Source organism: Palaemon carinicauda, chromosome 16, assembly GCF_036898095.1.
Source record: "Palaemon carinicauda isolate YSFRI2023 chromosome 16, ASM3689809v2, whole genome shotgun sequence".
NCBI lineage: Eukaryota > Metazoa > Arthropoda > Malacostraca > Decapoda > Palaemonidae > Palaemon > Palaemon carinicauda.
This window is the reverse complement of record NC_090740.1, coordinates 130,104,671-130,176,759: the sequence shown is the minus strand read 5'-3', so window position 1 is coordinate 130,176,759 and position 72,089 is coordinate 130,104,671. Positions and strand designations below refer to the sequence as shown.

Sequence of the window (72,089 nt, the reverse complement as noted above, 5' to 3'; positions counted from 1 at the left end):
ATGTCCCGAAAGACAGCCAACGAGAGAAAGGCACCACATGGATGGAAACTAGGTAGTGTTCCTCCAATCTACAAGGGACCAAAAGAAGAACCTGGCAACTACAGACCTGTGAGTCTTCAGTACCTTGCAAAATTTTTTAATCGATTATAGTAGATTCAATAGTAGAACATATAGAGAAAAACAGTCTTCTGATAGACAGCCAACACGGTTTTAGACAAGAGATCATGTGTGACAAATCTTTCGGAATTTTTCCACGTGTAGCATTTATGACAAAAGCTGGGCAATAGACATCATATACCTAGATTTTCAAAAGGCTTTTGACAAAGATCCTCATAAGAAATTAATGGTCAATATTAGAGCACTAGGCATCATTGACGAGCCAGCTAAATGGAGCGAAGATTGGCTAACAAGCAGAAAACAGAGTTATAAGTAATGAAGAAGCTTCAGTGTGGGCAGCTGTTACAAGCGGAGTACCTCAAGGATCCGTCCTTGGCCTATTGCTAGTTCTGATCTACATTAACAACAGATTTAGTTTTAAGTAGTAGAATAGCCAATTTTGCCAATGACACTAAACTAGGCATAAATGCTGTTAACTCAGGAGATGTAGAAACCTTTAGAGAGGATCTAATGAAGGTAGATTAATGGTCAAGAAAATGGCAAATGCCTTCCAACTGTGGGAAATGTGAAGTCATGCACATAGGTTATAGTAACCCACAATCAGAGACTCACTGCTGGGTAATGAAATAGAAAGTGTGGACCAGGTGGAAGATCTTGGTATTATTTTTAGCAAGGATTTGAAGTTCACCAAACAGCATAATAGCTGAAATAAAAGCACAAAAACTAAAAGGTTACATAAAGAGACAATTCAAATACAGAAACAAAGACGCTGTACTACAGTTGTACACATCATTAGTAAGACCCCATCTAGAATAAGGAGTCCAATTCTGGGTTCCACGTATTCAGAAAGATATAGTTAGACTGGAAGCAGTACTGTACAAGCTAGGGCTACCAAACTAGTTCCAACACTAAGACAATTTGGATATAGACGGAGGATGGAACGTTTGAACTTATTTGATCTACAAACTCTACAACTAAAAGGACAATTAATAGAGGCATTCAAAATCCTTAAAGGAATAACAAATGTAGATTACAACAATCTTTTCACACTTAGCACAAATCAGTCCAGTGGTACGGACACAAACGAATTGAAAAGATACAACGCCACTTAATGTGGCAGTTTCTTTACATACAAAATAGCAAATACTTAAGAATAGACTTCTAGTGGATGTAGTAAACAGTAACGCGCTAAAATTGGGATCACACTTAGGTGATACACCTTGGCAATCAGAGATATGGAAAAATCCAGAAAATTTTAACATTGCAGGCGATATTTCAGCACATATTTTTCGAAACGCAGGACACCGCAGCATATATCGCAGTGGGTAAGTTGTAAAATCTCAATTGGTCGGGTACTTTGTGGTAGTGATCTTTGTGTATGCGATATACATGCGATATGGCGTGTGTGATCCACGGGACTCCCATGTTTAAAAAGTTTTCCACTACTTCACTAAAGCATTTTATATTGTAAAAACAAAAGTGTGTTTCCGCCCAAATATATTTAATTCGTTACGATGTTCAGACTTTGTATTTTATTTCAAGTATGACAAAGTATTCTCGCTCTCTCACTCACTACATACCAGTGCTGAACGCATGCGCAGTGATGCTGGTTGCCACATCTCCCATAGGGAGATATCGCATTTATAGTTTTGAGGGGCGATTAGGTAGCAATAACAGCAAAACAGAACATGGATAATGCGATGTGTTATGTCCTTGCACGTGTTGTAACGCACGTGCCCGACCATCATCGAAAACTAGACGAAAAAATGGAGCAGGTTTCATTCTCTCCGCCACTGTTGCGACGGCGTATGGCAACCCGAGATGTACCGTACACGTGACGATGCTTATCTTGGTTTGTGGAATTTGGTGCGAAACACACCCGGGATGAATGGGGATGTGTGGCGATATGCTTGCATCTCCTTCTTCTTGGCTCAGAGCAATATCATTTGACAACTCGATCCCCTCAACCAAAAACAGAATGCTTCATCCAGGGATCTACCCCTACCAGGTTGTTATAATGAGAAACTCATGAAAAAACACAACAGTAGGTCCTTAGATTATGACAATCTTGTCTTTAATAAAGTTTTTTGGATTTAACATCTCCCGTAAGGTAAAGAGCCGTACAGTATTGCTTCTTTTTTTCACTATCATATTAATATACGTACTGTACATTTATGTCCTCCATTTTTTTAGTCCTAGTTATGTTTACATGTCATAGAGTATATTTTATGCCCTAGGTTATGACTTTTACTGGTTGACTGCATTAGCATAGGAGAGAGACTTCAGTACTGTATTTAGTTATGCTCCAAATCACGTCAAAATTAGACTAAAACCATGCTATAGGAATATATCTTTGTTATACTCCAGGGACCATTTATACATGGTTACTACCTCTAAATCTGTAAAGATAAAAGAAGTAGTAAGGAAAATTGTTTGCCTACATTGCAGTTCCTTCAATGCTTGAGGATGGATATTGTGCATGTCTCCGATCCTGGAGAACTAACAAGCATCCAGAATGAGTACATAGCAGCTACTTTCTTTCAGTTCATGTCTGTGGTAATGTGGGAATTGATACTAACCATATCTGGAAGTAATGAAGATCACTTTGTAAAAATTTACCTAAGTAAAAAGTCAAAAGGTTAAAATAAAAAAACCATGATTTAGCACTGTAAAAAAAAATTAATTATTAGTGAATATTATAACTGGATAGTTCTTGAGATTGGCAAGCAAAATAGATGTGGAAATTTTGTCGGTTGTTACTAGAGCTACATACTCACGAATGGTGTATTTGTGTCTTCAAATTTTCTTTGGTGGGTGTTTAAAATGCGCCTTGAAATCTGACGTGATAAGCAGTGGACTGTGTCATGGGCTTAAGCTATTCAGACTTAACAATAATAATAATATTATTATTATTATTAATTGCTAAGCTACAACCCCAGTTGGAAAAGCAGGATGCTATAAGCCCAGAGGCTCCAACAGGGAAAATGGCCCAGTGAGGAAAGGAAACATGAAAAAATAAAATATTTAAAGAACAGTAACATTAATATAAATATCTCTTATTTAAACTATAAAAACTTTAACAAAACAAGATGAATAGAAATAAGATAGAATAGTGTGTCCAAGTGTACCCTTAAGCCTGAGAACTCTAACCCAAGACAGTGGAAGACCATGGTACAGAGGCTATGGCACTACTCAAGACTAGAGAACAATAGTTGCCTACCATAGCTAGTCTCTCTTCTACCCTTACCAAGAGGAAAGTGGTCACTAAACAATTACAGTGCAGTAACTCCTTGGGTGAAGAAGAATTGTTTGGTAATTTCAGTGTTGTCAGGTGTATGAGGACAGAGGAAAATATTTAAAGAATAGGCCAGACTATTCAGTGTGTGTGGGCAAAGGGGAAAATGAACCGTAACCAGAGAGAAGGATCCAATGTATAAACAAATATTTTTTCTCCAGCGCGAAGGGTAAGCTAATCATAGTAGCTAAAGCTAGGAGAAATTATTCTTTTAAAGATAACAGCTGATATTTACTATAATTTGGATGATCTATTAGTACTGTAAGAATTGGAAATGTTTAAATGGTTTGAGATTGATAGATATTTTGATATCTCAAGTCTAATTATGTGATTTAGATTGTAGTTTTGCTTAATAAAATCATTCTGGAACATGATAGAATAAAATGGACCTTATTGGTACTATAGTGAATTCTTGTAGATCATGAGTGAATATTTATTTTAAGGTAGAATCACTATTCAATATTCAATACCCCTTAGTTTCAGGTTCCGAGTTGGTAGGTAGGCTAACAATTACCCAGATATTTTGATTATGGATATAGTGTTAAAGCACTTACCCATGCTATTCCATTTTAGATTTCAACGGAGACACAAAGATGTTGAACTCAAGAAGATTACAGCACAGGAAAATATACAATAGCTAGTTAGGGCAGTTGACGACTGGAAAATTCACAATAGCTTGTTAGGACAGTTGACGACTACAAATAAGAGTATTGTAATCAATTTACAAGAGTAACACTCTTGGAGTTGCTTCCATGAGTTCATGACTCCAACTGACTTCCTAACGTTTGGCTCGAACTTCTGACATGGTTTTCTATTTACATTTTACATCTGGTAAGATTAGAAAAATTATTTATTCAGAATCAATTTCGTGAAATTAAATAAAAAAAAAAGTAGCAAATACAATCAAAACAAAAAGATTATCTTTTCCTTTTTAACATTTTAATAATTTTATTTGTAATATTTATTAAAACAATGAAATCTCTACAGGTATGGTAAGTCTACTAGTTGGATTTCTTTTGTTTAACTGGTATATTTCTTTTGTCAGATTAAGCAAAATAAGAAATACTAATGAAGACGACTGTATTTTTGTCTATTGCAGTGTAGCCAATACAACTAAGAGAGCTTTCTTAATATGGCTATCTGTACTGATGTTTGGAAACCCAGTAACACTCTGGAGTGGTATTGGAACTGGCATTGTCATTGCAGGAGTTCTTTTATATAGCAAAGCACGAGAAGTGGATGCAAGACGGCGAGAGCAATTCTCCATTACTCAAGATAAACTCTCTGTGATTAGATAAAACTTGAAGATTTAAATATACTAATACATATTTATTTTTTTAGATTATGGTAATTCAAAAGATTCACTGTATTATATTTGTACTTAAAAACCACGAGAGGCCACATAGGTTTTTAATGATTTTTTTTTGTGATTACCCATGATGTGTCGTAGTTTATATACTGCTGTATAGACAGAAACTTCCAGTCAACTCTTTACCAATAGGTGCTGTTTCTTTATAGTGTTCAAGCAGTTTACAGTCACAGCTGAAATAAATACTGGTTTAGAAGTAGGAACTAGGCAGGTTCCTAGTACTTCTCATATAAAAATTCAACATATTTGTTGGATATATACATATATAAACCTGTTTTTATAAAACAATTAATGAATTATTTTATGGTGAAATAGTGACAAAGTGAAGCTCTCAAATATTTTGCTTAAATATTTTGTAAATTCTAAGATTTCTGTATTGAAGTAACTTTATTACAGTACAGTATTTAGAATAATTATGCAAATGAACATTAATCTTCATTTTTATATGATTATGGATTTGGGGTTATTTCAGTGTAGTCCGAACTTTGATTGATGTATTTTAATTTTTGGGTTTTATTTGTTTTGTTTGAAAGTTTTAATTCATTGGAAAGGTTTCTCATAACACTTGTTGAACAGTTTGAGTACCGATTGTGAAAAAAAGTGTTTTTGAAATTGAAATGATATTGCTTCATTATTTAAGAAATGTAGTCGTTAACATTTTAAAAGGTAATGCCCTAATGTACCTCGTTAGGCAATGTATTTCAGAGGTGAATGGCCTTGGAAGTCTCAGCACAGGGCTATATACACTATCCTGAACTCAAATCCAATCCTAGCTTATGAGTAACAGTAAGGCTGCCTCTGAAATACCTTATCATGATTTCATAGATTGTCCTCTAACATGCCATATAAAGTTATTTTATTTTTTAAGAGATTTACATTATTTGGTTATTTTCATTTTGTTGAATAATTTCCTGGAATATGTAATTGTGACATAAAATTTTAGGCAAATGTCTCCTTCATAGCTAGTGTGTAATAATGATCTTTTCCATTGGTAAAAGTAGCGTATGGTTTCATGTTTTAAACAGTGTGCGCGAGTGATTTCATTTCTGCTGGTGGTTGGTGGGATTGGTAACTCTTAATTCTGTTTGCGTGATCTTTCAAACTTTATTTTTTTATTCCTTTTGAGCATTCCATAACTGATTTATATACCATCTTATCCTTTTTACCTATTATATAATTGAAAAATTAATATTAAAATATTTTATACAAAATATTTGTGTTATATATATTTGACTTTTTTAAAGATTAAACAATTCTTATAGTTGTAGATTTACAAATTTTTAGTAAATTATAATTTTTAGAGTATGATTAAAAACCAAATTCATGAGCAATATATTTATAAATGTAGCCTTTGAAGCACAAGATTTTTTTATTTTACTGGGAAAGGTTTTTATGAAAGCTATTTGTACAGTTTACATAAAAGGCCAGTCTCCGATTTATACAGTATCTAGTAAGGTTTACATGGACTATGTCTTTCCAGATTCCTTACCATACTTTACTTCCTTAAAGCTTTTGTAATTCAATCATTTTGTAATTTTTTTAGGGTTGAAATGCTTTGTGGTCTTCAAGGACTCTCATGTGAAAGGCTAGAACAGGGAATCTAATGCAACATGATTACCAAAGAACTATCATCTCCCCTGCTCTAGGGCCAATGTATCAACATGCAAAGCATGTACTCAATGTGTATAGAATTTACCCTACAAGTTTAGGCTCATTTAAACTTGCCTTAGCACCTCACTTGCTGAAAGTCATCGGCTATGAGTGTCGTTAATGGCATCCTACTAAGGAACCATCCTCCCATTCATTTTGTTACTTTCATTTCATAATTAATGAATTCAAATTATTACATTGTTATGAAATACAAAGGAAAGTTAACTTCAGGCCTTTACACCATAACCTCATTAAAGGATGTCTAGCTGGGTTAAGGGTGAATATTACAGTAGTACTATTAATTGTACTGCAGTCAGTTTCTGGCTTAAAAGTAGGTGAATCCCAACAGAGTATTCATTAGCCTAACAGTTACAACCTTGACAAGGTTAATATTGAGGCAGGATTAGTCTTTATTCAGTTGTATCACAGTATTTCTTAAAACCTATCTTGTAGACTGTTCTTATATAATGTATATGGTTGTATTGGAATACGTGATACTTTAGGGGAGAGACGTTTCCGTCCTCCTATAGTTGGACATATGACTATGAGAAGAGGGCTGACCAGTCAGTCACCTGTTCTTACAGGAAGTTATACTTCCATATTCATCTGATATGAGTATTGGAGGGAAAGAAAGGTATGATAGAATCATATGCAGTACAGGTAAACCTCACCTACATTGGTAGTTAGTTCCAGGAGAGGCAACAAGTCGAAAAACAACGTCAGTTGCATTTACTCGTTTCTGAATTTACCTGTCACTAGGCTAAACCACTAATAACTATTCCCAGTTGTGTATTTAATTTATAAATGCAATTTAAATATGTGGTTAATAAGAATCTATTTTAAGCTTACAAAACAAATAAAATTTTGGTTTTTAATGAAGTACTGTATGGAAAAAAGTAATCTAAATTTATGAATAAATGTATAGACATACCGGTACTTGTAAATGTAAATGTTTACAATTTGGCATCGCAGGCTCTTTATTTTAAATGTAGTTTGCTCGGAGTCACTATAAAAATAATTATTTTGTAAGTTTATAAAAAATGGAGTTATTGAAATTATCTTGTGATAGTACAAAGTAAACTTATTGTTAAAATTATCAATATTTACAATTAATTTGTTTACATCATGTAAGTAGATGGCTGTGGATCATCAGTGTCAACAGCTGATTCTGGCTGTTGTTGTTCGATAAACTTTTTAATAAGAAACTGGTCGAGAGTTCGTTGAACTGTGCTCTTCTTTTCTTCAAAGATTATATGATAGGGAGCAAAATTATATCAATACTATGTTAATTATATGTGAGCATAATCGTGATACTGTAGTGATCTTGAAAACAGCTCCCAACAAAACCAAAATAAAAAAAAAAATCAGTAATTGCTGTTGTTAAAATACACCTTAAACTGATAATATAAAATTAAAAAAATTATTAAACAAAGTTGAAAAACATCAAAATCCAGAATTATTTTGGGCTTTTTTAAGTACATATACGTTATGTTATGTCAGCCAAAGCTACAGAGCAGCTGGCGAAATCCAATGATAAGTTTATTTTGTGTGTAGTATTTAACTGACACTTTTAAGGAACAAATATAAAATATTTTTGTTAAATCTGTTTTATATGAGTATGATAACCAATAGTAATAGCTATAAATTAAATGTAATGGTATGTAAACAATAATATTCTATAATAAATTGGTGCTGATGTAATTTCCATTAAGAATTAGTTTTTAGTGAATTAAGAAATTATACAGACAATATTTTTGTTATTCGTATGTAAGCATATTCTCGATAAAGTCTTGAGATCAGCTGATCACAACCAAAATTAATGATAAGTAAATAGTTGTTGTTTATTAAAATGCACTTTAAATTGGAAAATGCCTTAAGCTATTAAAGATTGCTAAATAAGATGGCAACAACAACACGCAGTCAAAAGATGTTTTCATACTGTATTTTGGTCTCTAAGATTTATGATGATTATGTTAACATATGTAATTAACATGATTTTATAATCTTTTATTCTTGGTTATTGTACAATAATATGATTTATGTACTTTAAATGCTTTTCTAGTGATATTACGACTTCACTATCTTGTGGTGACTGACGTAAAGTCAAATAAAATGGCTTAGATATTTTTGGCAACTGGCGAATGATAGAAACCGACTTGAGACGAAACGATGTAACCCGAGGTTTACCTGTATTATGTGAATCTACTCCTGTTTTAAGACTGGTAGGCTTACATTAGTACAGTAGTTGTTTCCAGAACCTTTGGCTTGGTAAACCATGATGGTTATCTAATATTGGGTCTTGGATGGACTATTGCCTGTCTTGCTGAAGTTAATTTCTAGATACGTGGATAATTGATTTATGAGCCTACCTTTCTTAGGTGGTCATTATAGGAAAGGGCTTAGAGACATTTCCTAACCCTTTACGAGAATGTTTATAATATTTCATTTAAGATATTTCTATTACAGACTAATGCCTTTAAACCTAGATACATCTGTGTTGGATGTAATATGTCAACTAACCTGAAATGGGATCAAAAGTATTGAGATTGTTCTACTGATTGAGGCAGGCCTTGGGACCCTGAAAAATTTTCCATTTGTTTGTAATGGATCAATTCTGCTTGGAATTTGAAGTCTGGAGCAAGATACCATAGAGCCAAGACCTTTTTCTTCCTTTCTGTGGTGGAAAGGGGATATCATAAAACCACAGGGCCTGCCAAGTATTTACCCAGCAAGATTTTTGGAGATCTCATTAGTCTTATCTTATTTCAGCAGTTAGCTGGTTTGGAAATGGAGCCCCTAGTAGACCATTTCCCTATCCATGTTGTTTACTTTAGATCTGAGAATGATAGGCTCCACAGAGAAGACCTTTACTACTGAGATCCTTCGACTGCTTGAGGACGTATCTTCATTTCGGTGACCACTTCACTGCCTAGGTTGGATCATCCTGCTCAGGGTTCGACTAACCAAGTTACTGGTCCGCTGGATTTGGTACGCTTGCATCTCCATCCCCCCTTGTTGATGCCTCATTGATAGCTAGAATAGTAGAATCGATCTGCCCCCTCTAGATGGGACCCGTTCAGGTACAGTTGACCTGGTTCCTGCCACTTTCCAGCTCCAGCCTGGGGATTTGGCCGAAGGTGGGTCCTCAGGGTATCCAGGTTACTGGTCCACCTGGATTTGGTATGCTTGCAACCCCCCTGTGGATGCTTTGTTGATAGTTAGAATAGTAAAGGTATCAATCCGCTCCCTCTATGGCCAACCTACTTGAGATGGGGCCCGTTCAGGTACTGCTAACCTGGTTTCTGCCTCTTTTTCACTCCAGCCTGGGAATGTGGCTGAGGCTGGGACCTCTGGGTATCAGCTTCCATGGGTGACTGTAGGATCTCCTTTCCATTCAAGGGCATGGCTGTGGTTGGGGCTTTGGGATCCCAGCTTCAAAGGAAGGGTCCAAGGGGAGTCTTTTCTTGTTTAAAGTCATGAAGGCTCAGTAGCGAGGAGGGATGTGGCAGAGGGCCCTCTGCTGTAGATGTCAAGGGGGAAGATTTAGTAATTAATTATTATTATAATTATTATTATTACTAGCTAAGCTACAACCCTAGTTGGAAAAGCAGGATGCAATAAGCCTGGAAATCCTATGATGGATGCACATTCTGACCCGAGTTATGTTTTTTAGCATAATTATAAGAACTTGCTACTCGAAGATATTGAAAACCTGGCGGCGGTTCTAGACTCAAGGTGAAGATTCAACGATACATCTCATAGGACATGTCCCTAGCGAACCCTGGCGGTTGTTCTGATGCCATACAAGATTGCTCTCACTACCATAGTAGAAGCAATATCAGATGCTGGAGGTTTTCTTCTTAACCACAGTTTGTTTGATACTTCAGTGGTCCAAGTGGTAGTGCCTGGCCAGATAATTCCCTTTCTAGGTGAAATTAGCAGCAGAGTCAATGGGGAGGTGCTCCTGAACAGTGATTTTACCTTGCCCAAAGAGTGTACAGTGAGCCCTCCATATTCGCAGGGGATAGGTTACAGAGACAGGCACGAAGAAAGTATTGCGATTGTTCTGGGACCCAGAAAAATGTTCCATTTGTTTGTAGTAGATCAATTCTTCTTGGAATTCGAAGTCTGGGGCAGATCACCTAAGAGCTGAGACCATTTTCCTCCTTTCTGTGGTGGAAAGGGGATATCCTAAAACCACAGGGCCTACCAAGTGTTTACCTAGAAAGGTTTTAGGAGATCTTATTAGTCTTGGTATCGTAATTTCAGCATTTAGCTGATTTGGAAATGGAGACCCTAGTAGACCATTTCCCTATCCATGTTGTTTACTTTGGATCTGACAATGATAGGCTCCAAAGAGGAGACCTTTACTACTGGGATTCTTCGACTGCTTGAGGACGTATCTTCTTGGTGACCACTTCACTACCTAGGTGGGATCCTGGTCAGGGTTCGACTAACCTAGTTACTGGTCTGCTGGCTTTGGTATGCTTACATCTCCATCTTTATTGATGCCTCACTGATAGCTAGAATAATAGAATCAGCCCCCTCAAGATCTGACTGACCCGTTCAGGTATGGTTGACCTGCCTTCTGCCGCTTTCCAGCTCCAACCGGGGGATTGGGCTGAGGTTGGGTCCTCAGGGTATCCAGGTTACTGGTCCACCTGGATTTGGTATGCTTGCAACCCCCCTGTGGATGCTTTGTTGATGGAATAGTAGAGGCATTGATACGCTCCCTCTATGGTCAGCCTACTTGAGATGGGGCCGGTTCAGGTACTGTTAACTTGGTTTCTGCCTCTTTCCCACTCCAGCCTGGGAATGTGGCCGAGGTTGGACCCTCAGGGTATGAGGTGACTCCAGGGTCTCCTTTCCATTCAAGGGCATAGCTGTGGTTGGGTTTTGGGTTCCCAGCTTCCAAGGAAGGGTCCAAGGGGAGCCTTTTCTTGTTTCAAGTCATAAATGCTCAGTAAAGTAGTGGGGAGAATGCGGCAGAGGGGCTTCTGCTATAGATGTCAAGGGGGGAGATTTAGTAAGTAATTCCTGGCGATCCTGTGATGGATGCACATTCTGATCCGAATCACATTTTTCAACTTAAATATAAGAACTTGCTACTCGACGACATTGAAAACCTAGCGCCGTTTCCAGACTCAAGGTGAAGATTTAACGATCTATCTCATAGGCCTAGCTAACCCTGGTGGTGGTTCTGATGCCATACAAGACTGCTCTCACTACCATAGCAGAAGCAATATCAGATGCTGGAGGTTTTCTTCTTAACCACAGTTTCTTTGATACTTCAGTGGTCGAAATGGTAGTGCCTGTCCAGATAATTCCCTTTCTAGGTGAAATTAGCAGCAGAGTCAATGGGGAGGTGCTCCTGAATGGTGATTTTACCTTGCCCTAAAAGTGTAGTGAGCCCTCCGTATTTGCAGGGGATAGGTTACAGAGACAGGCATGAAGATATAGAATTCGTGAATGCTTGCTGCCCTAGGTTGGATCAACTCATAAGATACTAACTCATTATTGCTTACCTGCGGTTGACTAACACACTAGGTAAGCCACTGTACAGCACTACATTTTTTCACATGGTTTCTATCATTTTATTTTAGTTCATACTACTTTTCAGAGGTAATTGTACACAGCTTCAGTACAAAGTAAGATGGCTCATAACACAAAATTACTTTGTACCTAACAACACTTGCTGATACTGTAGAATAAAAAAAATCACTAATAGCCGATCGTTGGAATTCTCCCAAAATTGAAAACATCATTACAAAAATGCAATATTGAAGCACAATTATCTTTAAAAAAGGCACTTCCCCAAATTTTGAGGGGGTAGCCGACATCAAACTAATGAAACAGAAAAGGGGATAAAGTAATTAAATCAACATTAATATCATTATTACATAACCAATACTTGGTAAGATAGCTGTTGCTGCAAAAGCTAACCTATACACATGTAAATGCATTAGTTTGCTCATTATGATCGGTGATGAAACGTAAACAAATAAAGTTTCGGCTTTAGTTTGGCGTGTTTAGTAAAAGCATGAAATAAAATTGTCTTTATTTTGGATTTCTAAGTATACAGCAAAAGCATTTCAACCAATATAGATGCAACGGAGGACGATGACAGTGCAAGTAGTGAAAACGAAAGCAACGAAGATGATCCCCATAATGATGCTACTCTGATGAATTTTTTAAAACACTTTTTAATAGTTTGAATGGCTGTGTTGATTGTGATAAACTAATTTCAAGTTTAGTACAATTTTTTTTTAATTTTTTTAACATTGGAGGAATGTAGAGAGTAGAGGTCCCCTTTTTGTTTTGTTTCATTATTGATGTCGGCTACCCCCCAAAATTGGGGGAAGTGCCTTTGGTATATGTATGTATCATTGTTTCCCTTTATACCAGTGTAGGTACCGATAACCTGCAAATTTTGAGGTTTCGGACAACCACCACTGCCGCCATCTCTTGGCAAATAATATAAACTTTCCTAAGTTGTCTGAAACCAGTTTTTGGTCATGGAAGTATCGTAATAAAGAAAGAAAAAATTTATTTTTATTTCACATAAACACACAACTAGTGTATGATTATAATATGCATATTATACGCTGTTGTCAATCCTTCCTAACTACTATGCAAGTAGAAAAATCAATCACCGGTACAAACAGGCAAATCTAGATTTCAGACAACTAGGCTAGTCTACCAGCAGGTTCACACAACATAGCACGAATAGAGTACTATAAATAAATAAAGATAAAATTACCGCTAAATGTTCCTATTTTACTTGAACATAAAACTATATACTGTAATTAAAATTAGTATATTATATGATTTAAAGTCAATCCTTCTGAAATACTAACATATTAATGAACCATATGCAATTAGAATAACCTAACAACAATACAGTACAGCATAGGGCGAGAAAATTAACATTTTCATAATTCCAAAAGTATCTCTCATGTAATGGGCGAACCCTGACTTTTTTCATCCAAATCTGGTCTTAAAAATTTCACCCTTTACACGGTAATATATGGTACTAATATTGGGGCAGGTGCTGTATGGTCTTCAAAACCTTCCCTCCTCCCTAACCTTGTACAGGGGAGTGGAGCATTATTGTACACCTTTAATCACTAATGGTGGTCAAGGGTTTGTTGTGTCCGTATGCTGGCAGTTAACAGAGAGGATCATCACCATATCTTATCGCACCACTCGTGTACCCAATGGATGGCTCTGTCATTTGCTAATTGTAGATCTACATCAGAACATGCAGGTACCAGTGGGCAGCAGCTTTAGATGTGGTCCATGGTCTGGGGTGATTCACCAGAGGGGCAATCAGCATTGGTGACATATCCCCACTTCTGAAGTCTATCCTGTTTTCCTGACCTTTTCCTTTTTATGACGCTGTGCAAAACGTCACTCTTTCCAAACGCATTTCAGCTACTGAAGTGCTGTGGCGAATTCAAATGAGCCTGAATTCGTGGGTCTCCCTTATACACACCGAGTCTGTGTTTTGAACGTTGATACATAGCCCCCTAGAAAAGGGAAGAAAATAATTCTTGTTATTTATGTTTTACAGTATTGGAGTTCCCGTTTTAGCCTTAACAAAATTCAGTTAAATGTTGTGGAAAAGTTAATTTTTTTTATGAACTTACATTCCAAGTTTAAATATTTACATTTCGGTGAGAAAAGAATGTCATTATTTATTGTAATGCCCTTTGTTTCTTATATAAAATAATTAAATATTTTATAGAATATTAAATTGAATTGTTTATTTACCCTATATTAAAAATGGAATTGAATTAATTTTAAAAAACTAGAACATTAAATGGTAAAATCTTATTAATCTATGTGGTTACTGTATACTTTAGTGAAATTTAGTTTTAAGTAAAGAGAATTTATTTTCATGTAAAGAAAATGCTTTGATGACAGGCCCTTGTAATAAAGTAATATGACAAATTTGGAAGCAAGTTGTATTTTTTCTAACTTTACAAACCCAAGCTCTTTACTATGGATCTACTGTTCTGGCATAGCTAGAAAACTAGCAATAAACTTTTTACACAAGGTAAACAACCCACCTCAACGCTACTTAGCTGGCAGGGTAGACCCACCACCCCACTCACACACAGGTAATCTATTTATCCACTATTAATTGCAGGCAGGACTCTCTAAGGGGATATGTGATGGCAGGCCAAGTATGAATGAAGAGCTTAGGTTTGTATAGTTAGGAAAAATACAAACTGCTTTCAAATTTGTCATTTGTTCAAATACAAATACAAACCATTCGCTCTTTAGTACAGGGACTCGCCCATCAGTGTGTGCAAGTCCAAAAAACCCAACTGGCTAGGAATTTGACCTGGGGTACAACTATGAGATTGCGTGAGTGTGAGAGGGTATGTAAAGCATAAGAGTTGATGGCCTGGGTAATAGTGATCAATGTGTGGAAGGTTAAAGGGCCTGGCCGGAATGCCAATATATGGGAGTATGGGAAGAAAAACACAAAATCCTGAAAAAATTCACTGATTCGTATGCCAATGGAAAATGTGTATACAAAATATTTTTTCAAAATTCCTCATACTTTCATAGTTACCGGGTAATTAGTAAAAGTAACTAAATAAACCAAAAACATTATTCTCTATGAAAAAATGCTGTATTTTTTCTGTTATTGTAAATTTTGATAATTATTACATTTTAATGAAAAAGAAATTGGGAACAATGGCATCTGTATAGATTTCACGAGTCACAAGATGATGCATTACACGGTAAATTACACTCTTTGCCCTTTAGTAGTACTACAAACCTCATAGAGAGTACATGTTTGAGTTTGACCTCAGACATTCACTCATTTTTATGTCTGTTTTTCTCGTTTTCGGCAAGAAGTTCATCATTTCAAAGCAAAAAGGAAAATTTCAACATCTCGCTAACATAAGGAAGGAGAAAATTAGCTCTAATAAGAGTCCAGAAGTGGGTAATATCAGCGAAATTAGCGGAGGTAGTGAAGGAGAGATGATGGAGGAACGACCATCTTGCCTTAAGAAGAAAGATATTGAGCAAAGGGGTCTTCATTTATGATCAAATTAGGATTAACTTTGTTTTGGTTTATTAATATTCAAAAAGGAACATGAAATTTATAATAATCATGATTTATTAACATTGTCTTTGTAAAATTACAAAGAAAAACTTTGAATGCCCGTATCTCAAAACTATACTTATTGACCTTACGATTCTATCTTCCTCCTTAATTTTAAAGATATAGCATTGAAATTTGGTATATAACTTAGAAAGACATTATAAAACAAACAATAGTTGCCCTTTTTTTCCAATTTTCTTTTTCATATTTTTTTAATTTTTAGGTTTATTTTTTTACTATAATGAAAAAATTCATATCTAGCAAAAAAATGACTTTAAAAAAAAAAAAAAATTCATTTTATTGGAGGTCTACATCAGGTATATATAGGGTAGTAATCCCAGGTCTTTCCATTAATTATCAAGGGAGGAGATAGAATTTGAAAAACGCTAATTTTCAGGATAATTCGCTCTAGCGTTGTAAAACCGGTCAGAGGCAAAAATCCTATGCAGTTTGAAGATGTCCTAAGTCACCTTATTAAGTGGTATGAATGCCATAGTCCTGTCCTTAAAAAACGGCATTAGCTGGCCAGCCCCCTTAAGCAGTGTGACTTAATCAGGTAAGGTTATTTGAGTGCATAGCACATCTCTTACTTAACCAAGACATTGGCCGACTCCCCTCACAGGGAGGGCGGGTACATAACAAATATGAAACATATTTCAGGCTACACAAGGGAAATTGGTATTACCAGCAGTCAGAGGTAGGCCAGCTTGCTGGGTTGTCCAGATGCTGTGCCCAAAGAGAGGGGAAGATGAAGGAAGAAAAGGCCAGTCATTTTGTCCATTCATCACAGACTAACACTAGGGAACATCTGCCCTAACCCGACTGCTCCTTGTCCTGTAAAGGAGATGAGGTAGCTTACACCACTTGACCTATGGAGGAAGTATCCAGACTTCTGTGGGTTACATCTTGAGGATAGGAGACTGTGAAGGTGTTTAGAGGCTTCCAGACATCTACTTGTAAAACCTGCACCACAGTGAAGTTTCTTTTAAATGTTAGGATTGTACTATGGGTCTGCAATTTCTTGGGGGAGAGTCAAGATTCAGCGCACGTTCAATCACCTGGTGAATCAGGCTGTGATAATTTTTTTGCGATTTTCTTTTTGACCTTGCCTGTGATAATAAAAAATTGTTTGACACAAGCGGGAGCTCCAGAAGTTCGTTTAAGATAATGCCTAATGAGGGAAACAGGGAAACTTATAATCTGGAAGTTCCTGAACCTAGGGTCCTCTACATCCGGAGTCTGAGTCTTAGCAACGAACTCAAGGATGAAATCGAGCGATACTTACCCCCCTTGAATGGACTATGTCATAGGAAAGACAATGTAACTCTGACAGTCTAAAGGATCAAGCCACGATCTGAGGACTGATGTAGCGGTTTGTAAGGTGCTCTTTCAGGGATTGTAGTACATGTACTACATTCTAAAGAGGTGGTCTAACTTCCGATTGAGGGCATGTAAGCTCAAAACTTTGTATGAGGAGGGACAATTCCGTCAAGGAGGAAATGTTAATTCCATCCAGTCTAAAAAAAAAAGCCTCAAGGTGAAGTAGTAGCTTTTTACAGCCGAGACTGAGCAGATTTTTCTCCCCGAGGTATAATAAGAATTCTGCTATTACTAAATATGGTAGTGGCACTAAGAGAAGAGAGATTGCTTCCAAGACACCAACCACAGAAGATAGCCCACTTTGCCTGGTAGACAGCAATAGATGACTTACATAGGTATCCAGACATTCTTTTCGCTATAACTTATGAACAGCTTCTGTGCGATAGGAGATGCTGGATAACCTTCAGGCATTGACTACCTTTTGGTATATCTGTTGTGAGGTTGTTTGAGAAGGTTGGGAAGGAGTGGGAGCTCTCTCAATACCTCTGTGAGCAGAAGCAGAAACCCTGGGTACCATTCTGCTTGCTGCCACAGTGGAGCTATCGGTCGTCGAGAGGTCTTGCGATGCCCTTACTTTGTTGACAAGATTGCAAATTGGACAGAAGGGGGGAATGTATAGTCGCCCAGGTTGTCCCACGGACATTAAAAGGCACCTTGTAGAGCTGCCTGGGATCCGGTACTGGCAAACAGTGCACCGTACGCTTTTGGTTTACGGACATCTTGAACAGATCTATCATTGGCAAACCCCACACCGATAAGATTTTGTTGGCTATCCAAGGAAGCAAAGACCACTCGGAACTAACTATGTGAGTCTTCCTGCTCAGCTTATCGGCAAGGATTTTTTTTTTTTTTGCCCCGAATTAAACGCCCTGACAGAGCAATCAAGACGGCATAGCTGCTGTGCTGTGAAAATGTTTGTTTAGACAAGCCACTACTGTCCTGTTGTCACTCATTAATAATTGTTGTAAGTTCTTGAGAGCCAGAAAGGCTCTCTTCATTTCCAGGAGGTTTGTGTGGCACTGCCAATTGGATTTGGACCATACCCTGGAGGTCATGTACCAACCGAGTGTCACACGATCGTACATAGTAACGACATTTCATTTTGTGTATATATGTTTTTCTCACCGTTAACTGTTAACCGGTGTGGTGTCAATTGAACAGGAAATTTCCTGTTGCATTGAACCTGAAATAATGTGTCTGTTTTACTCACCGTTAACCGTTAACTGTTAACCGGTACGGTGTCGGTTGAACAAGAAATCTCCTGTTGCATTGAGTTTTTGTGTATAAAGGCGAGTGTCTGTAATAAAGTTACTCAATTGCTTTCATCCTGTCTTTGAGTCACAACCTTCTCAACCTTCTCTCGGCTCGTCACATTGGTGACCCCGAAAGGCGACTCGCTCCTCCCGCCTCGCCCCTCCGTCGTTGGTACTATGGCGGACTCTACGGAAGTTGGCGCCGCGGCTGCCCCATTGAAACTTTCGTCATTCGCCAGCGGAGAGGCGTTTGCTTGTTTTCAGCGAGCAGAAGTCCAGTTTCGCATCAAGGGTGTGACTCGCTCAACCACCAAAGCAGATTATGTTCTCGCGGCGATACCCAAGGACACCTTCCCGGAAATATCCCACTGGCTTTGTGAACAAGGAGACACCCCAATAGCGTATGACTCCCTCAAAACATACCTTCTGCAGCAGTACTCGTCGTCGCCAGCCGCCCGTATAGCAAAGCTTTTTCAGCTCTCTCAACAACTGTTGGGAGACCAAAGGGCTTCGCTTGCCCTCAGGGAAATGACTAGTATCACTCGCCTGCAACCTGCCGCAGACGGCTCTCCTCGTGAGTTGAACCTACTTCGTGCCCTTTGGATACGCCGTTTACCCGAACCTGTACGCGCTGCCATACCCGATGTCGATAGTTTACCCATAAAGGACTTGATGACCAAAGCCGATGCCCTTATGGACAGCCACTTCAAGACCTCCATCAACGCATCCACTCCTGACGAAGAGGACGCCTATTCAACATCAACCGAAGCTGACGTGAATGCCGTAGGACATACACGCATACCCCGTGACGTGCCGAAGCGGCGACAAAGCCACTCACCACCCACCACCCACCACTCGCTCGTGCTCCAACCAACGATTTCTACAGCCACTTACAGCCTCCCATCCGCCGCAGTTTTGCTACTACCACACCAGATTCGGGGCAACCGCGAAGAAATGTGCCAAGGATTGTCAGTGGCCAAAAAATGTGGCGGTGGCCTCCCGTGTTTCTAATCTTTTCTTTTTACATGATGCAGAAACGAGCGTGCGATTTTTGGTAGACACGGGTGCTTGTCGTTCTCTTTTGCCAAGGGAACCTTACTACGATCAGTTCTCAAGCTGTGGTCGAAGGTCAAGAGCCTAACGAGGACCGTTCCCTTACAACCACCTCACCTCCCCCATCGGTGACCATCCACACGGATGCCTCGACGGAAGGATGGGGAGGCCACTCCCATCAAAGGAAAACCCAAGGGACTTGGTCATCTCTGTTCAAGACCTTTCACATCAATATTCTGGAGGCCATGGCAGTCCTCTTGACATTGAAGAAACTATCAGGTCAGCCCACATCAGGCTGGTCTTGGACAGCGAAGTGATAGTGAGATGTCTGAACCGACAAGGCTCGAGATCGCCCCACATCAACCATGTGATGTTAGCCATCTTTCGTTTAGCGAAAAAGAAGAGATGGCACTTATCACCTACAAGGGTTCCGCAATGTGACGGCGGACGCTCTATCCAGGCTAAAGCCGATAGAGTCAGAATGGTCCTTAGACGCAGACTCATTCTCCTTCATCTTAGAAAAAGTCCCGGAACTGCAGATCGACCTCTTCACGACAAGCGACAACAAGAAGCTACCTCGATATGTAGCCCCATACAAGGACCCTCTGGCAGAGGCGACGGACGCCATGTCCATCGATTGGAACAAATGGACCCGGATCTTCCTGTTCCCTCCAACCAATCTCCTGCTGAAGGGAACTGCAGCACTAGTGGCCACCAAGTGGCCCAGGAGCAATTGGTTCCCTCTAGTGATGGAACTGAAACTGAGGCTGGTCCCTCTACTGAACCCAGCTCTATCTCAACTGGTTCAGAAGTCGACTGTCTTCGCTTCATCACAGAGAACCAAAAACCTTCATCTCATGATTTTCTCGCCTTGGCAGTAAAGAAAATATTTGGGATATCAAAAGGCAGTATAGACTTCTTAGAAGAATACAAGTCAAAGTCAACCAGAAGACAATACGAATCGTCTTGGAGAAAGTGGGTTGCTTTCGTTAAAGCAAAAAGGCCAAAAGAAATCTCAATAGACTTCTGCCTGTCCTTCTTCATCCACCTTCACAAACAAGGCCTGGCTGCCACCACGATAACTACGTGTAAGTCAGCCTTGACTAGACCTCTTCTATACGCCTTCCAGGTGGACCTGGCGAACGAAATCTTTAACAAGATCCCGACGGCATGCGCTAGACTTAGACCTGCAGCCCCTCCGAAGCCCATTTCATGGTCTCTGGATAGAGTCTTACACTATGCTTCAACCTTGAACAATGAAGATTGCTCTCTTAAGGATCTAACCCAAAAAGTGATTTTCCTGTTCGCTACAGCCTCAGGGGCTAGAGTTAGTGAAATAGTAACCCTATCAAGAGACGAGGGCCATATTCAGTTCACAGAAGTGGGAGAACTGAATCTCTTTCCTGATCCTACCTATCTCGCCAAAAACGAGCTACCCGTCAACAGGTGGGGTCCCTGGAGAATCTGCCCTCTGAAGGAAGATGTCTCTCTATGTCCAATAGTGTGTCTAGAGGTCTATCTTCGAAGAACTTCAGACTTCAGGGGAGGACAGCTCTTCAAAGGCGAAACCTCAGGATCGAACTTATCCCTAAAACAACTAAGGGCGAAGCTCACCTACTTCATTCGCAGAGCGAATCCTGATAGTACACCCGCAGGTCATGATCCGAGAAAAATTGCTTCCTTACTGAACTTTTTTCAGTATATGGGTTTTGAGCGTCTTTGCTCATACACTGGTTGGAAATCCTCCAGAGTGTTTTATAAACATTATGCGAAGCAAGTGCACAATCTCAAACATTTTGTGGTGTCGCAGGTAGTGTGGTAAAACCTGTCGTCTAGTGCTGCGATGAACAGTGAATTGATTGGGACTTATCAATTGGGTGAAAAGGTTTGACACCTTCCAGTGCAATATCTTTTTATTGAGTGTCACCCTGGTGACACTAAGATTGTTCATTTCTAGGTACAGAATTATACAAATGACACTAGTGCCATGTGTACATTGTACAGAGTGTTGATAGTATCCAACATTTACAGTAAAAATTATCTTAATAATTCTCTCAACTATTGTGAGTGGCATTAACCCTTTTCTTCCCTTTCAGGTAGAAAAACATTGTCTATATATGTTGAATGTATAATTCTCTTTTATGTTATATTACACATGTTGTTCTATTTAATCATTTATCGTAAATAAATGACTGAAAGTGTAATTGCTTCTTATTTTGCCCCACAAGTAGCAAAAATAAAAAGTAGCCGGAGTCCTTTTACTTATTTTCCTAAGTAAAACTTATACTTATGGTACTGATGTATATGAACAAATACATCTGGTTGATACTTATTTTAGTTCTTACACGTATACAGACCTTGAGCTTTAATTGTCTAGCAAGACACTTCCCTGCATTGGGCAGGAAGCCCTAACATTGTTCCATGATTAGCGGTAATGACGTATAACGATATCGTCATATCTTTCAGTGGTCTGGATGACCGTATAAAAGCTGACCCAAGGTTAAGGCACTTATACAAACCCACAGATACAGTACTTTCAAGTATTTCTCAGGTAAACTTCCATCAGGACAACATGGCTTGAGCCCAAAAAAACGATTTTGAAGCAAAGCGAAAAATCTATTTTTGGGTGAGATGGCCATGTCGTCCTGATGGACCTACCCTCCTTTTCTAAGAAAAGGCTTAGGTAATATTCCCTCACGAAACTACTATATCTGTAGCACCATGCTCAATGCTACAAGGAATGAGCAACATCTTGGAGCTCTGTAATAGTAGGGGAGGAAGGGTAACCTTGATTAACGGATCCCCTTCAATTTCCCCACTCTTCCCCCTCAAGGCAAAAACACTATTCGGGGTGAAGATTGCCATGTGTCGTATCAAGATATACGTCCCATGATATTATGCGATATCCTTAAGATAAATTTTAAGGATATTCACGCCAGGAGTTAGAATTCTGGAGACCTATGGTCAATTCTCTGGGAGTATCACTGTAGCCAAATATCTCTTAGAAAGCTGTCTATAGGAAGCTTCCATCAGGACGACATGGCCATCTCACCCAAAAATAGATTTTTCGCTTTGCTTCAAAATCCGTTTATTGCGCATGAGTTGCTTGAATTCGCTTTGGACAGTTTTTCTGATTTTTGTATGGGGTAATTATTACCTTACTTTTTAACCAATTACGAGCTTCCAAATATTAATGCCCAAGTTCCCCGATGTAGTTTTACAACAGCCATTTTTTTTCCCAACCTTCCCTTCAGTTTGAGTTAAACCAACATCACATAAAGACATCTCCAAGAAGGAACTTAAGGGAAGTACAATCTATTTCGAAATTTAGTGTAATTTTATCTATGTCGGCAATTGATTATGATGGAAATCTGTGTAAAGCGATTGTTTCTCATGTGAAATTAAAAAATAACCGCGAAATAGGGCATCAAAGGTCCGATTCTGACTCAATTTTTCGGGAAGACCAGCACATTTCTACTGCAAAGCTTCTATAAAGATTGAAAAAAAAGAAAAAAAAAACATGGTGTCAATCATGAGGCAAGGAATTATTTGTGATTTACATTTTCATTATTTAAAGATTTTTTTGTGATTTACATTTAGTTTGTGACCTGGGAAGGGGTCCAGCTAGCAGTTGTGACCTGGGAATGTTTGTGACCTTGGAATGGGGGGGGGGGGGGGGGTCCGGAGGGCCAGCTAGGGGCTGTGACCTGGGAAGGGGGGTTAGGGGCTTGGCCCCCAAGCTAGGGGTTGTGACCTGGGAACTATTAGGTTAGGTTAGGTGGGTTGGTTAGGCACTGTACCCTTTTACAAATCTCAAAAGTGTTAAATAATCACGTTTTGGTATGTTTTCAGCCACTTACATGAACCATATATTATTCCAACTGGTTATCTTGTGCTTATTTTGCATTTTTTACCATTATTATTATTGCTGCAAATCACTCGTTTGTGACATTTCCCCACCCAAAATTTCCCATCAAATTTCTATGATGAAGAAACAGAGATGAGTAAACCTTTCTAATGTTGCAATTAGTTTTTTTGCACTTATATGAAGTATAGTGAGTAATTTCTATATTAGTAAAGCCTACAGGGTCAGAAGAAAATATAATTTGGGAAATGGGGATTTTTGGATTGTATTGGGAATTTTTTATCATGAGTTTGGGGATTTTTAGGCTGACCCATCTGGCAACACTGTCAGCTTGTTGTGTTTCTTGTCTCTATTATCCTTGGAGCCGGCCAAAGACTATATAGGAAGGAAGATAGGAAGGCTCAAAATATGAATGTTAATATACAAGTTGGCAACTCCAAAGTTAATACAATAGTTTGACCGCCCAGTATTCAGATGGCGTTGTAGGTATATCGTTTGTCGTCTGTTTGTTTATATTCATAATTTGACAGTTGACACAACGAAATCATGGCGCCAGCAGTGAATAAGTCAGTGTTTTTTTTTTTTTTTTTTTTTTTTTTTTAATAAACGAAAAGAAACTGATTCTCATTAGGTGTTTCACATGTTCCCAAGGATAAAGTACGGTGAGTTCTAAGAGTATAATACATGAAATATGTGCTACTAATGAGTAAACCCCACTGATAATGTATATAAGATTAAGGCTAGGCATCCGTAATACACTTTTCTCAAACTTTTTTATTTGTTCATAAAGCTATTGAAATAATGTATTTCTCGGGAGCTGACATATTTGGCGTTAGGAACATGTTTAGTGGTATGTATTATATTTAATTTTGATTTAACTTATAAGTGTATGAATATTTCATCTTATTTGCACACCCGAGTAGCATTACAGGAGTATACTGCTTCAACATATTATTTTGTTAGTATTCCTTGTCTTCTTATTTTTTTCTATTTCCTAAATAAAGACAAACATTTTACAGTATTTGTGAACTGTATTTGTTTGTATTTTCATGAACATTGAATGTGTGTTTAATGTCTGTGCTTTCTATGTTTGCATACTTGCTTTGTCTTTTGTTTGCATGATGTATTCAAGTCATGAAGAAATCCTTTTTTCAGTTTTATGTTTTCTCATATTTATAATTATATTAGAGTTTATTTGCATGTAATTCATGACGCAACTTTAGCTTGCTTGTATGTTATTTGTCTGGGGAGGGGGTTACAATTTTTATATGTGTATTATTTACTATTATATTTTCTTATGTATAATTTATTAAAGTTCCTTTGATATGATTTATCTTTCATTTTTGGTTGGCTTGTATGCTACCTTATTTCTATTTCCACCCCCTTTTGATTATTTTTGTGTGTGATTCAATTCAATTAGTTATTTTATTCCTTTTGTTTGTATATCTATACATTTATTAGTTTATATTACTAAAGAGTAGGCTATACATGAGTGCATCATGCATTTCCATTTCAATAAAAAAATTAAAACTTTGTTTTATATACATCTAATATCATTCTACAATGGCCTACAAACTGTAATCAAATGTATGCCTACACATCACATATGACTAAGTTTAACAAATCAGATATACAGTATGTTTTACTTTATTCGAACGTGATATTGTATAGAATATTTAAAAAAAGGACTGTAATATACAATACTTGAAATTGTAAGAAAATCAACTCAATTATAAGAGATATAGCTATTAAGTTTCTGAAAAAACAGACTGAGAAACATAAGGATATGTATTCTTAATCTCTAAATGTACCCTTTTGTAAAATTAAAATTTAGTTATCTAAAATTTAAGAACGTCATTAATATAAGAATAGAATATACTGACGTAGTAATGCAAATTATGAAATGATATGTCGCAAATTTACAATCGAACTCCATCCTATATTCCCATAAGGATTACGGCTGTGAATGTTTAACCGCTCACTTAATAGATGGAGCCATTCGTTTAGGATGGGAGTATCTGGCATCTTTCATAGCACACTCATTTGAGTATTATCAGGTCCAACCTTGTTCTTGTTCTTGTTGTTGGGCGGAGGGATTTGCCTTTCCATCGGCACCTCCTTGGGTTTCTTCTTTATTCTAATTCTTTTATTTTCTTCTCTCTTTTTTCCACATTTGATAGATATATTCTTTTCTTTTCTCTATTCCTTCTTTCTTGAACAGCACGTTTCCTAACTTCCTTCAGTATCTAGTCTTTGGAGCCGGCCACAGCCAGTGGTGCCAGATGAGTTAGTCTAAAAATCCCCCAAACAACCCAAAAATCCCCATTTCCACAAACATATTTTCTTCTGATCCTGTAAGCTTTACTAATATAGTGACATAACTCACTTCAGTATACTTCATATAAGTGCAAGTAAACTATTTGCAACAATATAAAGGTTTACTCATCTTTGTTTCTCCTTTCATAGATATTTGTACAGAATATCCCCACCAGACACCCTAAATCTCCGTATCTGGCAACACTGGCGGCCGGCCGCAGATTGTCAGTCTGCTGTCGTCACACATGTCGGAAACAACAAGATCTCATATGGTAAGTTTATTTCTATCCCCTTAATAGCAAACGTATAAATTTATATACGGAAGTTGCTCTTATATAAACATGCATTAGATAGTCTTTGGTATTACAAGGAAATGAACTAGTAATGTTTACTGCAGATAATCATTTAGGCAATGCAATCTTAAATTAGCCTTGGCTAGCTTTAATTCTGGATTGGATGAGGCATATTTGGTCCCAATTGGCATACCATAACAGAATGGAGTAAATTTATGTTAGAGACTACGCCAGAGAGAGCAATAGCTTCTGCGGGCATAAAGCCATGTGAAGGTAGATTAGTGGACAATATATTGAAGGACGGGTAAAGCTAGCAAGTTAAAACTTTCGGCGGTATTATAGTTCCGGTCGTGAAGGAATGCGCTTTTGTGTAGAAAAACTGCTGTTTTCGAAATTGACCTTTATGTCTGTCGCAAATAGATTATCTTATGGTAATTGGGATCACCCAGTGGGAACCTGGGTGTTTTTTTTTTTTTTTGGGGGGGGGGGGGAATTTACTGGTGAATTGATAATTCGTATAACGAAGTTTTTCTTCTCTGTACATTACTCCCTGGGAGGCATAATAAATCCACGAAAAATCGCCAAATATACTAATTCTATTCCCCAGAAACATTTATTCAACACAATTTACAAACCACGTATCTGCTCTGGTTAGTATGTAGGCTGCATATGTTAGTATGTAGGCTGCATATCTTGCTGTGCTATGACAACTTTATACCTTTCGTGCACTAGCCTTTCTACCAATGAAATTGCTCCTGTTCGTTCGTTTGCGAGCACCTCTTCTTCCTTCCTTCCCCTACCATATTACAAAGTTTAGCATATTTGGGCATGTTTGAATGCTCGAGTGTGACATACTCAGTTTTCTTAGGATGACTCCTCAGTCCCTTTGTAGTTGCATTCCATGTTGGTTGTACATTATGGAGCCTAATGTAACAAAGTTTAATGACTGCCATTATGTCTTATGTGGATGTTATAGCAAAGTTTCACAGCGAGTATTACGGTACACATAGTGAAATGAACGTAAAGCTCATTGTGTTATCCCTCCTGTGCCAATGCCAGGAGAACATCGCTCGGTCTTTCCTGTCAGATCTCCGTCGTGTAAAGTTATCTCCTAGCATTGGCCGTAGTGTTTGCTTTTTTTTACGCGTATTTTGCGTTAATCAGCACAGAATTAAGTGAGTAAGCAATGGGTTCAAAGCAAGAGAGTGCAAAGATTTGTAGTGAAAAGAAAAAGCGTATGATGATACGAGATAAAGCATGAAATAATCGTAAAACATCAGAGTGATGTAAGAGTGACTGAGCTGGCTCGCCAATATGAGAGTACAGGGGAACCGGAAGACTTATCCAGGCGGAGGATTGACCCATAATCTCTGGTAAAACTGCCCCAGTGTGTTTTGGAGGACTGACCCACAATGTTTATTTATACTTATTACATATATTATTAAAGTTGATTAAATATAACATATGGATTCCATGTAACATTAACACTTATATGTTGTAATGAAAACTTTTATAACAGTCATTGGTAAATTTTATATAAGAAATCTATACTTAAATGAAATTAATCCGGCGAATGGGTGTGACCTGAGAAGGGGGTCTGGGGCCTTGCCCCCGGCTAGGGATTGTGACCTGGGAACTACTAGGTTAGGTTAGGTGGGTTTGTTAGGTTCTGTACCCTTTAACAAATCTCAAAAGTGTTAAATAACCATTTGTTCCATAACTGATATACAAACCACACTATTTAATAGGGGTTATTACTTTCGGCGTAGCTGAAATGACGAGCCATTAGAATTTTAACGAGGGTTTACTACCCCACCGCTAGTTAGCGGGGGGGGGGTAGGTAGAGTAGCTTGCTACCCCCCCCTCACACACCTGTGCTTGAGCTCACTTTGCTCTCAGCTCGGGTGGTAGTCGGACGTGTCCGCTCTCACCCTCGCCTCTCTGATCGCCATTAATGCCTTTAGCTTTTTCCTCTACAGGTGTGTTTGAAGTTGGCCTCTGCTATCATGCGCAAGTGTCCTGGATTACCCGACCGCCCTTGTGGTACGTTTAATGTCGCCGGTCGATACGGACCCTCACACCCTTTGTCCTTATTGTAGGGGCCAACAATGTGATATAACTAATAAGTGTGGTGACTGTAGGGAATGGTCTAACTCCTAGTGGGAGAGGTTTTCTCGGCGACGGAAGAAGTCCAAGCGGGATATTTCTCCTTCGAAGGTTTCTTTGAAAGGAGAAAATCCCAAGGACTCTTATTCCGTTGCCAAAACCTCCTCCGAAGCTCCCGCTTGATCGGCTTCTTCCGAGAAACCGTCGAGTGGTAGCGTAGGCCATTGTTCTGTTTCCCAACTTCGGGGTTCGGGAGAGGGCGTTGCCTCCCATAGCGATGCAGCTCCTCCTCCTTCCCCGGGGGAGGATTTAAATATTAATGTAAGCGCTAATTTGTTTCAGCTTTGGTCTTCCTTGGGGCTCGAAGGTTCGCCCTCCAAGGAAGCCTTGTTTGACATGATCCGGTTAGGTGCCGCTGTCAAACAATCGCCGACTTTGGCAGAGGTTGATCCTCTGTCTATCGTCGACGTTTTGGTGGCAGAGGCTTCCGATGTGGTATCGCCGACCTCTGCACCTGATCATCCTGCTGTAGCTGAAGGCTTAGTTTCTCCCTCTGCTCAACCTTCGAGGGATGAACAAAGTCCAACAGTCTCTCCTGCCGGTGATTCTCCCCCTCGGGGGATTTCACTCACAGAGACTCCTCTTCGGAGGACTGCTGACGGTCAGCTCGCTGACCTAACAGCCCACAGAGGGCGCATACAGCGTAAAGCTCGCCTTCTTCTTCGCCGGAGAGGCCTTCCTTCACCTCACAAGGGTGTGAGGAGGCGCCTCTTCGGTTCATCGTCATCGCCGCAGAGGAGCCTCGTCATCGTTCTCCGACTGTTCCAGCTACAATCCTCGACCTCTCTGCGGATTGTTCGCGATCCCCTTCGGTGGAAGGTCGTCCTTACAAAGGACACGTCGACCTTCCACCCGACAGACCTGCCATCGCTGTTCCTGGCTGCTGAGGCTCTGTGGGCGCCGACCCATCCTGTTTTTTGTGAGACAGGCAACGGTCCCTTCGGGGCAACGAGGGCGTATGCGCAAGTTGGCGCATACGCCCCTAACGCTCCAGCGCTCATCTGCTGCTGAAGATTTTGATAATGCGCGTCAGCGCTCACCTGCGCGCCAGCACTCACCGTTGGCTGATGCTCCTGCTAGTGCTCACATGCGCGCCAGCGCTCCCTTGATCGCCAGCGCGCCACTGCGCGCCTTCAACCTTTTGCGTACTATCGTTCTCCAGCGCGCCAACGATCTCCTGCGCGCAAATGATCTTCTGATCTGGGCGCAGTAGGGAAGTTGAATACTTCCCCTGCTCATCAGCGCTCGCCAACGCGCTGTCGATTTCCACCTGCGCGCCATCCCTCGCCAGCACGCATTCGCGCGCAGTCTCCCACTCGCGCCCACGCCTATCTCCTTAGCCTGATGTGCGCACACGTGCGACCACGCGTAAGAGATGTCTCTCCTGCGCGTACGCGCCCAACGGTATCATCACCCGCATATGCTCTTCATCGTGAGCCTGCGCGCCCGCGAACATTCACCCTTGCGCAATCTTTCTTCTGCGCACCCTCTGCTGTCTCCGGCACGCGCTCCTACGCGCCCTCGCGCACCCTCGCCCTCGCGCACCCTCGCCCTCGCGCACCCTCGCCATCGCCTTCGCACGCCATCGCCTTCGCACTCGCGCCAACAGTCGCTCGCGCGCGACCCCGGGTATTACCCAGCGCGATCGTCAATACCCTCCCACGCGCGAGGCTGTAGGACAATGAGCGGCAAGATCACCATCGCCACACACACACACCCCCCCTCCCCTCCCCCCCACAAGCGCAGAACAGCGTGCTCGCCGGCAGGGGGGAAGGTTCCAGAAAGGTCCAGGGACATTTCTTCTCCATCATCATCTTATCAGGCAAACCACCCTTTGGTAACTCCTCCTAGGGATCGGTCAATCCCTTTCCCTCCAGAGGGAGTATCTGACAGCGCAGCCGTCAGCCAGCAGCCTTGGTTTGGGACGCTGGTCAGAGTGGTCATGCTGGCATTTAAGCCTGTTCTCTCTGACCTGGGCCACAAATCCTCGGCAGCTTCTACTCCCCTGAAGAGGAAAAGAGGAGTTTCAAACATGGTAACTTCTCCGAGGGCAAAGCTGACTCCTCGTAAGTCTTTGAGACAGGCCTCCTCACTCCCCCAGACTTTTTCTCCATCCCCTTCGGACGACGACTTCCCGTCCTCAGGGGAGTCACGTGAGGTGAGGCGTTCCCCCATTGCACCAATGAGGGAAACCCCACCTCGCGCTGGAAAGTCTTCTCGGGTAGGGGTGGAGAAGAACTTACCCCCGTCGTTATTAGTGTCTTGCATCCCTCCCGGGAGGGAGTCGAAGGACTCCAAGACTGTACCTAAGTCTTCATCAAGACTTAGACTGGAGCCAGTGAGTCACTTGGAGAACATCCACGAGTCCCCCCAAGAAGAGCCTTTGGGGACAGGAGACTTCGCTGCTAGTCCTTCAGGAGGAGAGCTGCAGGAGTCAGAACATGCGTTCTGGCAGGTTTTGACCCTTCTGAGGACACTCAATGGGTTTGCTGACCCAGAGATTCCTCCTCGTTAGGGCAAAGACACGGTCTTGGACCGAATCTTTGGGACTCAAAAACCCTCGAAGGCCAGTGCGGCTTTGCCCTGGTCTCAGGGGGTCAAGAGTGCCAGGGACAAGATCGAAGTCCAGCTCTCCGAGCTTGCCTCCTCTAGCCGATCCAACGCCTGCAACAAGCTCCTCCCACCTCCTCGTGTCCAATGAGGAGGTACTTCGACATCTTACAGGAGACCTGTTTGGCTCTTCCCCTGCACCATTCGTTGGAAGAGCTTACCAAGGGAGTCCCTCTCGAGAGACACTCCAACCGGCAGGTCTCGTTCTCGGTGACAGAGATCCTTAGCCAGGAGAAGGTGGCGAAGTGTTCCATGCAGGCCACTTCGTGGCTGGATATCTGGCTAGGGACCTTAGGTATCTTGATACGTTTGGAGGATTTATCCAAAGAACGTACCAGGAAGGCTATGGAGACCTTTTTACTCTCGGGCACTCGCACGATCGAGTTTGTCCCACCAAGTCTCTAACTTGTTGGCTAACACCATCTTAAAACGTCGAGATGCGATGTCTGAGAGGTTCCATCGAAAGGTCCCTAACACATATCAGCAGGCTCAGACATTCTTCCGTGATGGGAATAAACTTGTTTGAGCCTAGGGACGTGGAGCAAGCCGCTGAGAGGTGGAAGAAGTCCAACCAGGACTCCCTCCTACATAGGGCTCTGACATCGAAGCCCTATAAACCTCCAGCAGCCACGCCCTACCAAGACCACGAAACTGGCAGCGGCAAAGAAGATGGTGGTGTCTTAAGAAAGGCAAAAAGTCTTCCAGGGGAGGAAAGAATCCTAGAAGGAGCGGCCGAGGCCGCAAACGCTTGGATTGGCAGTCCCCCTGCATGTCCACCAGTGGGGGATGCCTGCAAAGTTGCGCGAACAGGTGGTAGCAACTCGGGGCCGATTCCTGGACGATTTCTGTAATCAGTAAGGGATATCGCGTCCCATTCATAACATCTCTACCTCCCCTGACAGCGAATTCAGTGTCGTTGAGCTCCCTTGCCATGGGATCAGCAAGGGGGCAAGCCCTTTGGGCAGAAGTCCAGACGATGTTGAAGAAGGGCGCTCTCCAAGAGGTTCTCGACAGGTCTCCAGGCTGCTTCAGTCGACACTTTTTTTTGTAAAAAAGGCATCTGGAGGCTGGAGACCAGTCATCGACCTCTCAGCTCTGAACAAGTTTGTGAGGCAAACTCCGTTCAGCATGGAGACCGCAGACACGGTCAGACTTGCAGTGAGACCACAAGACTTCATGTGTACACTGGATCTGAAGGACGCGTACTTCCAGATCCCAGTCCATCCGTCTTCAAGGAAGTACTTAAGATTCAGCCTAGACAACAAGGTCTACCAGTTCAAGGTGCTGTGTTTTGGTCTCTCCACAGCACCACAGGTTTTCACCAGAGTGTTCACCCTAATATCGTCGTTGGCATACAGGATCGGCATCCATCTCCTCAGTTATCTGGACGACTGGCTGATCCTAGCAGACTCGGAGTCATCCCTTCTTCAACACCGAGACAAACTTCTGGGACTTTGCCAGGATCTGGGGATCATGGTAAATCTCGAGAAGTAATCTCTGCTTCCCATTCAAAGACTGGTATACCTAGGCATGATCATAGACACCAATCTCCACAAAGCTTTCCAATCAGACGACAGGACAGCAAGGCTGAGGAGGGTCTCAAGCCCTTTCCTCAGACGAGAAGAACTTCCCGCCTAATTGTGGTTATGTCTCCTCGGTCACCTTTCATCTTTGGCTCGTCTAGTTCCCAACGGTCGCCTCGGGATGAGATCCCTCCAGTGGCGACTCAAGTCCCGGTGGAATCAGGGTTACGATTCCCCTGACGTCATGATCCCTATGGGACCTGAGGAACGGACGGACCTCCGGTGGTGGGTGACTGACGAGAACCTACAAAGAGGAGTGGATCTTCTCGTCCTTCCCCCGGATTTGACACTGTTTTCGGGCGCCCACGTTCTGCACCACAGGACCTCAGGCCTGTGGTCAGAATCAGAAGAGTGCCTCCATATAAATCTGCTAGAGATGAAGGCCGTCTTTCTGGCCCTTCAACAGTTCCAACAATACCTGGCGGGTCACTCTGTGGTGGTGATGAGCGACAACACCACAGTAGTGGCTTACATCAACAAGCAAGAAGGTACCTTTTCGAAGCAGCTATCCCATCTCGCAGTAGAGATACTGAGATGGACCAAAGTCCACTCGATTCCGCTATCGGCTCGCTTCATTCCAGGCAAGAGGAATGTGTTCGCCGACAGTCAGAGCAGAGTATCTCAGATAGTGAGTACCAAGTGGTCTTTGGATCATCTAGTAGCGAACTAAGTCCTGACTTTGTGGGGTTCCGCGACTATAGATCTGTTCGCGACAGCGTTGAACTTCAAGCTTCTGCTGTACTGCTCCCCAGTCCCGGACCCCAAGGTACTCTGGCAAGATGCCTTCCAACAACGGTGGGACAACATCGACGTGTAAGCCTTTCCCCCCCTCAACAAGACCAGAATATCGGTCAATCTTTCAATGACCCTTATAGCTCCGCTATGGCATCACGCGGAATGGTTTCCGGACCTTCTGCAACTCCTAACGGAACTTTCGAGAGAACTCCCTCCGCGACACGAGCTACTCAGACAACCACATGCCAACATCTTCCACAAAGCCGTAGCTTCGCTACGACTTCACGCCTGGAGACTATCCAGCATCTCCTCGCTGAGAGAGGATTTTCGCAACAAGTTGCGATTAGGATGTCTGGACATCTGTGAAAGTCATCCGCATCTGTCTACCAGGCAAAGGGGAAAGTCTTCTGTGGTTGGTGTCGTGGAAGGGGTATCTCTCCACTCGATGCCACTATTCCAGCAATAGCGGAGTTCCTCGTGTATTTGCGGTAAAGAAATGCGCCTTTCAGTCTCGGCGGTGCAAAGCTATTGCTCAGCCTTAAGTCTAGCCTTCAAGCTCAAAGGAATGGACATTTCTTTTTCGCTGGAACTTTCCCTACTCATACGAAGTTATGAACTTGCCTGCCCTCAGTCGGAAGTGAGACCTCCTCCATGGAACATTTTTCGAGTTCTCAGGTCTCTTAAGAGACCTCCCTATTAATCATTATGCCAGGCTTCAGATCGCCACCTAACTTGGAAGACGGTGTTCCTACTAGCTTTAGCTTCGGCCAAGCGTGTTATCGAACTTCATGGTCTCTCGTATGACATCGCCCATTCAAGGGGATGGGGGGAGGTAAAGTTCAGCTTCGTCCCCGAGTTTATTGCTAAGACTCAGAATCCGGGAGTAGCGGACCCTCGGTTCGACTCCTTCCGGATTTCGAGTCTCCGTTCTGTAACAGATGACCCAGACCATCTCCTACTATGCCCAGTAAGGAGTTTGAGGCTATATCTTAAAAGAACGGCTGCAGTCCGTCCTCATGTGCCAGCGCTATTCGTTAGCACAGGGAGGACTAATAGGAGGGTCACCAAGAACACTCTCTAGGCATGGATTCGTAGGGTGATTCATCTGTCCCTGAATCCAGACCCTCCTCCGTCACGTCGTCCTAGAGCACATGATGTCTGGGGCGTAGCTACGTCCCTGGCCTTCAAAAAGAATTTTTCAGTGACACAGGTCCTTCAAGCTGGGGTGTGGAAGCGTCAGACAACCTTCACAGCCCACTACCTGCAAGACGTGACCCACAGGAGGCTCGATACGTTCTCTATCGGCCCTGTGGTGGATGCACAACAGCTGATTTAAAACCTCAAGCTCCTTATTGGACAAGTAGCAGAAGGTTGAGGGCATTGTTACCCGGTCTTAGTCTGCATGAATGAAAAGGTTTGTCTGGCCCTTATTCTTTTCATCAGCATCCCCTCTCTTGGGGAAAGCAGCATCCTAGGTTCTCTGCATAGCTGACCTCAAACCACTGCAGGTAAACCATGTTTCCTTGTGTTCCTAGTATTAAGTTAATACTGTCACGTCCCCATACCCTGATGAGGTGGTATTAGGAGAGTCTTAGTTTAAAGTTTCCATCTAAAGACCTTCAGATCAACTTCCTAGGATGAGTCACACTTCGTTATACCCTCACACACAGCTTGCGTAGGCCACAGTCCTTGCGTAGCAAGGTTCTAGCGAGGTGCAGTACTGGCTGGGACGTCCACCCTTCCTAATGGGCGAGTCACCCCTACTAAATAGCGTGGTTTGTATGTCATTTACGGAACAAATGACAAATTCATAGATAATTTGTATTTTTTCCAACTATACAAAACTTAGCTATTTAACCAAACTTGCCCGCCAGCCCTATCCCCCTTGAAGTCCTACCTCCAAGCAAAGTGAGCTCAAGCACAGGTGTGTGTGAAGGGGGGGGAGGGTGCTAGTCTTGGGTTTGGCCAGTTTTCATCATCACGCTATCCAACTGTGGATTGGTGATAATGGGAGATTTTTATCTGATCACTAACAGAAAATAAAACTAGTGTCACAGTTTGCAGTGTGCATATATATATATATATATATATATATATATATATATATATATATATATATATATATATATATATATATATATATATATATATATATATATATATATATATATATATATTATATATATATATATTATATGGACAACAACTAGCAGGGTGGTTAGTAAACCCATATATATATATATATATATATATATATATATATATATATATATATATATATATATATATTTATATATATATAATTTATTTATATATTTATATGGACAACAACTAGCAGTGTGGGTAGTAAACCCTCGTTAAATTTTAATTTCTCATCATTTCAGCTACGCCGAAAATAATATCCCTATTAAATGGCTAAGGTTTGTATACTTATGAAAAATACAAATTATTTACGAATTTGTCATCTTTAGAAAAGAAAATAAACATTGTGGGTTAGTCCTCAAAACCACTCTGGGTCAGTTTTACCAGAGATTGTGGGTCAATACTACGCCTGGGTCAGTCCTCTGGTATGTGAGTATAGTACAGCAACAATATGTACCATCCTCATGCAGAAGGTTGCTATTAAGAGCACCAAGCCTTTCAAAGGAGTAACCAGTCTTTCCAAGCTGCACAGTGATATCCATGACAAGATGGAGAGGCTTCTTTTAATACGGATAAAGGAGAAACAGTTGGCGGGAGATAGCGTGACCGAGACTATCATCTGTGAAAAGGCCAGCAGAATCTACGATGACTTGAAAGAAAAGCAAGCAGCCTAGAGAGGGGAGACTTCGACGCCAGTGGAAACCTTTAAAGCCCGTCGTGGCTGGTTAGATAACTTCAAAAAACGGACTGGGATACACTCAGTTGTGAGGCATGGGGAAGCAGCAAGTTCTGACTCGAAAGCCGCACCGGACTTCGTCAAAGCCTTTGTCTCGGTTATCGCACAACAAGGCTACATCCCCCAACAAGTGTTCAACTGTGATGAAACTGGCCTTTTCTGGAAGAGGACATTCACCACTGAAGAGGAGAAGAGACTACTGGGCCATAAACCCGTGAAGGACCAGTTAACTCTAGCCTTGTGTGCCAATGCCAGCGGTGACTGTAAGGTCAAGCCACTGCTGGTGTACCACTCAGAAAACCCACATGCTTTCAAGAGCCAAAGGATCTTAAAAGAAAAACCAAGTGATGTGGCGCGCTAATGCTAAGGCTTGGGTTACACGGCATTTCTTCACAGAATGGGTTAATCTGTGCTTTGGTCCGGTAGTCAGAAAATATTTGGCTTAGAAAAACAATGAAATGTCTCCTGGTCCTCGACAATGCCCCAGGTCACCCTCCTGGTCTCGAAGAGGACATTCTTGATGAGTACAGATTCATCAAGGTCCTTTATATCCCGCCCAACATTACGCCACTCCTTCTGCTCATGGACTAACAAGTGATTTCCAACTTTAAAATACTGTACAAGAAGCATTTGTTCAAGAAAAGTTTCAATATCACAGACAACACCAGTCTCACCCTTTGTGAATTTTGGAAGGATCATTTCAATATCGTCCATTGCTTAAAAATTATTGACAATGCATAGCGGGGTGTCACACAAAAAACTCTTAATTCAGCATGGAAGAAATTGTGGTCAGATTCCATCGTTGAGAGGGACTTTGAAGGGTTCGATACGCCAGACCCTGATGACCCCGAACCTATTGTAGTAGATGAAATCGTGTCTCTTGGAAAGTCCATGGAGCTGGAGGTAGATGAGGCAGACGTGAACGACCTTATCGAGGAGCATCAGGAAGAGCTCACGACACAGCAATTGATCGAGCTCCAGGAGATGCAACATTTGGAGGTGTTGCAGGAGCTCAGTAGCGAGGAGGAGGTGGAAGACGAGGGCCGCCTTTTTACGACAGAAATCAAAGACATGCGAGCGAAGTGGCAGGAGTTTTCTAATTTTATGGAAAAGTCACCCGGACAAGTTGGCATGTGGTCGTGCATTAGCCTTTTGTGACGACACTTGTGTACGTCACTTTCGCAACATTTTGAAGGGGAGACAAAAGCAAACATCTCTAGATAGGTTCCTTTTAAAAAGGCCGGCAAAAAGTGAAGGTGAAAGCTAGTCAAAAAGTGAGCCAAGCCGGAAGAAGAAGAAAAGTAAAAAAATGGAAATAAGAAAAATTAGAATGAAGTTTAGTGTAACGTAAGATAAACATTTATTTTTAAGTGTGTTTACAGTAAGCTAATTTCATTTAAGTTAAATTTAAAGTAAGTTATGTTACGTAGTGTTACAAAATGTAGCGTGCCGAACGTGTTGCCGTCAAGTCGCTCTCATCCCCGTCCTTTCTCCCTCCTCTCTCCCTCCTCTTCCGCACACACCGCCTTTAGCTGCTACCGTCTATCTCGAAGGTAAGAACTCCGTAATAATGTTACATTTTATTGAGGATCATAACCAGTACATAGGTATTTGTTATTTCGTGGACGTAATATACTGTTTATAGGTGTTTTTTCAGTGGGTGGGAACGGATTATTTTGTTTTTATAGTTATTTTATATAGGAAAAATTGATCTGAGATACGAACAAATTGACATATGAGCTCGGGTCCCAGAACGCATTAAGCTCGTATCTCAAGGTATTACTGTATATATAAACTAAGGAGAGACTGGAATCGCTTCAGAACCAGTCTTCAAAGGCATGGTATTCTTACCTCGGGTACTAACTGTATTGCATGGACATGTGAATGGATAATGAAAAGTGTACATTATAATCATGCACCATTCATGAGTGATATTTTCTTTTCCTCAACAGAATAAAGCCAGTACATAGAGACGGTGAAAGCAAGGCAGAATTTGTCATCCTCGTACTTTTGTTACCAAGGTTAGCCCAAGTGTGTTGACTACAGTACCAGGCTCACACATGAGATAAGTAAGGTTGTGATACCAGGATTTGACCCACTGTGGCTGTGTACATGGTGATGCCCAGAACTAGGGTAAGTATAAAGCTGGAATATTTCTTAACCCTTTTACCCCCAAAGGACGTACTGGTATGTTTCACAAAAGCCATCCTTTTACCCCCATGGATGTACCGGTACGTCCTCGCAAAAGATGCTATAAAAATTTTTGTTTTCATATTTTTGATAGATTTTTGAGAAAATTCAGGCCTTTTCCAAGAGAATGAGACCAACCCGACCTCTCTATGACAAAAATTAAGGCTGTTAGAGCAATTTAAAGAAAATATACTGCAAAATGTGCTGGGAAAAAAATAACCCCCTGGGGGTTAAGGGTCGGAAATTTCCAAATAGCCTGGGGGTTAAAGGGTTAAGTATCAGTAGATTCAATTTTTCATATTATGTAATGAGCAATCACCCTTAACTTGGTGCAAAGATTTCCAAGTTAACGAAACCTTTGTCCTTTACTTAAAAGAATGACAATATTAAAACTGGAATACATCGGTTAAAATTCTATAACAAGGTGTAAGTAGTTGGTCGGTGGTTATCGGACAGGAGTAGGAAACCCCGCCCCCCTGCTTGCTCACTGAGTACAGTAGTCACTTCGATTGCAGCCGGGACTTTCTACGGGTTGGTGATGACGGGTAAGTATGAGTAAAGGACTCAGGTTTGTACAAATAATTAGGAAAAATACAAATTTCCAATTGTTCCGTAACCGAAATACAAACCACGCCGTTTAATTAGGGGTATTACTTTCAGCGTAGCTGAAATGACAAGCCATTAGATTTTTAACGAGGGTTTACTTCCCCCTCGCTAGTTAGTGAAGGGGTAGGGGAGGGATAGCTAGCTACCCCTCCCCCCCTCACACACCGGTGAGTAGCTCTGTGCTTTTGGCTCGGGTGATGAACAGACGTGTCTGCTCCCACCCTCGCTTATTGACAGCCTTAATCTTTTTTGCTTTTTCTTTGCAGTGTACTTGGAAGTTAGCCTCTACCATTATGCGGAAGTGCCCTGGATTACCTGACCTCCCTTGTGGTACATATATATCGGCGGTCGAAACGGACCCTCACACCTTAAGTCCGTTCTGCAGGGGCCAACGGTGTGATAGAGACAAAGTGTGTAGTGTGTATGGAGTGGTCTACCTCCCAGTGGGAGAGGTTTTCCCGGCACCGGAAGAAGTAGTCCAAAAGGGATCTTTCTTCTTCAAGGGTTTCCTTGAAGAAAGAAAATTCCAGGGACTCTTCTTCCGTAGCCTGAACCACCGCCGAAGCTCCCGCTCGATCGGTCTCTTCCGAGAGGCCGCTGAGTGGTAGCGTAGCCGTTCTTTTGTTGACCGACCTCTGGGTTCGGGAGAGGGAGTTGCCTCCCATAGCGAAGCAGCAGCTCCTCCTCCCCCATGGGAGGATTTATCTATTAACACTTACTAATGATGATTTGTTGCAGCTTTGGGCTTCCTTGGGGCTTAAGGGCTCGCCCTCCAGGGAAGCCCTATTTGACATAATCAAGTTAGGGGCTGCTGTCAAACAGTCGCCGGCGGTACCAGTGGTTGACCCTCTGTCTATCGTCGACGTTGTTGTGGCAGGGGCCTCCGACGAGTTAGGTAAAACCCCTGCCTTGGTTCCCGATGCAGCTGAGGGCTTAGTTTCTCCCTCCTAACATCCTTCGAGGGAGGAGCTAAGTCCAACGATCTCTCTCCTGCAGGTGATTCTCCCCCTCGGGGAAATTCACTGACAGACTTCTCTTCGGAGGACTGACGATGGTCTGCCTGCTGCCCCCAGAGGACGTATCCGTCGGAAGGCTCTCCCTCCTCTTCGCCTTAGAGGCCTTCCTTCTCACAAGGGAGTTAGGAGGCGCCGCTTCGGCTCTTCTCCGTCGCAGTCCCCCGCAGAGGTTCCTCCTCGCTATGCACCGACCATTGCAGTTGCATCCTTGGACCTCTGCTGATCGTTCTCCTGCGCCTGCCAGACCTTTGGACCTGCCATCTCTGTTCCTGGCAGCTGACGCGCTTTGGGCGCTCACGCATCCCGTTATCCAACAGGCACCGGTCCCTTCGGGGCAAAAGGGGGTTTTTCACTATGTGAGCAAGTCCCTTAAGCGCCAGGTATCCCCTGCGCTCCAACGTTCTCTAGCGCAATTGCGCGCAAGCGCTCGCCTGCAGTGAAGTCCTCTCTGCTCAGAACTTCATCCTCGGAGACAACGCCCGAGACCTTCTGCAGCTGATACTACTCGCCATCGCTCTCCTGCTCGCCAGCGCTTTCCTGCTCGCCAGCGCTCTCCTGTTCGCCAGCGATCTTCTCCTCGCCAGTGTACAACTGCGTGCCCTCATCTTGATGCGCGCCCCGCGCGCCCACGATCTCCTGCTTTCCAGCGCTCTTCACCTGCGCGCCAGTGTTCGCCTGCACGCCATCATTCGCCTGCGCGCCCACAATCTCTGGATCTGGGCGCAAGAAGGAAGAACGGAGTTTCTTCTTCTCTTCAGCGTTCGCCTATGCACCATAGGACCCCGCCAGCTCGTCAGCATCGCCTACGCACCATGGGACCCCGCCAGCTCGTCAGCCCATCGCGCGCAGACACCAGTTCCTGCTGTGCGCCCTCCTGCACACCCACGCGCTAGGGGTAACACCACTGCGCATGGGCGCTCGCCCAGAGCTCGCCGAGATCTTGCGGGCCCACGCGCTCGCGAACAATCTCCATCACGCTTGCACTCCCGCCTGTCCTTCCTGCTTCTCCAGATCCCGCAACTGCGTGCCATCGATCTCCTGCGCGCCAATGCGCCATCGCTTTCCCGCCTCCTCGCATCCCACAGAGGAGGTACCTCGAGATCACGGAGTAGGCTTGTTTAGCTCTTCCCCTGCACCACTCTGTGGAAGAGCTTACCAAGGGAATCCCTCTTGAGAGACTCTCTAGCCGGCAAGTGACCTTCTCGGCGACAGCCCCCCAGATGCTGAAGCCTTGATGAGGATGGGGGCTTAGGGATCAGCAGCTAAGGTCTAATGAACAGTGGGAACTACTTCCCACTGGACCTCGGTACCCAGCTGTTGATCCAAATAAATCAGTCAGCACTTTCTCTTTTACTTTTGGTTATTTCTTTTTTCTCCCATCTCTTCCTTTTGGGCTCGATATTGTTGACGACTTTGGCATGTTCGATTATACTTTGGATGCTGCTTTAGATTTAGCACAGTGTGGGATGGACGGCATTCCATCTCAACCTGTGCCAATTTAGACGCCATCACCCTCTGGCAGACCCCATTGGGTGCAGACCAAGTCTGTTAAGAGTCGGGCTCCAGTGATCCGGTTTTAAGTCACCCATATTTGCGGGTAATGGGTGACGCCAGGCATTGGAGTCGACGGAGGGAGGGGCTAACTACCCCCACTGACCAGTGTACGCCCACCTAAAGAGAGGCAGCCCCTCTCTAATAGAGGACTGGTCCCCGCTGAAGCCTCTTCTCGTGTTGGGCCACATGGGATAGGAGGATGGACATCCTCCGATAAGAGGTGGATAACCCGGCTTGCTCACAACAAAAAACCCACCCCTTTGTTGACGACCTGGAAAATACAAACATGGACCTCGGCACAGACAGCTCCAACTCGGGTTCTAACATAGTAACGCTGGAACCATATATTCGTTATGGAAATAATGATAAGAAAACACTAGAGAAGAAGAGAGAGCGTGTGAGAAATATTACCTGGTCACTATGAAGTAGTGAATTAGGAAAATTTTTTTATCTTAGAATTTGAAAACGGAAAAAATGAGCGTTTAAATGTTTTCAAAGCTAACAGAGAAATAGTCAATTTATGTGGAGGGCAGCCAAAAATTTTACCCCAAGGAAATGGAAGTCTCTTGATAGAGACACTATCCCCATTACAAGGTGAAAGGCTAAAAACACTGACAATATTCGATGGTCATTGTGTAAAATGCATTTCGCACCCTACTTTCAACCTGAGTAGAGGTGTGATATATGCTCCAGAATTTCTAGTTATAGAGGAAAAAGAAATTGAGGATGAACTGAAAAGTCAAAGAGTAGTTAAAGTAGTCAGAATGAGAAAGAGAGTTGGAGAAAAACGTATTCCTCTTGCTACTTTGATTATAACATTTGATCAATGTAGATTACCAAATGTTATTAAGAATGGTTGGCTATCGTTAAAGGTGAAACCTTATATCTCTTCACCATTGTGATGTTATCATTGCCAAATATATGGCCATTTAACCAGAAATGCAAAGAAAAAGTAAATAGTAAGCCAGCTGTTTGTGCCAACTGTGGAAAAAGTAGCCTTGGACTATGCAGAGAAAACCCTAATTGCATACATTGTGGGGAAGCACACCCAGCTACATCTAAAAGTTGCATTAAGTTTATTTTTGAAAAAGAAATTCAGGCCATTAGGACCATGGAAAGGTTAATTTTAAAGAGGCTCGTAAAAGAGCTCTTGAAAAGCAGATAAGACCAGGACAACCTTTTTCAATGGTTCTGAAGAAAAACTTGCCAAACCACACTGCTGCAAATTATATCTCAACTTCTAATAAGAAGAAACAAATGAAAGTAGTTAAAGAGGTTGAAAGTCCCATCGAAAATTTATGTCCAGAAATTGTAGAAAAATCAAAACAGATACCTAAAGATCTGAAAGTTATTCAAAAGCCAACTACTCAGATTCTAAACAATAGTACAAACCTCTCTCAGGCCGTGTCCTTGCCTGATCTGATGGTGGTTCCACTCGAAACTAATTTATCTGGTGAACCTGTAGTGGGGAAGGTGCAAAAACCTGACAGATCACAACCTTTTAATCGAAAAAGAGAGAGACCTTCATCTCTCTCGCCTCCTACCATAAGAAACATTAAAGTCACGACTTCATATAAATATGATATCTTGTCTGCTGATGTTTCTGATCAACTAGAAGGCAAATTGAACCAATCAGAAATTCAAGTTGAGGTCCACCATCCTCCTCAACAATTAGGTCAAAAGGACACAAAGAAAAAGAACACAAAACCCACTATATCAAGATCCTCTCTAGAGATACCACCGGGAAATATTGTTAGATCAAATATTGCCAATGGGAAGACTTCATCTAAGGTGTCTTCCAAAAAATAAATCATAGTTTTTTCCTCCATTCTGCAATGGAATTGCCAGGGTTTAAGGGCAAAATATGAAGAACTCGAGCTCCTCATACGTGAGCACTCCCCTATAACTGTATGTCTACAAGAAAAGAGGCTCGATGCTAATACTCCTTGTCCTCGAGAGTATGTTAGCTATAGAACATCATATGAGCAACGAGCAGGGAGCCATGGGGGAAGTCTTATATACGTTCGTCGAGATGTTCCCCATATATCTTTGTCCATCTGTACCCCTCTGCAGGCAGTGTTTGTACAGATTGATATAGGGAGAAAATACACAATCTGTTCTCTTTACTTGCCTCCAAATGATAACATCTCGTATGATAATATAGTAGAGGTGATTAAACAACTCCCGCAACCTTTTCTCTTACTAGGTGATCTTAATAGTAGACATCCTTTATGGGGTGATGTTTTGGCAAACGGAAGAGGTAATATCATATCATCAATTTTGGAGAATGAAGATGTCGGGCTCCTTAATATAGGAGACCCCACACGTTTTCATGTACAGACAGGTACCTTGTCCTGCATTGACCTACCAGTTGCAAGCCCTAACTGTCTTCTCGATTTTAATTGGAGAACATTAGATGATTGGCATACTAGTGATCATGCACCAATCATTATAAACACCAACAATGGTCCACCTTTACAAAGATTGCCTCGATGGAATCTTGATAAGGCGGACTGGAATAGATTTCGGGAGGTAAGTGAAGTTGAAGGAAATGCAGAACAGTTTGAAAGTGTTGATGATGCCATAGACTTAATGGATCTCTTCACACTGCAGGAGTGAATTCCATTCCCAAAACAGGGATATTCAGACAACGACCAGTCCCCTGGTGGTCATCGGAACTAACTGCCCTGCACAAGGCCACAAGAAAGTCTTTAACTCGATTGCGCATGCACCGTACTGAGGAGAATTTAGTCATATACAAGAAATGTAGAGGACAGTTCCGCCGTGCCATGAAAGAAGCTAGTCGCCAGTCTTGGATGTCATTTGTTTCCTCCATTAACAGTAGAACACTATCATCATTTGTGTGGAGGAAAGTCAAAAAGATGGCAGGCAAATTCACCCCAAACCCACCACCAGTGTTAAAGATGAATGGCCAGTATATGACTAGAGCAACCGAAGTTAGCAATGCCCTGGCTGACCATTTTTCAAATGCATCGTGCAAGTGTGAAGCAGCTCCTGGTCACCAGTATAGGAGCATTGAAGAAAAGAAAGTTTTAAACTTCGCAACAAGAAAGCAAGAGTCATACAATTCTCCTTTTACTGAAAAAGAATTTGATTCTGCTCTTGCTACGTGTAAGGATACAACCCCTGGACCGGATGGAATTCCATATGCAATGATTAAACATGTACCTTTTAATACAAAGTTATTTATTTTAAGCATTTTTAATAGAATATGGCATGATCATAGTTATCCAAGTGTTTGGGAACTAGCCATTATTTTAGCCTTTTTAAAACCCGGTAAGGACAAGTTTTTAGCAGCAAACTACCGACCTATTGCATTGACATCTTGTTTATGTAAAATCATGGAGAAGATGGTCATTTCAAGACTGATTTGGTACCTTGAAAAGAAGAATATTTTATCACCCATTCAATGTGGATTCAGGAAAATGCACTCAACGACTGATGTGCTGATACGACTTGAGTCCTCCATTTGTGAAGCCTTTGCTTCCAAGCAGCACCATGTGACAGTCTTTTTTGATCTTGAAAAGGCATATGATACCACATGGAGATACAGTATACTTGAAAGAATCCATGAGTGCGGATTGAGAGGAGAGCTACCACTATTCATCCAGTCATTTCTTTCACATAGAGTTTTCCAAGGAAGAAGGAGTTCCTCAGGGGAGTGTACTGAGTGTAACCCCTTTTGCACTAGCAATTAATGGGATATACTCAGTCATTCCCCGGGATGTTCTCACAACATTATTTGTGGATGATCTTTCCATATCATTACCTGGGGCCAGAATGGCAATGGTTGAGGGAAAAATCTAACTCTATTGATAAAATTATCCATTGGGCTGATATGAATGGATTTAAGTTCTCGACAAGTAAAACTACAGTTGTCCATTTCTGTCGTATACGGGGAGTACATCCAGACCCGTATATATACATCAAAGGTCAATGGATCCCATGTGCAAGTGAAGCTAAATTTTTAGGGTTTATATTTGATTGTAGTCTTACATGGGTTTCTCACTTGAAAGCATTAAAAGCTAAATGTGTTGAAGCTATGAATCTTTTAAAAGTATTGTCCCATACATCATGGGGGCAGACCGCAATACAATTTTAAAATTATACAAGGCCTTGATTTTTTCCGAAATTTGTTATGGATGCGAAATATACTCCTCAGCAACCCCAAGCTGGTTAAAAATATTAGATTCATTACATCATGCTAGCATTAGATTGTCCACAGGAGCCTTTAGAACTTCGCCTATCACAAATCTCCTTGTTGATGCTGGGGAATTGCCTCTAGACCTTTACCGAATGTCGTCTATTATTCGGTATTGGTTTAGATTGCAAAGACTCCCTAATTCTTCTGCCTTTCAGACTGCAAGCCTTGTAAGACACTCAACCTACTTTGAGCTGCACCTGAAATCTCCTCAACCTTTTGGGTTTCGGGTGAAACAATTATTAAACAATCTGGATTTAATTACTGTAGAATTAATGTGCTTCCATTCAAGGTACCATCAACGCCTCCATGGAAATTACCTGACATATCTTTTTGTAAATACTTTATTTGAGTTAGGAAGAATATGACTGACTTAGAATCCAGGTCTCTCTTTATGGAACATGTCGAAGAACATAGGGGATCGACTTTTATATATACTGATGGCTCCAAATCTGATGCTGGCGTTGGATTTGGAGTTCATAGTAATGATTTCAATTGTAGAGGTGCACTTCCTCTAACAGATTTCATATTTACTGCCGAACTGTATGGCATACTAACCGCTATTGAGAAAATTGGTTTGGAAAAGGAGGGTAATTTTACCATTTTTAGTGATGCAAGGAGTGTTCTTCAAGATTTAGAAGTTTTTGATTCTAGTAACCCTTTAGTTTTAAAGATTTTAGAATGGCTTTTTATTATTGGACGGAGAGGTATAACAGTTCAATTTTGTTGGGTTCCAGCATATGTAGGTGTGTCTGGGAATGAGAAGGCCGATTTACTGGCGAAGAATGCTGCATCCGAGTTGCTACCAAGGAGGCATCCCATTCCCTGTAATGATATCCTACCTTACATCAAGAAATAGTTTTGTAATAAATGGCAACAGCACTGGGATAGTCAAGATGGCAATAAAATGAGGGAAGTAACAAATACCATATCACCTTGGAGGTATAACATGATACCCCGAAAATGGGAGACGACTTTTTCGCCTCCGAATTGGTCACACTCGGTTGATATGAATTTCTGCTGAAGGGCCAACACCAACCGTATTGCGAGGACTGTTTAGTACCTTTAACAGTGAGGCATTTGTTGACCGAATGCCTTAATTTTACTAACTTAAGAAATAGATATCTGTTTGAGGCTCGAGTTGAGGATGGCAGGTTCATCCTTGCCAAGATTCTTGGACATGATGTGTCCTGCTATGCGAGTGGAATTTTTAGATTTATTTCAGAAGCAGGTCTTCTGAAAACTATTTAACTATTGTAATGACTTCTTAACTTTTATGGTTTTATTGAATTCTTTTTTATTTTTCATATATAATAAATGCTATGGCCGTCAATGACCTTAGATGTCAGGATGCCAGAAAACTTTCAATCAATCAGTCAATCAATCTCGGCGACAGAGATCATAAGCCAGGAGAAGGTCGCGAAGTGTGCCCTGCAGGCTACCTCGTGGCTTGACATCTGGCTGGGATCTCTTGGCATCCTGTTGCGATCCAAAGATTTGTCTAAGGAGAGCACCAGGAAGGCCCTGGAGGCCTTCCTCCTCTCGGGCACCCGCACCATTGAGTTTCTGGCCCACCAAGTCTCGAACTTGTGGGCCAACTCAATCCTGAAACGTCGTGATGCGGTGGCAGAGAGGTTCCACGCGAAGGTCCCAGCCGTCTAGGTCAGCAGGCTCAGACATTCTTCCCTTCTAGGGAAGAACCTGTTCGAGCCTAAAGACTTGGAACAGGCAGCCGAGAGGTGGAGGAAGTCCAACCAGGACTCCCTCCTTCATAGGGCTCTTACATTAAAGCCCTATAAACCTCCGGCACCTCAACAACCTTGCCCGTCCAAGACAACGAAACCGGCTGTGGCAGCGAAGGCAACGGTGTCGAAGCCCTTTCCTGTCAAAGACAAGAAAGGCAAAAGTCCTCCAGGGGAGGAAAGAATCCTAGAGGGAGCGTCCGAGGCCGCAAACGCTAAGATTGGCAGTCCCCCTGCATGTCCACCAGTGGGGGGATGCCTTCAAAGTTGCGCAGACAGATGGCAGCAACTCGGGGCCGATTCCTGGACGATTTCCGTAATCAGTCAGGGATATCGCGTCCCGTTCATAACATCTCTACCTCCCCTGACAGCGGATCCAGTGTCGTTGAGCTCCTTTGCCATGGGATCGGCAAGGGGCCAAGCCCTTGGGGCAGAAGTCCAGACCATGTTAAAGAAAGGCGCTCTCTATGAGGTCGTCGACGGCTCCCCAGGCTTCTTCAGTCGACTCTTTCTTGTAAAGAAGGCGTCTGGAGGCTGGAGACCAGTCATCGACCTCTCAGCCCTGAACAGGTTTGTCAGACAAACCCCGTTCAGCATGGAGACGGCGAACACGGTCAGACTTGCGGTGTGACCACAAGACTTCATGTGTACACTGGACCTGAAGGACGCGTACTTCCATATCCTAGTCCATCCGTCTTCAAGGAAGTACTTAAGATTCAGCCTAGACAACAAGATCTACCAGTTCAAGGTGCTGTGTTTCGGTCTCTCCACAGCACCTCAAGTATTCACCAGGGTGTTCACACTGATTTCTTCGTGGGCACACAGGATCGGCATCCGTCTCCTTCGCTATCTGGACGACTGGCTGATCTTGGACACCAATATCCACAAAGCCTTCCCATCAGACGACAGGATAGCAAGGCTGAGGGGGGTCGCAGTTCCATCCTCAGACGAGAAGAACTCCCAGCCCAATCGTTGTTACGTCTCCTCAGTCACTTTTCTTCTCTGGCCCGTCTAGATCCAAATGGTCGTCTCAGGATGAAATCCCTGCAATGGCGACTCAAGTCCCGGTGGAATCAAGGAAATGATTCCCCGGACATCTTGGTCCCAATGGGTCCTGCGGAATGGTTGGATCTTCAGTGGTGGTTGACAGAGGAAAACCTACGAAAGGGAGTGGATCTTCTCGTCCTCCCCCCGGATTTGATGCTGTTTTCGGACGCCTCAAAAAAAAGGGTTTGGGGGCCCACGTTCTGAACCACAGGACCTCAGGCCTATGGTCAAAAATAGAAAAGTGCCTCCACATAAATCTGCTAGAAATGAAGACTGTGTATCTGGCACTTCAGCAGTTCCACCAATATCTGGCGGGTCACTCCGTGGTGGTGATGAGCGACAACACCACAGTAGTGGCTTACATCAACAAGCAGGGAGGTACCTTTTCACAGCAGCTATCCCATCTTGCAGTAGAGATACTGAGGTGGAACGAAGTCCACTCGATTCCACTATCAGCTCGCTTCATTCCAGGCAAGAGGAATGTGCTCGCCGACAGTCTGAGCAGGGCATCTCCGATAGTGAGTACCGCGTGGTCTTTGGATTGTCTAGTAGCCAACAAAGTCCTGACTTTGTGGGGTTCCCTGACGGTGGATCTGTTCGCGACAGCCTTGAATTTCAAGCTCCCGCTGTACTGCTCTCCAGTCCCGGACCCCAAGGCACTCTGGCAAGATGCCTTTCAACAACGGTGGGACAACATCGACGTCTACGCCTTTCCCCAGTTCTGTCTGATGAGAAGGGTACTCAACAAGACCAGACAATCGGTCAATCTGTCAATGACCTTAATAGCTCTGCTATGGCATCATGCCGAGTGGTTCCCGGACCTTCTGCAGCTCCTGACGTAACTCCCGAGAGAACATCCTCCTCGACACGAGCTACTCAGACAACCACATGCCAACATCCTCCACAAACCCTTAGCATCGCTATGACTTCACGCCTAGAGACTATCCAGCGTCACCTCACAGAGAGAGGCTTTTCGCAACAAGTTGCGGAAAGGATGTCTCGACACCTGCGGAAGTCATCCGCAGGGGTCTACCAGGCAAAGTGGTTGGTGTTGTGGAAGGGGTCTCTCCACCCGATTGCTCATTTCCAGCAATAGCCGAGTTTCTTGTGTATTTGCGGGAAGAAATGCGCCTTTCAGTCTCTGCAGTGAAAGGCTATCGGTCAGCCTTAGGTCTTGCATTCAGGCTCAAAGGAATGGACATTTCCTCTTCGCTGGAACTTTATGTATTCATACGAAGTTATGAACTTCCTGGCCCGAGTCGGAAGTGAGACTTCCTCCATGGAACGTGGTTCGAGTCCTCAGGTCTCTTAAGAGACCTCTTTTCGAACCATTATGCCAGGCTTCTGATCGCCACCTGACTTGGAAGACGGTGTTCCTGCTTGCTCTGGCCTCGGCCAAACGAATCAGCGAACTTCATGGTCTCTCGTATGACATTGCCTATTAAAGGGGATGGGGGGAGGTAACGTTCAGATTCATCCCTGAGTTTGTAGCTAAGACTCAGAATCCAGGAGTGCCGGACCCCCGGTTTGACTCCTTCTGGATTTCGAGTCTCGGTTCTGTAACAGTTGACCCAGACCATCTCCTACTGTGCCCAGTAAGGAGTCTGAGGCTATATCTTAAGAGAACAGCTGCAATTCATCCTCTGGTGCAAGTATTGTTCGTGAGCACAGGAAGGACGAAGAGGAGGGTCACTAAGAATAAAATCTCAGCTTGGATTCGCAGGGTTATCTACCATTCCCTGAATTCTGACCCTCCTCCGTCACGTCGCCCTAGGGCACATGATGTCGGGCATTGCTACGTCCCAGGTATTCAAGAGAAATTACTCTGTGATGCAGGTTCTGCAAGCAGGGGTTTGGAAGTGTCAAACGACCTTCACAACCCACTACCTGCAAGACGTGACCCACAGGAGGCTCGATACGTTCTCTATCGGCCCTGTGGTGGCTGCACAACAGATGGTTTAAACCTCAGGCTCCTTAATGGACAAGTAGCAGAAGGTTGAGGGCATTGTTACCCGGTTTTAGTCTGCATGAATGAAAAGCTATGCCTGGCCCTTATTCTTTTCTTCATTCTCCCCTCTCTTGGGGAAAGCAGCATCCTGGGTTCTCTGCACAGCTGACCTCAAACCACTGCAGGTAAACCATGTTTCCTTGTGTTCCTATTATTAAGTTAATACTGTCACGTCCTCATACCCTTACGAGGTGGTATTGGGATCGTCCTAACCTAGATTTCCATCTAAAGGACTTCAGGTCAGCTTCCTAGGACGAGTCACACTTCACTTCTTCACACACTAGCTTACATAGGCTGCGGTCCTTGCAGAGCAAGGCACTTTGAGGTGCAGGGACTCATTATCTTGAGTTCTAATACACTCAGATACTGAGTCCCCGGGCAAAAGCCCAAGCCAGTATGGCTGGGACTTACCACCCTACCTAAGGGTTAAATCACCCTAATTAAATAGTGTGGCTTGTATTTCGGTTACGGAACAAATGACAAATTCGTAGATAATTTGTATTTTTCCTAACCATACAAACCTTAGCTATTTAATCAAACTTGGCTGCCAGCCCTGTCACCCAGGAAGTCCTACCTCTAAGCAAAGTGAGCTACTCACTGGTGTGTGAGCTAGCTACCCCTCCCCTACCCCAAGCTAGTTGCAAAGGGGTAGTAAACCCTCTTTAAAAATCTAATGGGTCATCATTTCAGCTACGCCGAAAGTAATAGCCCTAATTAAATAGCTAAGGTTTGTATGGTTAGGAAAAATACAAATTATCTACGAATTTGTCATATTTGTCATTTGTTCCTATGCAAATACAAACAATCGTCCTTTACATAGGAGAATGAAATTAGCGCAAGTTGGTGCACAGCTATAAAAATTTTTAACAAGGTGTCAACAACCGGATTGATAACCGTTCTGGTTTTATCAGTGGTAGCAGGGCGAAGCACTTCCCTACCCACCCGCTCATACCTTTTCCACTTTGATCTTAGCAGTTGTTGAAGACAGTCTCTCCTTCCACATTCGCTGGGTTTAGCAAATGGAACTTATACACTTAATTTTATTCCCGTTGATGCATTAGTGTCTGAGAGATGTCATCCTTGAGTTGGAGACTTGATTAACATCATGGCTTTATTAACTCTTTATGTTGGCTAAAGGTGAACAACTGTCAGCCCAGTGGCTCACCTTTATCTCCTTGGAGGTAGATTTCCCTGTAGTCGTAGGAATAGAGAACCCCTGTAAGAACAATGGTTTTCTGACTGTGTTAGCTGATCAGCCAGCAGACACACGCAAACAACATTCATCCTAGCGAGTGCTGTTGATTCAAAATGTTTAGCCTTGCTTATTGGAAGCTGCTTTTTTGCGATACAATTGCCTGATTTGGTCAGCGATCAAATCACAAGGTTCGCTATATAAGCTATCTTTCGGTGCCCTAAGTGCGCTCAAGTGGAAGACAGCTCCTTACTTGAGAAATATGCTTGCCTTTTTCTCCCCTGAACCCACCGACACTTTGGGGTTTATCTACCCAGACTGCTGGAAGCTAGCCCCTTACTTGAGAGATACACTTGCCTTTTTCTCCCTCTGAGCCCGCTGACCCTTCAGGGTTTGTCTGACCAGGCTAGTGGAAGCAAGTCCCTTACTTGAGAGATGCGCATGCCTTTTTCTCCCTCTGCGCCTGCCGAAGCTTTGAGCTTCATCCATCCAAGCTGCTATGAAGCGTCCTGACGTTTCCGACCTGAGGGCACTTTAGCTCCTACGAATTCGTATGAGATCTTGGCAACTGTCTCAGTGGCTGATGGCACCAAAGGAGAAAGCTGTTCTTTCACCTGAGAGTTTGGCTTAATGCAAGCAACCTCTCAACACCTCATGAGCCTCACAAGGAGATGCAAGCTCATAGCAAACCTGGATTGTGGCGCCAAAGGTTTGCTTGAAAAAGGTGATCTCTCAACTCTTCACTTCCCAGTTGCACATAATACAATCCAAGCTTATAATAACCCTGGATTGTGGCAATCCAGGCTCATGATACATTTTAAAATCGCAGCATGAGCCTGAATTATGCAGCTGTAACTGTTCATGCTCTTCTGAGTAGGGTAGAGCTCTCGAGCCAGGCTTGCACACTTGTGGCAGATCACTGTCCTGTGTGGACTCGCAATTCTGTCCTGTTTCATGCTCTCAGCATTCACTTAAGGTGATTTCATTGTGTTGCTCAAAGATGAAGGTGGTGTCTTGGTTCACCCAAGCTCTTGCTCTGTCTTGAATGCCCAGCTAAAAATCTAAGCATTCATGGGTAGATTGTCTTATCAAGAAACCTTTGTGCCTGCGACAACCAATTGCTTGCAAGTATGCCTATTCTATTCAGCGTCCCCTCTGATGGTCCAGCGTTTGTTGTAGTAGAGGAGCTCGAGAGTTTCAATGATGGGCTGAGCAATGGCAAGGGGGTGATTTATCATCCAGTCTGGTTCAACCATACCGTTAAGTCCAGTTCTGGGAGACCAGACTAAGACTGTATCCCAATAAGCCGCCGCCTTTATTTCAGTTTTTCTCTTCTTGCTCTATCAGAATTTTGTTGACGACCCCTATTAGAACATTGACCAGGTTTTATATATGCTTCAAATTTAGATGCCATCACCCTCTTGTCACCTCTTGTCAGACCCTATTTGGTCCAGACTTAGTCTGTTAAGTCAGGCTCCAGTGATCCGGTTTTATTACAAGTAATAGGTGATGCCAGGCATTGGAGTCATCAGTGAGAGGGTACCTTCTCCCACTGACCAGCGTACGCTCCTCTAAAGAGCGGCAGCCTCTCTCTGATAGAGGACTGGTCCCTGCTGAAACCTTTCTTATGTTGAGCCACAAGGGATAGGAGGACTGACATCTGATTAAAGGTGGATAACTCAGCTTGCTGCTGCTTTACAAACCAACCCCTCTGATGATGACCTTGCAACTGAAAATGACCATTCTAATGATGTTTAAAAACCAAGTAATTGGGATAACATAAGGAACCTTGTGAATCCTTTACGTCGCTCAAATTCCAATAGAGACTGATTACAACGTGCTGTATAAAGCATGTCAATGTTATGGTAGCATAAAAAACAATGAAATGAGGCTTGAAAATGACAAATGGGATTCATGGACATCCTTTGAATCATGATAAAGCATTTAATGCAATCGGTAACATTATGAATATCAAAATCAGTGATATGACAGATTCAGAGATAATTTGTATTTTTCCTAACCATACAAACCTTAGCTATTTACATGGGGTTTTACTTTCGGCGTAGCTGAAATGACGAGCCATAAGAATTTTAGCGAGGGTTAACTACCCCCGCGCTAGTTAGCAAGGGGTAGGGGGAGTGGTAGCTAGCTACCCCTCCCCCCCCTCACACGCCGGTGAACTGCTTCACTTGACTTAGAGGTAGGACTTGCCTTGGGGGACAGGGCTGGCGGGCAAATATGTGTAAATAGCTAAGGTTTGTATGGTTAGGAAAAATACAAATTATCTCCGAATTTGTCATTTGTTCCGTAACCGAAATACAAACCACGCTATTTACATGGGGTGACTTACCCTTTAGGTAGGGAGGAAAGTGCCGGCCTTACTGGCTTTGGCTTTTACCTGGGGACTCGGAAACAGAGTGAGTAGCACTTCGAGAAAAAGACTCCCTGCACCTCGCAAGTTCCTTGCTTCGCATGGAACGTGCGGCCTACATAAGCTTGTATGTGGAGGGCTGAAGTGTGACTCGTCCTAGGAAGTAGACCTGAAGTCCTTTAGATGGAATTCTAGGCTAGGACATTCCCAGTACCACCTCGTCAGGGTATGGGGGATGCGACAGTATTATCTTAATACTAGGAACACAAGGGAGCATGATTTACCTGCAGAGGTTCGAGGTCAGCTATGCAGAGAACCCAGGATGCTGCTTTCCCCAAGAGAGGGGAGGATGAAGAAAGAAGTAAGGGCCAGACATACTCTTTCGTTCACGCAGACTAAAACTGGGTAACAATGCCCTCAACCTTCTGCTACCTGTCCATTGAGGAGCCTGAGGTTAGACCAGCTTTTGTGCAGCCACCACAGGGCCGATCAAGAATGTATCAAGGCTCCTGTGGGTCATTTCTTGCAGGTAGTAGGCTGTGAAGGTTGTTTGACACTTCCAGACCCCAGCTTGTAGCACCTGCGTCACCGAGAAGTTTCTCTTAAAAGCCAGAGAGGTAGCGATGCCTCTGACATCGTGTGCTTTGGGACGACGTGACGGAGGAGGGTCTGGATTCAAGGCGTGGTGAATGACCCTTCAGATCCAGGCAGAGATAGTGTTCTTGGTGACCCTCCTCTTCGTCCTTCCCGTGCTCACAAACAGGGCTTGCACGCGAGGACAGACTGCAGCCGTTCTCTTCAGATAACGCCTCAGACTTCTCACTGGGCATAGTAACAGATGGTCTGGGTCACTTGTTACAGAACGGAGACTCGAGACCCTGAAGGAGTCGAACTGTGGGTCCGGGACTCCAGGGTTCCGAGTCTTAGCTACAAACTCGGACGAACCCGAACGTTACTTCCCCCCATCCCCTTGAATGGGCGACGTCGTATGAGAGACCATGAAGTTCACAGACCCGCTTGGCTGACGCCAAAGCGAGCAGGAACGCTGTCTTCCAAGTCAGGTGTCGATCGGAGGCCTGGCGTAATGGTTCGTAGGGAGGTCTCTTAAGAGCCCTGAGGATTCGAACCACGTTCCAAGGAGGAGGTCTCACTTCCGACCGTGAGCAGACAGAATGCCTAGTGACATAATGCCTAAGGACAGAATGCTTAAGGACAAAATGCCTAATCATTCAACACGGACAAAATGCCTAACAGACATAATGCCTAATGGACAAAACATCTAAAAAGGGACACACACAAAAAAAAAAAGAGAACTGCTATGCATTTCAGTCAAAATATAGTGTGTTTTTCGTAAATATCTCCCATACTAATTACTTGATCAGAATGGTACTTTGACACAGCATTCTATAGACCTCCCCCAAATTTTTTACACTTTAATCGACCGGAAAATCTCATTAATTAAGGCATTTACTCTTGTCATCATAAAGCCCAAGTCACGTGAATCGGGTAAGTAGGTGAAGCAATTCGAATGCGTACACTCCCCGTCCCTCCCCTTTCCTTTCCTCCCTCTGTCTAGACCCTCTTATCCTTCCAGTAACCCCCTCTCCTAGTCTCTCCGGTGTTGCTTACTCTACCTTTTCTGTAACCTTTTATATTTTTTATTAACTGATAGAATTGATATGTTGGGTTCTTGTTATAATTCTTATTGAAACACACTTGTTAAAAGTATGGTGCCATTCTTCTAGAGATTTCGTAGTTTTACGGAAAATTTGATTCTATTCTATGATACACATTCCACATTTGAACTTCGTCAATTTCTCTGAACTATTCCGAGCCATGTAATTTTAAAATATTCAAAGAATTCACTTAGAATATCTTCAGTTTAGTGGTCCATTGAAGTAAAAATGTTTGTGAAAAAGATCAGCCACATCCTCTGGAGGACCAAACCTAAGGCTTGTATTTGTTTGATTATGAAAGCATTGTAATTATTTGTGTACCAGCGCTGAAGAACAAGATTTTGTATTTTGCGCCAATGACATTTGACTGAAATGAAAGAAACAGTCATTAATTGAGGTATTTGGAAAACATTTCTTTAAACTTTTTATTGATGCTTGTTCATAATCAAGAGTTACAGACTCTGAGAAAAGCCTCTGCTCTTTGAGGAACTTGAATATTGTATCATAAGTTTTTTCATCTTTACTAGATGTAACACAGTATACTAATGGTAATGTTTTACTTTGAGAAACAACACAATGCAACGTATACAGTTGTTTTCCGATTGGTACACAGTTAAAAGTGCTATCACCTAACCACTTGTTCTTATTTTTCAAGATTTCCAAATTCTTTCTAGTTGTGTAAATATGCACACTTTCTGATTCATACCATAAAAAAATGTTCACCTCTTGTAGTTATCGATAAATCTTCATTGGCACTTTCACGCACTCTTATACATCTTACACTGCGTGCAAGGGAATCTTCCACTGGAAAAGCACTGGATATGCTTAATGACACATCTTGTGTAGTGATTAATTACCGAAGATGTAGCTTCATCAGATTTATGAATGCGGTCTTTCATATTTTCCATGCGAATGATTGTTTTTTAAATTATTACAAGTGATTATACTGGCACTACACAAAGCACGTTTTTCACACTTCCAATATGCACGTCTTTCTTTTCTCCTGTTAACGGTGTATGCCTTTCCTTCAAATATTCGTTTTTTCCTACTTTGTTACTAGTGATGATTTCCATTTCGGACTGAAGGGTTTCTTACAAAAATTTAATGATTGATAAAGAAATTTGTTTGAGTAAAAGTGTAATTTTTTTTGCCTTTCAAAGTGCAAAAAGAAAAGTAAAATGAACAACAGCTTGTTGGGTAGTTATATGGGTTTTAACTGTAAGATCTTTACTAATCTCAAATGATTTATTTAAAAATGCTAAATAAGATCATTTTGTCTGGAAGGCATTTTGCCCATTAGGCATTTTGTATATTATGCATTTTGTCCATTTGGCATTATGTCTGTTAGGCAATTTGTCCGTGTTGAGGAATTAGGCATTTTGTCCTTAGGCATTCTGTCCTACTACCCTTCCGACTGAGGGCAGGTAAGTTCGTAGCTTCGTATGAGTAAAGAAAGTTCCAGCGAGGAAGAAATGTCTATTCCTTTTAGCCTGAAGGCTAAGCTTAAGGCTGAACGATAGCCTTTCACCGCCGAGAGCGAAAGGCGCATTTCCTCCCGCAAATATACAAGAAACTCCGCTATTGCTGGAATAGTGGCATCGAGGGGAGAGATACCCCTCCCACGACACCAACCACAGAAGACTCTCCACTTCGCCTGGTAGACCCCTGCGGATGACTTCCGCAGGTGTCGAGACATCCTGTCCGCAACTTGTTGCGAAAAGCCTCTCTCAACGAGGAGACGCTGGATAGTCTCAAGGCGTGAAGCCGAAGCAAAGCTATGGCCTTGTGGTAGATGTTGCAGTGTGGTTGCTTGAGTAACTCGTGTCGTGGGGGTAGTTCTCTCGTGAGTTCCGTCAGGAGCTGCAGAAGGTCCGGGAACCACTCTGCGTGATGCCATAGCAGAGCTATTAAGGTCATTGACAGATTGACCGATTGTCTGGTCTTGTTGAGCACCCTTCTCATCAGACAGAACGGGGGAAAGGCGTAGATGTCGATGTTGTCCCACCGTTGTTGGAAGGCATCTTGCCAGAGTGCCTTGGGGTCCGGGACTGGGGAGCAGTACAGCGGCAGTTTGAAATTCAAAGCTTTCGCGAACAGGTCCACTGTCGGGGAACCCCACAAAGTCAGGACTTTGTTGGCTACTTGAGGATCCAAAGACCACTCGGTACTCACTATCTACGAAGCCCTGCTCAGACTGTCGGCGAGCACATTCCTTTTGCCCGGAATGAACACTGATAGTGAAATCGAGTGGACTTCAGTCCGCCTCAGTATCTCTACTGCAAGATGGGATAGCTGTTGTGAAAAGGTACCTCCCTGCTTGTTGATATAAGCCACTACAGTGGTGTTGTCGCTCATCACCACCACGGACTGGCCCGCCAGGACCTGTTGGAATGGTTGAAGGGCTAGGTAGACTGCATTCATTTCTAGCAGGTTGATGTGGAGGCACTTTTCTGATTCTGACCATAGGTCTGAGATCCTCTGGTGCAGAACGTGGGCCCCCACCCTTCTTTTGACGCATCCGAGAACAGCATCAAATCCGGGGGGAGGACGAGAAGATCCACTCCCTTTCGTAGGTTTTCGTCGATCAGCCACCACTGTAGGTCCGTCCGTTCCGCGGGTCCCATGGGGACCAGAGTGTCCGGGGAATCGTTGCCTTGATTCCACCGGGACTTGAGTCGCCACTGGAGGGATCTCATCCCGAGGCAGCCGTTTGGAACTAGACGGGCCAGGGAGGCTATGTGACCAAGGAGACGTAACCAAGATTGGGCCGGAAGGGCTTCCCGTCCGAGGAAAGGTCTTGCGACCCCCCTCAGCCTTGCTATCCTGTCATCTGATGGAAGGGCTTTGTGGAGATTGGTGTCTAATATCATGCCTACATATACCAGTCGTTGAGTTGGAAGCAGAGAAGACTTCTCGAGGTTTACCATGATCCCTAGATCTTGGCAAAGCCCCAGAAGCTTGTCTCAGTGTCGAAGAAGGGTCGACTCCGAGTCTGCCAGGTTCAGCCAGTCGTCCAGATAGCGGAGGAGACGGATGCCGCTCCTGTGTGCCCACAAAGAAATCAGTGTGAACACTCTGGTGAACACCTGAGGTGCTGTGGAGAAACTGAAACACAGCACCTTGAACTGGTAGGTCTTGTTGTCTAGGCTGAATCTCAAGTACTTCGTGGAAGACGGATGGTCTGGGATCTGGAAGTACGTGTCTTTTAAATCCAGAGTGCACATGAAGTCTTGCGGTCTCACTGCAAGTCTGACCGTGTCCGCTGTCTCCACACTGAACGGAGTTTGCTTGACAAACTTGTTCAGAGCTGAGAAGTCGATGACAGGTCTCCAGCCTCTAGACCCCTTCTTTACAAGAAAGAGTCAACTGAAGAAGCCTGGGGAGCTGTCGACGACCTCCTGGAGAGCATCCTTCTTGAGCATGGTCTCAACTTCTGCCCGAAGTGCTACCCCCTTTACCGATCCCATGGCATAGGAGCTCAACGACACTGGATTCGCTGTCAGGGGAGGAAGAGATGTTATGAACGGGACGCGATATCCTTGGTTGATCACAGAGATAGTCCAGGAATCGGCCCCGAGTTGCTGCCACCTGTTCGTGCAACTTTGAAGGCATCCCCCCACTGGTGGACATGCAGGGGGATTGCCAATCCTAGCATTTCCGGCCTCGGCCGCTCCCCCTAGGATTCTTACCTCCCCTGGAGGACTTACCGCCTTTCTTGTCCTTGACAGGAAAGGGCTGCTGTTTAGTCACCTTGGCCTTCGCTGCCGGAGCCTGTCTCGGTGTCTTAGACTGATGAGGCTGCTGAGGTTGTTGTTGAGGAGCTGGAGGTTTGTAGGGCCGAGATGTGAGGGCCCTTTGGAGGAGCAAATCCTGATTCGACTTCCTCCACCTCAGCTGTCAGTTCTACATCCTTGGGCTCGAACAAACTCTCTCCAAGGATGGAGGAGTGTCTGAGCCTGCTGACATCCACGGCTTGGACCCTCAAGTGGAACCTCTCGGTCACGGCATCCCGACATTTTAGGATCGAGTTAGCCCACAAGTTCGAAACTTGGTGAGCTAAAAACTCGATCGAGCGCATGCCCGAGAGGAGGAAAGTCTCAAGGGCCTTCCTGGTGCTCTCCTTTGACAAGTCCTCGGATCGCAACAGGATGCCCAGAGACTCCAGCCAGATGTCCAGCCATGAAGTGGCTGCATGGCACACTTCGCAACCTTCTCCTGGCTTAGGATCTCCATAGCCGAGAATGTCACCTGCCGGGTGGAGAGTTTCTCGAAAGAAATCCTCCTAGAGAGCTCTTCCACGGAGTGGTGGAGGGGAAGAGCTAAACCGGACTCCCCCATGATCTCGAAGTACCTTCTCTGCTGTACGCGAGGAGGTGGGAGGAGTTTGTTCCCGGCAGAGGAACGGCTGGAGGAGACGAGTTCGGCGAGCTGGCCCTCAACCTTGTCTCTGGCACCTTTAACTCCCTGGGACCATGGCAGAGCCACGCTGGCCTTTGGGAGCTTCTGGGTACCATAGACCTGGTCCAGGACCTTGCCCTTGCCTTCGTGAGGAGCATTCTCGGAGTCCTTGAATCCATTGAGTTGCCTCATCAAACTCAGGACCTGCCAGAAGGCATGCTCCGACTCGTGCTGTTCTCCTCCTTGCGGGCTGGCAGTGAGGTTTCCTGTCCCCAGTAGCTCTACCTGGGGAGAAACGTGGACGTGCTCCTGGGGTCTCGGTAGCTCTGGTCGAATCCGGGTGGAAGACTTATAAATAGCGGAGGGTTTGTATCTACGTCGGAATAGATAAAAAATTTGTAAGTAATTTATATTTTTCCTAGTATACAAACCAGGAGCTATTTATACAAATTGGCCCGCCACCCTGCCCCCCGAAAAGTCCTGCCATAAAGAAAAGTGGTTACTCAGCCGAGAGGTGTGAGTGAGCGGGGTAGCCAGTCTACTCCACCCCCAACCTGCTAACTAGCGGATGGGGTAGTTATCCCTCACTAAAATTATCATGGCTCTTTTTTCAGCTGCGCCGAAAGTATACCCTATAAATAGCTCCGGGTTTTTATACTAGGAAAAATTCAAATTACTTACAAATTTGTTATATTACTGCCAGTAGTTCTATTATTATTATTATTATTATTATTAAATGCTAAGCTACAACCCTAGTTGGAAAAGCACAATGCTATAAGCCCAGGGGCCCCAACAGGGAAAATAGCTCAGTGAGGAAAGGAAACAATGAAAAATAAAATATTTTAAGATTAGTAACAACTTTAAAATGAATATTTCCTAAATAAACAATAAAAACTTCAACAAAACAAGAGAAAGAGAAACTAGATAGAACAGTGTGCCTGAGTGTACCCTCAAGCAAGAGAACTCTAACCCAAGACAGTGGAAGACCATGGTACAGAGGCTATGGCACTACCCAAGACAAGAGAACAATGGTTTGATTTTGGAGTGTCCTTCTCCTAGAAGAGCTGCTTACCATAGCTAAAGAGTCTATTCTACCCTTACCAAGAGGAAAATGGCCACTGAATAATTACATAGCAGTAGTTAACCCCTTGGGTAAGGAAGAATTGTTTGGTAATCTCAGTGTTGTCAGGTGTATGAGGACAGAGGAGAAAATCTGTAAAGAATAGGCCAGACTATTCAGTGTATGTGTAGGCAAAGGGAAAGAACCGTAACTAGAGAGAAGGATCCAATGAAGTACTGTCTGGCCAGTCAAAGGATCCCATAACTCTCTAGCGGTAGTATCTCAACGGGCGGCTGGTGCCCTGGCCAACCTACTACCTACTATAAGGAAATACACCATATAATGATAAAATGCTGTTGACAAGGAATACACCATCAACATCTCCACAACCTTATTCTCTCTATTTGGAATATGGAAGAAGTCCCCCATGAGTGGCTTGTCTCAGACATTGTTAGGGAAAATACAAATTATGAAATTTACTGTTTTGTCCTTCCATTGACATACCATGTCAAGCAACTTTTAACTTATGGTCTCATCATTCATTTTGTATATGAATAACAATCTGGTTGTTTTGAGTAAAAAACTTGAGGCTCTTGGCGAGAACCTATGTTTTTTGGCAAATAATTTCAGCTATTGAAATTAAACGATTTACAACCATACTTTTATTCCTCAAACCGTCTAGTCATTTTACTGTTTTCAAGTTCAGATGACAGCTCTGTTGTTTCATGTTTCTGATCTTGAGTTTATTTTCTTTTATCTAATTGTTTTTGTTATTATTGTGTTGGAAAATGTAAACAGGTTATGAAAATCAGAATAGGAAGGCATGGAAGAAGAGTGAAAAGGTAAAATGGAAGAAATGTAGAAAATGACTTGCAGAAAAGTGTTTGTTCCATACAATAAAATTTCATAAAGATTTGTGAGGTTTTGAATGTATCTGTTTTACATGGTTTTTTGTGGCTCAAAGTATGTTTAGTTTAGAATGAAAGCCTTACTTTTTTTTACAGATTAAAGATGCAATTCTGTCCACAACAAATTTACTATTTTTGTATATTTGCACAGTAAGACTGTTTATAAATGTCTAGGAGGGATGTATTGTAGATGTCACATGATATTTTATAGTGCCTTTGGCCACCAGCTGTAGTGCTTTCTGTCGCATCATCATTTTGGGTACTAATTAATAAGCTGTTTCAACATGGCATGATGGGTTGTTAAAACAGGCTCGTGATGGCCAGAAATAAAACTGAGTGGTCTGCTTAGGCTATTAACTTATGATGATAATAGTAATAACAATGAAATAATAATAGTAATAATAACTTTGATGATTTAAGTAATTTTGTGGGCATTTCACTAGGGTAAATACATTTTGTTATTCATATAAATTGTATACAGGTACTTAAGGTTTCTAGAAAATGATATATTCCTAATGAAAGGGTGTAATGATAACAAACTATACCCATACTAAATCATGACTTCATTTCAGGTTATTGGTGGTGCATCAAGTGGAATAGTGAACCAGAGAAAAGAAATTTTACTGTAAAGGAAATCAGACCCCAAGCTTCTTTGTGGAAATCATCTGCACTTGAAGATTAAAAATTTTCATTCAAGATTGATATTAATGTACAGCTGACATGGAGTTGAAATGTTGAAAAGACTGAACAGTATTTTGTGCAATTCCAAAGGTTTTGGAAAAGATTTACGCTTCAGTATGAAAATTATGTCAGACAATTTATCCGGTTCCGATTAGGTTTTTGGTTTCTAGGATTTTAATGATTTTTTTTAATACAGGTGTATTGAATATGTGAAATTTTTTATGATCAGCAATTTTCATGTAATTAACATTTTATTTCTAATGGATTTTTCATCGATTATTGTAGTCATTCCATGTTGAATTATTTATTTTATTTCATCACAAATATTTTGGCACAGCTCTTTAAAAGTTAAGTTGGTAATAATTCTATTAAGAGCAAAAACAAAAAAGAAAAACAAAAAGAAAAATTTCTTGATATACTCAAAACTAGATTTAACAGTACATAAGTGTTATTCTGTAATATTCTTTTCCATCATTTGTGATTTATACCATTTTATTTAGTCATATTTTTACTTTTACACATCATGTTTCTTTTTTTTTAAAGCCTGTGGTGTTACCTGCCACCATTTTGTTATGAGATCACAGTCTTAATTTTTTTGTCTTGCTTTGTGGCTTGTAGACGTGCTCATGTTAGGTGATTGGCATCGGTTTTATGCTTAATATTTGAGTACCATTTTTTTTTGCCCCTTTTATTTTGTGGTTCTCATGTTGGTAACTGTGTCTGCAGTATAGTATTAGTAACTCGTCTTTTTTTAAGGCATAAGTCTCAAGAGAGTGTTATTTTGCTGACAGAGTCTTCTCGACCACCTTTACCCGCTGGAGAAGCTTGTTCCTCATGCTGGTGTCTCCGCCAGAAATAATTTTAAGGGTCTTTGAAGACTCATTGGTCGGCCTCCAGGGATATCCCATCCCTTCCTGTGCCAGTGGTACAAGAGGCTTGGAACAATCTTACCTGGTGGCTGAATGAAAATATCCTCACACTCTCCGTCTCCAGATCTGCAACTGTGCTCAGATGCATTGAAAGAGGGACGGGGTACACACTATAATGACTTGGTCATCTCAGGGGGTCTAGTCAGAAGAAGCAGCATCTCCTCATTATGATCAAGGAGTAGATGTTTTTTTTCTTTTGACCATACCCCGGAAAAAACCAGGTCATTCAGGCGTACACCCCACCCCATTTTCAATGCATCAGGGGACTTAAATCTAGAAAGGAATATGTTCCCACTCCGACTCTGCAGGCTGGAGAAGCGGATGCACATTGCAATGGCATTCTACGCTGTAGAGTTGTCAGCCAAATTCATTCTGGGCAAGAGGAATGAACTAGCTGACACACTTTTTTGATAGGGAAGGTTGCAAGGACAGATTGCTCCATACATCCCTGCATAGCAAAGGCTTCTGGTTCATGGGGTTCTCTGGGGATTGACCTGTGTCCCACATGGCTAAAGAGGAAACTCCCTGTGTTTTCTCCCCTTGTCCAGACCCATGGATTGTGTTCAAAGTCACTTGGCAACTACATAGGATCACATAGATTTTTATGTAAAATCAGAGGTTAGGCTCCACCCTTGCCTTCAAGAGGAATCTTGCAGTTGCCTAGGTGTTGAATGTTTGGGTATGAATGCACTAGATGAATTTCATAGCCTTTAATCTGCGCTAGTTCCCACAAGTTCCTTGATGCCTTTGCACTTGGTCCTGTGGTTGCTGCTCAAATAGTTGTGTAGCAAGCCCAGCTCATGTGGGACAGTAAGCTTCTTGTCTATGGTAACTTTATCTGGATTAAAAGCAGAATTACTGGCTCTTCTCCACCATTCCTTCTGGCCCTCTCTTAAGGATGAGGCAGTCAAAATGTTTCTCGCTAGATCTGACGATACTGGTAAGCTATACTTCTGAGCTCCATTCTCTAGAGAAGTTCTCTCCCATCCTCACTTAGATGAGGGGAAGAGTGGGGGAATATATACTTCTACTTCTCTTCCATACAGGACCAGGTTGATTAACATTTCCAGGGAGGAAAAAGAACCAACCAGATTGGTTCTAGGGGGACGTTTGACCCACCAATCAGTTAGTCGCCTTACTAAAAGGATGAAAAATTTGTACTGTATTTGCTTTTGTACAAATAACTTTTTTTTTAGAGAGATTCTCTTAGCCATGCAAACTCGAGTTTAAGACTTCTTTTTCAAATTAAACTTCATACCTTGACTGCCTCAGTCTTGAGTCGAAAGGTTGTAAATAAAGAGCTTTTAACAGGTGGGTGTCAGGGCTCCTTGCCCTTGCTCATGACCTATCATTAAAACTACCCCATAATCTATTTCAACAATCATTCCAACTCGCACTGAAAACATATACTGTACCCTTCTTAAAAGACTCAGGTTTGTATAGCTAGGAAAAATACAAATTACTGTTAAGGTTTTGGTTCTTCTTGTTTTATGCTTTCTACTTCAGCTGATCCTCAAATTTCTTTAAAGGATTTATCACATTCCAGGTTTTCTTGTTTTTTTTTTTTGTTCTTCCTGCAGGAAAGTCTTCATTATGAAGAGGTCTCTATTCTTTAGCAGGTAGCAACCCAAATGACACTTTCAACCAATCTTTTGCTCTAGGGTGGACAGCATGACAGCCCTAGTGTATATCAAGAGACAAAGAGGGACAACATTGAAAATTTGTTTTTATTAGTCAAAAGTCAGGAATATCACCTTATTACCCCAGTTTATTCCAGGAAAGAAAAATGTTAATGTATATCTGCTAAGCTGTATGTGTCAACATTTACGGAAAGTTAGGTGAAACCGTACATAGTTAAGTTTGCCACCTCTGATGTTAAGTTTTAAAACTATGTAGAGAGTTTTTGTTCTTTGGTTCAAGATCCTATGTCATGAACTTCAGACACCATAGTTTAGGGGTAGTACAACAATTCTGTGCCTTCTTTTTTGCTAATATACAGAAGCATTAAGTGAATTATGGTTGTCTACCAATGCAGGAATTATTTTGATAGCTCTGTATTGGTTTCATAGGGTATTATTCAGTTCTTTGATCACTTCCATTGGACGTTACAGTCTTATTGGTATGCAGCATCAATTTTCTTAGTCACATTTTCATTCTTTGACCAAATCCTGGCGTTATCATCTCAGAAGAAAGATTTTCTAGGCGCTCTAAATTGTCAATCATTGCAACTAGAACACAATCTATAAGATGCTTTGTACAATTACCAATGAGGTACTTCTTTACATTGGTGCAAGTCTAGGAAAATATTAGCCACAAGCACATATTTGGTTAAAATGATTAAATTCTTTTTGTTTATGAGACATAATAGTGAGCTTTCAATTGATACAAGGGCTTTGGAGGTATACTCAGCCCTTTTACTAAACATAATGGTTTGAAACTGTCTTCCTGTTTTGGAATCAGAGGGTTTATGGGTATTAGATATTTTGTTATCGAGACATCTCGGTACAACCCATCTGTGAAAGTCGGGATGTGGAATTAAAGTTCTTGAAAGGTCAAAAATATGAAGCTAGTAGTAATCTCTCTCGTTCATTTATTGATCTGAGTAAGAAAATATGCGAGTTGCAAGCTTTTGCCAAATCGCATTAGGTTTTCATTCGATGGTGCAGCGTTTTCCGTGTTACCAGAGTTTACTGGTAATAATTATTGTAAGGATGAGAAACTTTAAAGTATGTTGTGATACTTTCTTTACAAAATTTAGTAGCTGAGAATTCAGTAGCTAGATCTTGTGCTTCACAAGTTTACTGGAAATGTATTTGAAGAAAAGCTGCTCCTTTGGTGACAAAAGTTGAATATGGTTTGGGTAGTTAGATGTTTATAAAACTTATGTCAAAAATTCTTTTTCATGCTTGTCTTGTACAGTCAAAGAAATAAGGGTGAATTAAGTATACCCAATATAAGAGGGTCGACCACCTAACTTAATTTTACAAAGAATTTTTCTAAGGAGAGAGTTTTCTTAGCAAAGCTAGCTTTATAATTCAGTCTTTGTTATTTTATAATTGTTTTGATTGCTCAACTTTGTGTTCCATTATTCTTTTTTATCTTGAATCTGCTGTTGTTTTCAAAGTCTTTGGATTATGTAAAGTACATTCACAGGCTGCATTCTTTACTTGTATTTGATCATTGATAAGGTTTTTATCAACATATAGCTTGCGAACACAGATTATAGCATTTAAATTCTATATGTTGACTTAGCTGTGAATGGCCTTTTCTGTTCAGTAAACAGAGAAGACTAAGGTTTTCACTTTCCATATTGTATCATGGACTTGCAGATGTAGGCTTTTCAAAAGAAAGTTACAGGGTGAAAATAATTTGCCATGTAAAGTTTTTTCTTAGTTTATTTTCACTTACTTAGTGCTGTACTATTATTGTTCCATCCAGGGTTATGTAGTTGTCAGTAATGCTAGACCTAGGTAAGGTTCATTGACATGATATAACATTTTAATACAAAATGAATTATTTCAATACTTGTGACTAACACAATTTTTCTCACTGGGTATTAAATATTTTGACTCAAAGACTTTGGTGTTTGTAGTAGAATAACTTGGCATTCGTGTGGGCAGCTCATGTCCTTCGTTCTATGGAGATATAGTATTGCGGTGATTGCAACAGATTAGCTGTGATTGTTTTCTATCTTAGATCATGGGGTTGAAAAGTCCAATGTTGTATATATAAACACTGTGAGTCTCACATCTAAAGCAATTACAGTATTGTTTTTTTTATTCACAAAACGGTGAGAAAAAATCTTGTTTTCTATCTTTGATCATGGGGTTGAAAAGTCCAATGTTATATATATAAGCACTGAGAGTCTCACATCTAAAGCAATCATTGTTTTTGATTCACAAAACGGTGAGAAAAAAATCTGATGTAGAGCTTTTAAAATTTTTCAGTTATTTTTCAAAAGGTAAAATGAATGGGCAATAAAGAGCCTTCCTTTGTAATCGGAAAATACTGTTAAAGAATTTTGTATTTGACTAGATTTTAAGGTCAATAAATGATTTTTTGTGTTTGATTCTCTTTCCCATTACAAGCAAACCTGTTAGTTGTATCATCTTTTTTTTTAATAGTGTATTGTCAGGAGAGACAGGTTCTGAATCTCATTATGATCAATTTATATTTTAAATTTGGGATTATTATGTTTATGTTTTCATGTTGCTTTCTTTATTTTTTTTTTTTTAGGTTTTATTCAAATTGAAAGGGTATTACAGTATCATATAATGAAGTGTCTTCCAAGAGTGTGAGGTGTCCCTCAATGTCAAAATGGTTCACTGTTCTGTTATCACTTGTGTTGATATTTATGTTGAAATGTATTCTGTATCGTAAATTTAATCATTGCCATCATTCTCTTCATATATTAATAACTATTTGTTCCTAATTGCCAACAAGGAAAGCCTTTTTCGTACAATATATTCCTGTTCTGACCTTGCTAGGCTTTATCATCTGCACAGTCAGGTGGTACATACATACATACATATACCAAGGCACTTCCCCCAATTTTGGGGGTAGCCGACATCAACAAATGAAACAAAAACAAAAAAGGGGACCTCTACTCTCTACGTTCCTCCCAGCCTAACAAGGGACTCAACCGAGTTCAGCTGGTACTGCTAGGGTGCCACAGCCTACCCTCCCACATTATCCACCACAGATGAAGCTTCATAATGCTGAATCCCCTATTGCTGCTATCTCCGCAGTCATCTAAGGCATCGGAGGCAGCAGCAGGGCCTACTGGAACTGCGTCACAATCGTTCACCATTCATTCCTATTTCTAGCACGCTCTCTTGCCTCTCTCGCATCTATCCTCCTATCACCCAGAGCTTCCTTCACTCCATCCATCCACCCAAACCTTGGCCTTCCTCTTGTACTTCTCCCATCAACTCTTGCATTCATCACCTTCTTTAACAGACAGCCATTTTCCATTCTCTCAACATGGCCAAACCACCTCAACACATTCATATCCACTCTAGCTGCTAACTCATTTCTTACACCCGTTCTCACTCAAACCACTTCGTTCCTAACCCTATTTAGTCGAGATACACCAGCCATACTCCTTAGACACCTCATCTCAAACACATTCAATTTCTGTCTCTCCGTCACTTTCATTCCACACAACTCCGATCCATACATCACAGTTGGTTCAATCACTTTCTCATATAGAACTATCTTGACATTCATGCCCAACCCTCTATTTTTTTACTACTCCCTTAACTGTCCCCAACACTTTGCAACCTTCATTCACTCTCTGACGTACATCTGCTTCCACTCCACCATTTGCTGCAACAACAGACCCCAAGTACTTAAACTGATATACCTCCTCAAGTAACTCCATTCAACATGACATTCAACCTTGCACCACCTTCCCTTCTCGTACATCTCATAACCTTACTCTTACCACATTAACTCTCAACTTCCTTCTCTCACACACACTTCCAAATTCTGTCACTAATCGGCCAAGCTTCTCTTCTGTGTATGCAACCAGTACAGTATCATCCGCAAACAACAACTGATTTACCTCCCATTCATGGTCATTCTCGTCTACCAGTTTTAATCCTCGTCCAAGCACTCGAGCATTCACCTCTCTCACCGCTCCATCAACAGACAAGTTAAACAACCATGGTGACATCACACATCCCTGTCTCAGCCCCACTCTCACCGGAAACCAATCACTCACTTCATTTCCTATCCTAACACATGCTTTACTACCTTTGTAGAAACTTTTCACTGCTTGTAACAACCTTCCACCAACTCCATATAACCTCATCACATTCCACATTGCTTCCCTATCAACTCTATCATACGCTTTCTCCAGATCCATAAACGCAACATACACCTCCTTACCTTTTGCTAAATATTTCTCGCATATCTGCCTTACTGTAAAAATCTGATTCATACAACCCCTACCTCTTCTAAAACCACCTTGTATTACTAAGATTGCATTCTCTGTTTTATCCTTAATCCTATTAATCATTACTCTACCATACACTTTTCCAACTATGCTTAACAAACTAATACCTCTTGAATTACAACACTCATGCACATCTCCCTTACCCTTATATAGTGGTACAATACATGCACAAACCCAATCTACTGGTACCATTGACAACACAAAACACATTAAACAATCTCACCAACCATTCAAGTACAGTCACATCCCCTTCCTTCAACATCTCAGCTCTCACACCATCCATACCAGATGCTTTTCCTACTCTCGTTTCATCTAGTGCTCTCTTCACTTCTTCTATTGTAATCTCTCTCTCATTTTCATCTCCCATCACTGGCAGCTCAACACCTGGAATAGCAATTAAATCTGCCTCCCTATTATCGCCAACATTCAGTAAACTTTCAAAATATTCCGCCCATCTTTTCCTTGCCTCCTCTCTTTTTAACAACCTTCCATTTTCATCTTTCACGGTTCCTCTTTGAAAATCTTTATCCTGTTTCTTGAAGGTCTGCTTCCTTTTTATAGAATTGCTTCCTCAATAAAGATCTGCATCCTCTTGAAAATTTTTATAGTATCAATGTTCTTATTTCTGAGACCATGGTTTCACAGCAACTTTTGCTCCTATTTCATGCATGTTGAATTGGCTGCCCTCTGTTACTCTTTAAGCATTTTGTTAGGGATGTGGTTAAACTACCAAATAATTATTTTTCTGGCCCTTTCCTGCTCAACTACTATTCTGGAATATCTTGTGCCCCCCACCTCCCTAGCTAATTCTTGTTGATAGTGAGCTAACCTATTTTTCATGTGAGTGTACTACTAACATCTTGACTTTTCCTTGTGTTCTCATCTGTTTCCACTTTTCTGTTTGGTTTATTACTCTCAAATACTGAGGTTTATTTTTATGGTTTCTTGCAAGGTAGGAGTTTACTTATACATTTTTTATTTTGTGAACACTTGCTTTTCACCTTGTCATAACATTTTCTCTTCCACAGAATGTAGGTCCACTTCCCTGTTAGGAAATTATGCTTCCGGCCCTTTTCATCCACTGCAATCCATAATTACAGCACATTTAGTGATGTTTTTTATGTTGATGAACTTTCTCATCTTTTCTATTTTCTCTCTAAAGGGTTTATATGAATTTTTTCCAGCATCTTTTTCCTTCAAAAGCCAAATCTATTATTTCCTCTATCTTGCTTCTTTGGGACATATCTCCCCTTGTTGGTGACTGTGTCAGATTCATTGGTGAACCATCCGAAGGGGCTGCATCCTTTTCTTGCGCAGTAATCCAAATTCTTGTTCGTCTTATGTTTCAGTCATCCATAATATTCTTTTCCCTTTCACAATATTCTTTTGTCATTCCCATCTTTTTATAGAGCTTGTAGGACCTTTTCAGCATTCCTTTTTTCAGTTTTTCTCATTGTTACTAATCCTTGATGAACATCAAGAGTTATTTGCAATTCTGATACACCTACCCCTATCTTTACTCTAGATTTAGTATTAAAGTAGGATCACCAACTTGATGAGTATTTTAATTACTCTCAGCCTCCTTTCGTTATATTTTTCTTTTAAGTGGTCTCGTTATAGTGACTACATAGTAGCATGGAACCAATCTTGATTTAGTTGATTTTCCCTCTTTCTCAGCCTTTGATGTAAAATCTTTTCTTAACTGCAAAGCATGTTCAAGCAGTTGTATCATCTTTTCATCTGTATGCTATTAATGTATAACACTTTTTCCACCTCATTTTAGTCTAGTCGTGTGTATTTATTGCATGCTTTTATATTTCCTGGTCATCTCTTGTTTTTTTTTTTTTTATATCCCTCCTACTGTCTTCAGCTGTTATACTTTTTTTTTTTTTAACCCATTTATTATGGTAACATCCTTCTGTTCACTTCCCTTCTTCCATTTAGAAAAATGTTGAATTTACTTTATCCATACTTTTATTATTATTATTTCCAATCCTGAATGTCTTCCATTTTCCCTCTGCTTTTAGATTCTGGTGTAATACATCACAAATCCTATTCTTTGACCTTTCCAACTGCCTTTAGCATTGTGTTCTTTCTGCTGCCCTGATCTCTCTTCTTTTCTCTTTAATTGTCCTTTATTCATATTTTGATATCCCATCCAGATTTTCCTATTTGTGACTGTACCCTGATGTCTTTGCTGGCTTCCTTGTTAGAGTGCCCAGCCCTTCTTGCTGGACACGGGCTCTTGCATTGGCAGCCTGTCATACCCTGATGTCACATCACACACTACTGCTAACCTTTTGCCTGCTGCCTTTCAGTGATTACAGAAAAGTTTTTACTGCTATGTAATGTTTTGTGACACTCTTAGCACACTTTTTTTTTTTTTTTTTTACTTAATTGGTTTCCTTGTTTTTATTTTTTTCCAAACTAATTTTTTTTTCCTTTTTCATTCACTTTTTCTGTGTCTACTAAATCAGCTTACAGCATTCTTTGTATGCATCTCCTGACTTGACAGCACAGCCTCTTTCTTTGCTGCATTCTGTACTTTTTGACATAATGATGTCGATCTGTTATCAGTGTGTATCCTTGCCCCTTGAAGATTGTATTTAGTAACTTAATTTTTTGCATTGACAGAATTTTAAGACTATTCAATCTTGATGTTTGAAGGCTGTGGATTCACCACAAGAGTCCCCATCTGGGCCCTTTCTCTTAGATTTCTGCTGGTATGCTGTCTCTTATAATTGCATCACAAGCAACAGCACTTTCCATTGCCTAAGTTCATTTAGGTCTCCTCTTAGTATTCATTCTGGCTAAGGCCATTGTGCCACTGCATCCGGTAGTCT

At 42.0% G+C, this 72,089-nt stretch overlaps 1 protein-coding gene and 1 long non-coding RNA gene across 6 annotated transcripts in view; both read left to right on the top strand.

The window, feature by feature from the left end:
- The window catches only part of LOC137655878 (solute carrier family 35 member E2A-like), a 72,054-nt gene extending 66,060 nt beyond the window's left edge, over window positions 1-5,994 (top strand). For 3 of the 4 annotated variants that reach the window (XM_068390090.1, XM_068390088.1, XM_068390087.1), the window contains exon 8: window positions 4,512-5,994. In XM_068390090.1, the coding sequence (XP_068246191.1) occupies window positions 4,512-4,710 (199 nt within the window). In that variant the 3' untranslated portion in view covers window positions 4,711-5,994. Of the gene's footprint in view, window positions 1-3,985; window positions 4,244-4,511 lie in introns of all 4 variants that reach the window. The other variant, XR_011046893.1, reaches the window with a different exon arrangement.
- Window positions 5,995-25,176: 19,182 nt separating this feature from the next.
- LOC137655877 (uncharacterized) lies at window positions 25,177-64,724 on the top strand. Of its 2 annotated transcripts, XR_011046892.1 has the most exons (4): window positions 25,177-25,460; window positions 25,573-25,694; window positions 37,640-37,820; window positions 62,250-64,724. It is a non-coding gene; the product is annotated as an uncharacterized lncRNA (long non-coding RNA). The 2 variants fall into 2 exon arrangements; XR_011046891.1 differs by having other exon boundaries at window positions 25,179-25,694.
- The last annotated feature ends 7,365 nt before the right edge of the window (window positions 64,725-72,089 follow it).